The sequence below is a fragment of the Akebia trifoliata genome, chromosome 12, assembly GCF_017979445.1.
Source record: "Akebia trifoliata isolate Shusen 1 chromosome 12, ASM1797944v1, whole genome shotgun sequence".
NCBI lineage: Eukaryota > Viridiplantae > Streptophyta > Magnoliopsida > Ranunculales > Lardizabalaceae > Akebia > Akebia trifoliata.
In genome coordinates, this window is record NC_141386.1 from 21,846,569 (window position 1) to 21,918,657 (window position 72,089).

The 72,089-nt window shown below is 36.5% G+C and overlaps 1 protein-coding gene across 3 annotated transcripts; it reads left to right on the forward strand.

The window, feature by feature from the left end:
* Positions 1 to 18,922: 18,922 nt before the first annotated feature.
* On the forward strand, positions 18,923 to 53,717 carry LOC147389068 (nucleoporin-like protein). Of its 3 annotated transcripts, none has more exons than XR_015170784.1 (9): positions 18,923 to 19,366; positions 27,443 to 27,489; positions 32,235 to 32,401; positions 33,384 to 33,600; positions 33,750 to 34,061; positions 34,159 to 34,239; positions 37,214 to 37,792; positions 52,145 to 52,277; positions 53,017 to 53,147. XR_015170784.1 is itself a non-coding variant. In XM_086418989.1 (9 exons), exons 4-9 carry the CDS (start codon positions 32,253 to 32,255, stop codon positions 53,503 to 53,505), a joined length of 1,827 nt encoding a protein of 608 aa, XP_086275115.1. In that variant the 5' UTR covers positions 19,253 to 19,366; positions 21,396 to 21,481; positions 27,443 to 27,489; positions 32,235 to 32,252; the 3' UTR covers positions 53,506 to 53,717. The 3 variants fall into 3 exon arrangements, 2 of the variants coding, with proteins under 2 accessions (XP_086275114.1, XP_086275115.1); XM_086418989.1 differs by lacking the exon at positions 52,145 to 52,277 and adding an exon at positions 21,396 to 21,481 and having other exon boundaries at positions 19,253 to 19,366; positions 53,017 to 53,717; XM_086418988.1 differs by lacking the exon at positions 52,145 to 52,277 and having other exon boundaries at positions 18,928 to 19,366; positions 53,017 to 53,717.
* Positions 53,718 to 72,089: the final 18,372 nt, after the last annotated feature.

The following is a 72,089-nucleotide window of genomic DNA, read 5'->3' on the forward strand; positions in this document are numbered from 1 at the left end:
GAGACCGACTTTGGCCCGGCGGGGTTGGTGCCTAACACCTTCCAAACCCATAATATGATCCCCGAATTCAATTTTTTTTCCTGTTATAGATTAGTTTTTTATCCGTTTAGAGTCATTGATCGGTTCCTAGACCGTAATAACTAGGTGGCGACTCCCAAACCTCAAGGGTCAAAAGCGGATCCGCACACCCCGCGGATCGAGGGCGCTTTCAGTTATACCAAATCGTTGTTCTGATTAGGAAAACTAATCTCATTAGTAATCCAATCAAATTAATTAAAATCAATTAAACTTGACTATAGTGCCCATAAGCCCGATAGGAGAAATCATTTTCAAGTTGCATCGATTATGTTTCTTGGTCACCTTTGGTATCTAGTAAGATCTTGCCCTTGGAGGGGATAGACTCAATCTATTTAAGATAGGAATATGGTTTAAGAATACCTTTGTTTATGCATTGCGTGCCACCCCAATCTGGAGATCCGAATTTAATTTCAAGAATCAAGCTAGAGACTAGTTGCGCTATTTCTACCCAATTAGGAATTGTCTAGAGTTAGGCAACCTATCTAGGTCCAGTGTTTTCTTTTCTTGATTGTTTGACTAATTTTGTGATTTGCTTTTTGGTAGATGTTCAAGGAGTGATGTATTAGAACCATTTAATCTTGACATCGAATATACCATTTGTAGAATTCGTAGAAAACCACTAGTAACTATGATGAGTGGTCGATAACAAATTCTCAATGAGCTCTTCGCTCTAGTTTCTGTATCCCTATCTACTTGTATTGTGTTACCATTAAATAATGCTGCTTCATTTGAAATTAGGGAAACTACCATAAATATGTTCCTTAACTTTCACAGTCTAGAACGTGAACAACCTTACACTCACCTTAATCAATTCTTAACCATATATCAAACCTTTATATATTAGAATCTAGATGAGGGAGAATGTCAAACTTATTTTGTTCTCGTTATCTTTGGAAGATCACACAACTGCATGGTTGAACACCCTATCACCTAATTTAATAGCTTTGTGTGATGTTCTATCCAAGAAATTCATAGCTAAATTTTACCCTGCAGCCGCAACCGAGAGAATGAAGGACACCATTAGAAATTTAGAGGTCATCCTGATGAAGAATTTTTCCAAACTTGGTAAAGATTTAACGATCTATTAGTCAAATGCCCATACCATGACATTGACAAAGCACAGTTAGTGCAAAGTTTTTATAAAGGATTAATCATGAATCGACGTACCTTAATTGAGTTTAAATGGGCCCATGGGCCACATCAGATCACCAAAGTATGGATATCAAAATCAAGAAATATAAAAATGTCCATACCATCAAGATCATGCACATCAAATATATATATATCAATCATAATCATGACATGTCAGATATGATCAATCAAGGTAGTACAAAAGAGAACAACAACAATCAATCAATCATGATAGCACTTAAAAAAAATTAATCATCGATCGATCATGTGCATAAGAACAACCAACAATTTTTCCCTTTTTTTACCAAGTAGACTTGTTGCATTTTTAGCACAACAATTCCATTATTTAATCAAGTTTGTTACCTAAGAAAACTTTGGGTGAGGACTAAACTAGCTCGACTATTACAATAAAGTTTCAAAATTTTGCTAAGGGTCATTAAACCAATGTAGTTCATCATGTCGGCAATCCAATGTCACAACCTTCTAGATTTAATAGAAAAGTTTGGATCTAAAAATGAAATTCACATTTTTTAACTTTGATCCAATGTTTTGAAAAATGAGTGGCTATAAAATAAAATTTAAAATCAAAATGAAATTTAATTTTTAAGAATTTTCTTTAAAAAATATTTCTTTTAAAAATTCTTAGAATTTTGTCCGCCACAAGCATGTGGGATTGAATCATGCTCTTAGATGCCACGTGGAGAGATTAAAAGAGAAATGTCGTGCCAGAAGAACTGAGATTGATAAGACATTGATAGAGAGGCCAAGCAAGCAGCATGTCCTTCTTGATGATGAGTGTAGACACCCCATTTTTTGCATCCACCTGACTTGGTGATTCGTCACCCGGTTATTGTGGATTCCTAATGATGAGAGCAAATAATTCAAAGGCTTATGAGAAATTTCCTTCCAATTCTTTTCATCTTCTAATTTTATTCTATTCTTTTTCCTTATCACACGACATATAATTATGCACGCTTAGGTTCGCTACACATTTGGATAACTTAGAGACCTCGCTATGCTAGAAAAACATGACCTCGAGACTGAGAAATAATCACGTTGCGATTGAAAGAAACTTTACGCCAAAATTCACCAAAATGGACAAAAATCGATAAAATGATGAAAATACCCCTAATAAATTTTGAACTTCCGAAAAATCTCGAAAGTACCTTCATTGCATTCAAAATATGATTTTGAGTCTAACGAGATCCAAATCAATGAAATCGAATAAATTTATGAAAAATCGCAAAATGACCAAAACGCCCATCGATGTTTGACTCTTAGAAACTTTGACTCTTAGGAAAACGCAATTAAAGAATTAAAAAAATTTCAAGAAAAAACCTCGAATAATCAAAATTAAATTAAAATTTAAAATTAAATCTATTAAAATTTATACTCAAATAAAAAAAATTCAAATTGAAAATAATCATTAAATTAAAATTATAATTTAATCGACAATTTAAAATTTAATATCAACTTAAAATTCAAATTAAATTTAAAATTAAATCAAAAATAAATTTTAAAATCAAGTTAAAAGCTAATTAACCAATCCTAATTAAAAGCAAAACCCAACTAAAGTCAATCAACGAATTAAAAAATAAAATAAAATCCAATCAAATTAAATAATACAATTCAAATTAAAAATTACACAATTAAAATTAAAATTAAACAATTCAAATTAACAATTAAAAATTAAAATTAAAATCAAATGGCCAATTAACAATTAAAACTCAAACCAAAAATTAAAATCAAATTAAATTTTTTAACCAAACTCAAAATTAAAAACTAATCAACAGATTAAACAAAATCTGAAATTGGCCAACCATGACTTGACAACAAGGAGCTACCAATAAGGTGAGTAGCATGAGATCGCTACTCCCATTCTCCCAAAAGAAAGAAGGAAGTAGAAAACGTGTTAAAAAAAAAACAAAAAGAATTAAAAACAAAAGACCAAAAATAGAAACAAAGTTTCTATATAGAGAGCCAACTCCTTTTCTTTAAGGACTCTCTCTGACATGGCTGCTCTTCTACTTTGACTCCCTGATTCTCTTCTTTCCTATTGGATGTAACAGTAGCCTTCATCTCTCACAGCCCTCGCAGTTCATCTTCTTATTTCTCTGGCTTGATCTGCAACATAATCCACTGTAGTCACGTCTGCAACGCACCCTACTACTGCGACTTCTCTCTTGCTGTCCTACCTCTTTCTCCTCTTGATTTCTCAGCCACAACACTGAAAGCGCCCTCGATCCGCGGGAGGCGCGGATCCGCTTTTAACCCTTGAGGTTTGGGAGTCACCACCTAGTTGATAAGGTCTAGGAACCAAACTGCCTCTAAAAAAGGTAAACTAATCTACGAAATAGAAAAAGATTCCGGGGATCACGTTACGGGGTTGGAAGGTGTTAGGCACCAACCCCGTCCGACCAAAGCCGGTCTCTACTAACTTCCCCAATAAATCACATTACAAAAAACCTAGATAAAAATAAAAATAAAAATTTTTATACCTTTCCGATAGCAAGGATTTTGCTCCTTCAGATCTAACAAAAACAGCTCCTTGTACCGTACTCTCTTGCTTCATTTTGTCTCCAGATTTGATTTCGGATCTCCGAGGTAAGGTATCTCCTTATTTTTGGATTTGAACTCTTCAAGTTTGTTGTAGATTTTGGGATGTTTTTGGAAGGCTTTTAAGTGTTTTCTAGGCTAAAATTGAAGGAGGGATGTTAGGTAAGGAGTTGGGGCTCCAAAACTAGGGTTTATGGAATGCTATGGGGGCTTCTAGACCTACTTCTCTTACGGTTTATGATTTGATACGAAAATAAAATGTGAGCACCTCTATTTATAGATTTTTTTAGGCGTTGATTTTGATAGAGTTAGTGTTTAATTAGAGTTCTTTTAATTAGAGTTGTGTTTTAGTTAGACTTGTTTTAGGTAGAATTATGTTTTAATTAGAATTATTTTAGGTAGAATTGTTTTTAAGTTAGAACTCTATTAGATAGAGTTATTATTTAATTAGAATTCTATTATGACTTTTGACTTTTGGTCATTTTTGATTGACTTTTAATGTTTTGACTTTAGTCTTAATTGATTGACTTTCAATATTTTGACTTCAGTCTTGCTTAATTGACTTTAACTTTGACTTCAGTTTCACATAATTGACTTTAATACCTTGACTTCAGTCTTGCTTGATTTACTTTTAATTTTTGGAGAACCCCCCTCCATTATTTCTTTAATTCTTTGGACCCCCAAATGGAGGGGTCCTTAAAGAAATATCTCACGAACCCTCAACAATTTTACTTGAAAGCCCGATTGATCGATTTTTTAATTCAAAATTTTAAATTAATTTCATCAATGTTTCACTTTAATTATTTAATATTTTATTTATTAATTTCAGAATTTTTAATTATGAAAAATGTGAAATTACCGTTTTACCCCCGAAGAGGACTTTTCACGTTTTAAGTCGGTTTTTAATGTTCTAGGATGTTTTAGAATCAATTTTTCATAAGGAATTCAATGGAAATATTAGTTTTTGTTATTTATGAAATTTTTTGTGTGAAATGGTTGTGAACTTTATGAGAGGCATTTTCGTAATTTCGTCAAATTTTGTTAAAATTAGTGAAATGATTTATTTAGTTCCAATTTGTTATTTTATGTGTTTGAGAGAGTTTTCCTAAGCGTAACGTAGGCTTTAAGGTTGTTTTGAGGTTAGGGGTATTTTGGTAATTTGGTCAATTTTTAGTGATTTTTATCGTGAAGCTTCTTTTTGGTCTACAAGATGATGATTTCTATGTTTTTGTGGTCATATTTTCCTAGCGTAGCGTGGTTTCTAAGGTTTTGTCAATTCGAGATACCTCATCCGGATTTTTGAAACATATCTGGTAACAAAATAAAGCAAGGAATACACATCCATCATTGGGAATCATTGTGATCGGGTTGACGAGTTGATTAATCAGGCGAGTGCAAAAATGGGGTGTCTACAGATGCCCCTCTTTGGCAGAGGGTTGAAGCAAACTAGATAACAAATCTATTTTGGTAGATAGTGCGATATCTGAATGCCAAAGCTAGTGACAGTTAATTTTGCAGCCTGATTTAGCAATTCGTCGAGGTATTCGGATCCTTGAGGGTAAAGCTCTCCCCGAATTAAAAGGTTGTCAGGTCCTTGAGCGCAAACTCTCACTGACAGTGTCAGATCCTTGAATTTTAGAAAATTCTCCTTGACTGATATAACAACTGTGCAAGTGTGTGATTTAAAATCTGTGATAAATTGCAAAGAGTTTAAGTTGGAACTGAGTAAAATCTGAGCATAATTTGAGCATAATCTGCGCATAATCTGAGCATAAACTGAGCTTAAACTGAGCACAAACTGAGCATAATTCCGAGCATAACTGAGCATAACAAGATGAATCTGAGCAAGATAACCCTTGGCGGAAACTGAGCAAAATCCAAGATAACCCTTGGCGGCAACTGAGCAAATCCAAGATAACCCTTGGCGGCATCTGAGCAAATCCAAGATAACCCTTGGCGGCAACTGAGCAAAATCCAAGATAACCCATTGGCGGCAACTGAGCAAAATCCAAGATAACCCTTGGCGGAAACTGAGCAAAATCCAAGATAACCCTTGGCGGCAACTGAGCAAAATCCAAGATAACCCTTGGCGGCAACTAAGAAAAATTCAAGATAACCCTTGGCGGTAACTGAGCAAAATCCAAGTTAACCCTTGGCGGCAACTGAGCAAAATCCAAGATAACCCTTGGCGGCAACTGAGCAAAATCCAAGACAACCCTTGACGACAACTGAGCAAAATCCAAGATAACCCTTGGCGGAAACTGAGCAAAATCCAAGATAACCCTTGGCAGCATCTGAGCAAAATCCAAGATAACCCTTGGCGGAAACTGAGAAAAATCCAAGATAACCCTTGGCGAAAACTGAGCAAAACTGGTAGAGGAATGAATTTTGGAAAGAATGAATGAATTTGCAGAAGACTGATTGGAATGAATCGGAGAATGAATAAATCCGAAAGATAATGAATCTGGAAGAGAAATGATCGAATCTAAGAATGATTGGATCTGAAAAAAAATCTGGAGAACGAAAAAATGCCATATCTCCTATGTGAGATCCAAAATACTTTTGTTTGAACCTCAAGGATTTATCAAAAAGTTTTAAAACCTGAGTTTTTATTTCTTTTGAACCTCAAGAGTTTTTTGAAAAATTGTTATCAAGAGGGTTACCTTAAATTTGGGGTTCTCATTATCTCTTAGGATTAATATTGCTCAAAAGCAAAATGCCTCTAGTTTGACAATGACCATGGCCTTGAAAATAATTGAACACATCATAAAAAAAATGCCCCTAGTATAAGGGGGAAAGTTACATTAAAAAAGAAAGAAAATGCCCCTTGTATGAAGGTTTGAAATAATTGATTACCACAAGCGCAATAAAGACTCAACTTTTAATTTTGATTAATTTTATTGAAGGTTTTTGAGTCAGGCTCAAGAGTACAAAATTATTTCCTTTCGAGTTTCATCATAGAATTCACCCTTATCTCTCTTGGCTCACTTGGGGGAGTAAAAATTTTCAAATCGATTGTAGACAAGATACTTGTGGCTTCTAAGTCTATGCCTGATTTAAGCTAAGTATTGAACTTGATTATTTGGACTTCTGATGTTTCAGCTCGGACCGTTCTTAGCTTGGGATTTTCTTCTATTTTTCTTTGTTGCTCTAACTTTTGCCTAGATCACCTTTTCAAGTTTTCAATCTAGCGAGTTTGCTCTAGCTTTTGCCTAGATCGCCTTTTCAGGTTTTCGATCTAGCGAGCTCTTCTCGTTTTTCTTTGCTCTGATTGTTGTCAAAGTTGTCCTTTCAGATTTTCAACCTTGCGAGTTTGCCTTAATTTTTGCCTAAGTCGCCCTTTTCGGGTTTTCAACTTAGCAGGCTTTATCATTTTTTATCTTCTTTTTCTCCTCTGAACTTCTAGAGTTACTATCTGATCATGCTTTGCTATCTTCCTTGACTTTTCATGCGGTACTTAGGAGGACTTTTATAGGTAGGCTTAGGACTGGGTATAAAAAAGAAAGGAATTTTGAGGCTCAAAAACCCAAATGTCCCTTGTGTGACATTTCCTTTTTAAATTATTTTTCTTTTCTTAAATTTTCTTCCCCATTTTGAAGATATTTTTCTTTTCTTTTAAATTTTTTCTTGATTTTTTTTATTGTGTGGGAACTATATTTTTTTTATTTTGATGTGGTCGGGCCTGAAGTAACTTCTCAGGTTGCCTATGTACCCCAGAATTTTGGGATCAGACCAAAACGTAGTTCGAAACTTCCCTCCCCTAGGTTAGGTGATCGGGCTGAGAAAGAAAAAGGCATAATTTTTCTTTTTGAAAAGGCTACAAAGGGGTTGAAAAAGGATATGTTGGACTAGGTAACTGGGTAATATGAGGATTGATTCGACCAAAGATGGCCTCCTTAAATGTAGTACCGTTTGATTTGGTCAAGGTTGGTTGGTTCTGGTAATTCGATTCCATCATGATCTTGAAGTCTGACAGCTTTTCCTGGTAATATTTCTTTGACGATGAACGGACCTCCCCAATTTGGTTTGAACTTCCCTCTGGGATCAAAAATAGGTGCTCGATTTTCTTTGAAATCTGATGGTTTTCCAAAGTAGTGTTTTCTTGCTAATAGATTAATTTCTCCAATTAAGTTTAGACTTCCTCCTATGGTCGATGAGGAGTACTTAGTTTTCTTTGAAGTCTGATGGTTAAATCCTTGACTTGTAAGTAGCAAACTTTAACCTTCATGTCAAACGTGCGAGCGATTCTTCTTTGATAAGTTTGCACCCAAAGTTGTTTTTCTTCATTCAAGTTTAACTCTTCATACCCAATGACGAGTCTAGTCTGTTTCTAGCAATTGACTTTCCATCAAGACCTTGAAATACAGGATTTTCAATTTAACTAGCAAAACTGCTTCCATATCATATACTAGAGAGTAGGGAATAGCTCCAATAGAGGACTGCATTGAAGTATGATGTGCCCCTAATGTGAATGGTAACTTCTCTAACTAATCCCGGTGTGATTGACACATTTCCTTGATGATTGTTTTGAGATATTTTATTGGCTGTTTCAATCTTTCCATTAACCTGAGGACGGTAGAGAGATAATGTGATGTCGAATCTCGAGCTTCGAACACAGAATGATAATTTAAGCTTTGATGTACAACCCATTATTAGAAACCAATACCGCTTCAACTATTTCATTAATCTGAGAATGGTAATCTATTCTGGGAGCTCTACCATGTTGAGAAGTCTAGCACTGATACATTTTGTAAGATCTTCTTTGATCCCATTTTATCAATTCAATATCTAATCCGTGTCAGACAACACCCAAGCCTGTACCTAACATATCCTCATAGGCTCACGTGAACAAGTCTTTGAAATTTCTGAGAAAATTCATTATCCCCTTGTGTTCCTCTAGGGATAGGATGGTTTTTATTTAACTCTCTTTAGGAATTTATTTCTGTTCCGAGGTCAATGACTTCTGCTTTCTTGAGCCCGACTCTTATCTTCTTGTCCTTGAAGCTAGATTATTAGTTAATTCGTTAATGTGCTCGAGATATTCAAAAATTTCTTTTGTCCGATCAATTTCAGATGGGGCGACAGACACCTCTATAGACTTGACAAATTAACTTGACTCAGTAGAAAAAGAGTAGACTCGATCTAAAGAAAATATGACATTGAAAAATTGGACTCGAGCTAACTCAAATAACTCATGAAAACTCAATACAATTACCCACAACAGGCTTGATTAGGACTGAGGACTGAGACATTGCTTACAACCGGTAGGATTGAAGCACTATGATCTTCAAAGAACAACTGGATGATGTTGAGAAATTTTGAGGTCATTTCTGACTGTTGACTTGATATTAACGTTTACTCTAACTGACCGGATTTACAATCCTAGCTAGACGATGGACGATTGAGCTTAGATACAATGATAATCTTTAAACCTCTTTGAAGGTAAATTTAACCAATTTCAGTGTCACCCCCTTGATAACATTTTAAATGAACCCCAAGATTTTATTGAATTTTGTGCACCAATCCATAAAAAAGAATTCATCCATTCAATGATTATTCAGAAGAAAAATAATTATGTTGCACTCTTGAAAATTATTGAATTTTTTTTATTTTTATTGAATAATAAATTTCACAAATCTAATTTCAATAATTTTTCATGCAAAAATAGATCTTTTGTAAATCAATTTTTTTGAAAAATATTTTTCTTCCTCTTCTTTTTTTAGAAAATATTTTCTTTTAGAAAACATTTTTTTTTTGGAAAACATTTCCTTTTGGAAAATCTTTCACTTCTGGAAAATACTTTCATTTTGTAAACCATTTTTCTTCTTTGAAGATGGGTTGGAATCCGAATTTAGAACATAATTTAATTTCCATTTGAATTTAAATGGCTCGGCCCATCATAATTGTTGGATCGAAATGGACTGGGTCATTATTGTAAAATGATGGATTCTTTATTGGGTCAGTGCACCCATTTTAATTTTCAAAACAAAATTTTTGATCCTTGAGGACAACCATGCATTCCTGATCTCATCATTCACATACATCCATATATATTCATCGATCCAAAGGTTCCATTCAATAAACAACCCGGGAACACCCACGATAAGCTCGAGTCGTGACCTACAGGGAAGGTTTCTAGACTCTAAGCTTACTACGTGCAATGCATTTTTATCTGGCCACCCTTGCCCAAGCACACCTATATACCTTTCGATACGTGGTGACTTGGTTTGATATACCGTATATGTGATAATCTAAAACCTCAACTCACTTCTTTGAAGCAAAAAACAGCCAGTTCGATCTCCAGTTGAGAGGTGGCGCACAATACTGAGCAAGGGCCCACTTAAATACCTCTCGTCTAGAGTAGATGTAGTCTATCCCCCTCGTACAGTAGGGTACAGCGGGGCAAGATCTTGCTTAGGCACCGATTTTGACCAAGAAGTGCAATTGATATACTTACATTATCTTTTACACCTATGGGTACGAGTCAAAAGTTGTAGCTTTCATAAATGGTTTGGCATCCCACGAGGGGACCGACCACGTACTAGTACTACGTTGGCAATCGGGACATGTGACTGCGTGGTTCACAATAGGTAAAAGGCTCAGGTCGCTCCAGCCTGGGTGCATCAATACATCTCTCAGAATCACCTGATTAGACGGTATTGATGCCCCAGTTTGATATACCCTAAGGTACGTGACTGGAGTTGTGGTTTTCATGAATGACGTCGCATCTCCGAAGAGATCGGGCCACGCACTAGTGTCACGTTGGTTATATAGGACGTGTAAGTGTGCAAAACAGTAAACATGTATGTGGTGTGTGCAAAACAGGGTGGGGTGTGCCCGGGGCCTTTTTCAAACACATGGGCCCATGGGCCAGATTATGTCATCACATATGGATATCAAATGAATATTAATCAAGAAAATAATATAAAACCCATCACATCGAAATTAAGATGAAAGCAAACACATCACAAATATATCTGTAGAGATCATGGCACATTATATGGGCATATAACACAAATAATAATTAATCTGATCCAACATTAAAAAGACCCACAAATTTGTTGTCTATGGTCTAATCAAGGGTTACTTTTGGGTGATCCAAAATAAATCGAGATTCCAATAGATGTTACATTGATGATAGAATGACAATGGTCGAGATGAGCTCACTCTCAGGAACATTAATTGTGCTAACATTAGATAAATTCGGATTTTCTGTAAATTTGGAAAATACAATCCGAACTTACATCGATGATATCTAAGGCTCCCGATAACGAAATCGAGTGAACTCAAGTTCTAAATTAATCTACTCGATGAGATCTACATTTTATTAATAGGTGCCTAGACTTAATTCTCACCAAAAAGTTCTGTAAAAACGTTTTAACGTTGCTATCCCAACCTTCATTCAGAAATAATTCCAGATTTACAGATTGAACTTGCATCGATGATATCTAAGGCTTTTGATAATGAAATTGAATGAACTCAGGTTCTAAATTAATCTACTCGATGAGATCTATGTTTTACTAAGAGGTTTCCAGACTTAATTCTCACTAGAATATTCTGTGAAAACGTTTTAATATTGCTGTCCCAACTTTCATTCAGCAACAATTCCAGATTTACAGATTGAACTTTCATCGATGATATCTAAGGTCTCCGATAATGAAATTGAGTGAACTCAGGTTCTAAATTAATCTACTCGATGAGATCTAAGTTTTATTAAAAGTTCCCAGATTTAATTCTCACTAGAATATTCTGTAAAAAAGTTTTAACATTGCTATCCCAACTTTCATTCAACAACAATTCCAGATTTACAAATTGAACTTGCATCGATGATATCTAAGGCTTCCGATAACGAAATTGAGTGAACTCAAGTTCTAAATTAATCTAATCGATGAGATCTACGTTTTATTAAGAGGTTCCCAGACTTAATTCTCACTAGAATGTTTTGTAAAAATGTTTGAACATTACTGTCCCAACCTTCATCATTCCATCATTTTCATATGTCAATTTGAATCTTTCATTATTTAGGGGTCATAAAAAAGCGATCCTTAACTGAAAAAAAAAAAGCAATACCCAAAATCATCTACAATCAAGACAAAAAAAAATAAATAAACAGAATAAATAAATAAAATAAATCCAACTAAATAATAAAAAAAAACTAGGTCATCTTGGCAATGCTCCCATACTTGGGATTTTTCAAGTTTGATCCTCAATAGTCCCCAGTGGAGTTGCCACTGAAAGCGCCCTCGACCGTGGGGTGCGCGGATCCGCTTTTGACCCTTGAGGTTTGGGAGTTGCCACCTAGTTGTTAAGGTCTAGGAATCAAACTGACTCTAAAAAAGGTAAACTAATCTACGAAAGAGAAAAAGAGTCCGGGGATCACGTTACGGGGTTGGAAGGTGTTAGGCACCAACCCCGCCCGGCCAAAGTCGGTCTTTACTAACTTCCCAAATAAATCACATTGCTAAAAACCTAGATAAAAATAAAAATAAAAATTTTTATACCTTTCCGATAGCAAGGATTTTGCTCCCTCAGATCTGACAAAAACAACTCCTTGTACCGTACTCTCTTGCTTCGTTTTGTCTCCGGATTTGATTTCGGATCTTCGAGGCAAGGTATCTCCTTATTTTTGGATTTGAACTCTTCAAGTTTGTTGTAGATTTTGGGATGTTTTTGGAAAGCTTTTAGGTGTTTTCTAGGCTAAAATTGAAGGAGGGATGTTAGGTAAGGAGTTGGGGCTCCAAAACTAGGGTTTATGGGATGCTATGGGGGCTTCTAGACCTACTTCTCTTAGGGTTTATGATTTGATACGAAAATAAGGTGTGAGCACCTCTATTTATAGATTTTTTTTAGGGGTTGATTTTGATAGAGTTAGTGTTTAATTAGAGTTCTTTTAATTAGAGTTGTGTTTTAGTTAGACTTGTTTTAGGTAGAATTATGTTTTAATTAGAATTATTTTAGGTAGAATTGTTTTTAAGTTAGAACTCTATTAGATAGAGTTATTATTTAATTAGAATTCTATTATGACTTTTGACTTTTGGTCATTTTTGATTGACTTTTAATGTTTTGACTTTAGTCTTAATTGATTGACTTTTAATATCTTGACTTCAGTCTTGCTTAATTGACTTTAATTTTGACTTCAGTTTCACATAATTGACTTTAATACCTTGACTTCAGTCTTGCTTGATTTACTTTTAATTTTTGGAGAACCCCCCTCCATTATTTCTTTAATTCTTTGGACCCCCAAATGGAGGGGTCCTTAAAGAAATATCTCACGAACCCTCAACAATTTTACTTGGAAGCCCGATTGATCGATTTTTTAATTCAAAATTTTAAATTAATTTTATCAATGTTTCATTTTAATTATTTAATGTTTTATTTATTAATTTCGGAATTTTTAATTATGAAAATTGTGAAATTATCGTTTTACCCCCGGAGAGGACTTTTCACGTTTTAAGTCGGTTTTTAATGTTCTAGGATGTTTTAGAATCGATTTTTCATAAGGAATTTAATGAAAATATTAGTTTGTGTAATTTATAAAATTTTTTGTGTGAAATGATCATGAACTTTATGAGGGGCATTTTCGTAATTTCGTCAAATTTTGTTAAAATTGGTGAAATGATTTATTTGATTCCGATTTGTTATTTTATGTGTTCGAAAGAGTTTTCCTAAGCGTAACGTAGGCTCTAGGGTTGTTTTGAGGTTAGGGGTATTTTGGTAATTTGGTCAATTTTTAGTGATTTTTATCGTGAAGCTTCTTTTTGGTCTACAAGATGATGATTTCTATGTTTCTGGGGTCGTATTTTCCTAGCGTAGCGTGGTTTCTAAGGTTTTGTCAATTCGAGATACCTCATCCGGATTTTTGAAACATATCTGGTAACAAAATAAAGTAATGGAATACACATCCATCATTGGGAATCATTGCGATCGGGTTGACGAGTTGATTAATCAGGCGAGTGCAAAAATGGGGTGTCTACACTACTATATCAGCACACCATCTCATCATTTTGGTCTCACAACTCCTCTCTTAACACCCCAACGTAGCAGCCCAACAATATTTTTCCTTGCTATCTTTGACACCCCAATCACCCTCCACTGACAGCCCCATTAGAGCCCAAAACTAGTCAGAAAAATAGCCTCATCGTCGCCTTCCCTATCTTCTCTTTCCATCTATTTCAATACATATATCCCTTGGTGCAGCATCTATTTTGTTTATTTCTTACGTTCAGGCAACGAGTAGGCAAATAATTCTGAAGGGATCCCACGATAGTCGAATCCTTGCAAGTGGTGAGTTTATTTATTTTTTCATTATTTTCTTACTTTCGTTTAATCTTTATTTCACGTGTGGACTTTCTTTATGAGTGTTAATTCGAGTATTTGCATGAATCGAATCACTGATTTTTGTGTACATTAGACATTTAAAATCAATTTTTTTATAAAGTGGACACGAGATCGACTCGCTGACTTCTGTGCATATAGGAGGTTCAAAATCAATTTTTTTAATATGGGCGTGAGTCAACTAACTGAGTTTTTGTGCATATAGAAGGTTTAAAATCGGATTTTTTATATATATTATTAATCACTTGCCATATGAGTCGACTCACTGATTTTTTGTGTATGTGGGGGTTCAAGGTTGATTCTTTCCATACAATTGGCACGTGGCACTCGTAGCGATCCTTTGTTTTCCAAAATAAAAGTGAAAATTGCATACTCATAGTTCTTTTAGAAAATTCATATTTGTGAGTTACCAAATTTGAAAAGTCCATGTTCATAATTTCTATCCTGAAAAAATCTTTGCTCATAACTTTCTATTTTGGAAAAATTCGTATTCGTGAATTGCTAATTTCTGAATTTATAATATGTGGTAATTTTCTATTTTGGGAAATCATTTTTAGAAATTTCTAATTTGGAATTCATTATATTTGGAAATTTCCATTTTGAGAAGTTTATTTTTCCAAGTTTCCAATTCGGGAGCTTCTCATATTTTATAAACTCTCAATTTAGGAAATTTCTAATTTCTAGTTTAGAAACTCCATGAATTTCCAAATTAGAATTTTCATATTCCCAACTTTCCATTTTAGAAAATTTTCGCAAATTTCTATTTTAGTCAATTTAAAAAATCTTTACATATTTGAATTTGTAATTGAAATGTTGCCATGTGGACTTTGGAGCATAGGTTGGAATTAAGGTTTTTTCAAATATTTTCCTTTTTATGCGGAATTCGAGAAATTATATGATATTTGGGGAATATTGGCATTGAGATTTGTTTAGCACATTCGATATAATTTGATGATGATTGGACCATAATCTTGACTTTAGTCTCTATCCGTTGACTGTAGAATAGTTTGGATCGTAGTAAAGACCGATCATCTCGATTGGGCTGGTTCGGTGCCTAACACCTTCCGAAACCCGTAATCTGACCCCTTGCCCATTTCTCTGATCCGTGGACCGACTCGATCCATTTTGGAGTCATTTATGGTTCCTAGACCTAAACTAGGTGGCGATTCCTTATTCCCTAAAAATCCCTAATTTACCAATCGGATCCCAATTCGCTATTTAACAAAAAACGGGTCGAGGTGATTTCAATGAGGATTCAGCATCCGCACCCAATCTGCCACACATGCAATAGATGAAAGTCGCAATACAACAATCTAGAGTTGAAGAATGGGAGCATGACCAAAGGAAAGGAGACAAAGGCAGATTTGGAGATTCTCGATATTAGATCGGAAGTGGATCTAGTGGTTTTGGAGGCTCTCGTGGAACAAACAAGATCTTTGTTGGTAGGTACAAAATGGAAATGTTTGCTAAAAATGTCCAACAACATTTTCAGTAAAAAACAAAGAGTAAATGTCCGAATATAAGGGATATCCGGATAGAGACTTTAAGTAACAAAAATTATTTGAGTGTTGGTTTAGAAAGGAGAAAAAAATGGATTTAGGAAGATCAATTGCAAAATTCTTCACGTTCTATGGTATCTCGGCTAACTCTACATCAACACCATATTATAGGACCATGGTAAGTATTGCTCAAAAAGGTCGTAATGGTATCCAACCTCTTATTCCATTTGAGATCACATGACCTCTATTGGATGCAGAGGTTGCTGAATTGAGACAATATCTTGATTTCATGAAGAAAAAATGGAAAACATATGGAGTGACATTGATGCATGATGGATGGGCTGGACCATAGAGTTTAAGCATCATAAATTTGTTAATATATTGTGAGGGAAGACGTTTTTTCCACAAATCTGTTGATGCATCTATGCATATACAAGATGTAGTTTATCTTTTCAACTTGATGCAGGATACAATAGATGAGATTGGTGCAGAATCCATTGTACAAATTGTCACTGATAATGGGGCAACTTTTAAGAAAGCAGGTGAGATGGTGAAAATGGCTAGAGGAAACATTTTTTGGACGCCGTGCGTAACACATTGCATCGATCTTATGTTAGAAGAGATCAGTGCCACAACCACATCCCGTAGCTGTTATACCTATTTTTCCCTAGTGTGATCCATGGTAATACCAAGAATTTTTAAAGTAATACACACTGCACTACCAAGAACATATGAGCTGGGTTGAATATTGCCATTACATACAACAAAAATATCATGTACGGTTTTGAGAACCATAAAACGACCATAACCACTTCAAGGCCCTCGAAATCCACATTTTACTGATGATGTATGCTAATGAGTTATTAATATTTCAACTTGAACCCTCACTTTGTATGTTCTTAGTAACTTTAATTTATATTGCATTGTAATGGGAAAATTTTTATTCTACAATGGTATTGGCTATTGCTTTTAACTTAATAATAATTTTTTTTAATATTTATTATCAAATAGACAAGTATACCTAGTGGGAGTCAAACCCACAATTAAATAATTAAAATTCACTTAGCTTACCATTAGGCTACAAGTATGTTGTTCTTGATGTTCATCTAATTATTTTAAAAAATAATCTTACTAATAGTATGTAATAATGAAATGTTTTAAGATACATAAATTCATTTTAGGATGTTTTGAAAGTATATAAATGTGAAAAAGATTTTTTATTTTTTATTATTTTTTTTAAATTTAAAGTATAATTTTAACACTTTAAATATCATTTTATATATTTATTTGTGAAAAAATAAATCTTGGTTATTTATTGTGAATGTTGTAGAATGTTTCGGTTTCATTTTGGATTTTTAATAAACCGAAACATTGGATCAAAACTAGATTTAAAGCATGATTCTAATCCCCTTCAAGTTATATAGTTTACCAAAGCATGTACTTTAAAATGCTTTGGTTCGTGTTACTTTCAAATCCTACAACTTTTTTCTAAGTTCATATCTATACGAACGTTTAAGATCCATTCTTATTGTTTTAGATGCAAATATAATAGACTCTAGAGAGCATTGCTTATTTGTGTCATATATTATGGTGTCCATTACATATGGTAAGACAATCATGCTAGGGATAAACAAATTAGCTGATACTTGAATAATCTCTTTAGGGCTAGAGAAATAATTTCAACTTCCCTTCTAAAGAGTATAGGGTGGACTTTATTGCCTTCTTTCTCTTTAGGGGTGTCAATGGATAGATATCCAATCGAATAGTGTTATATTCGAATTCGAATCCGAATAAATTATCGGATATCCGATATTATCCAATTCGAATATGAAATCTACAATTCAAAAATTATTCGAAAATATCCGAAAAAAAAACAAATAAAATCAAAATGGGTTTTGAGAGAGAGAGAAAGAGATTTCGATTGATTCGACCTGTCAATGGACGCCGATGCCGAAGGTGAGCCACTGAGAGAGATTCCGACAGTGATTGCGAGGGGTTGAGATTGTGGAAAATGATGAGGGCAAAGGGCTGAAGACGATGAGGTTTTACCCTATGTGTGAGAGTAAAATTCCACCTATTCGAATCTATAAAAAAAAATTGATTTTCTTATTTTTTCAACTCCATTTGAATCTGAATAAAAAAAATGGGGTTTTATTCTACGTGTGTGTGTGTGTGTGTGTGTGTGTGTGTGTGTGTGAGAGAGAGTATCGTTGATGCTCTTCGGCCGGAGAAGACGATGGTTATGGAGTTCTAGCGTCGAAAAAATGGGTTTTACCGAGAGAGAGAGAGAGAGAGAGAGAGAGAGAGAGAGTGAGAGAGAGAGAGAGAGTGAGAGAGAGTGAGAGAGAGAAAATACATACCTGCATGCTCGCCTGCCGGAGAAGGAGCTCGTAACCCCGCACTATCGAAACCCCACTCTCGTTCCATTTACTTTGACTGGTTCGTGTGGTAGGTTCAGAGAAGATAAAGCAAATTAAGTTTTTATTGTAAAACATGAATACATAGTATATATATACATATATAAATGTTTTGTTGTAAAACATGAATACAGAATACATATATTATATCGGAGCAGATATTATTGAATTGGATATCGCAATATTCGAATTCGTATCCGAAATTCATTCGAATATTAAAATAGCATCTGAATCCGAATCCGATTTCCAAAATTTTTGGATAATATCCGATTTTTCGAATTCGAATTCGAATTCGGATTCGAATTTCGGCTATCCATTGACACCCTATTTCTCTTATCTCTATTCCAATAATACCCCAAATTTTATAATTTTCTTCATTTTTCAATAATACTCTTCCAATTTTATTTCTTTTACTCTTTTATCTTTTTTTTTTCTTGATAATACCCTAATAAATTTATTATCTTTCCTCTTTTACCTCCTTAACTATACCTTAAGGAGGATGATCATGCATTAACAAACTCTAGTAATTCAAAAAGTTTCAAAAGTTTTATAACCACAACAAGGATGGTATTGAAAAGGAACATCTATTTTCAAATCAAGTCAATCATAAAAATTGGATTTTTATGGATAAATGATTAAAATACTTAAAAAGCCCTATATCTTTCGTATCTATTCAAATCCAAGTAAATTTTCCTCGATAGAACTTTTATCAAACTTGGTCGCATATCTCCAACTCCAACCAAATGACAGCTCTTTAATGACGATTTGATAACGGAATTGAGGTAGTTCTCTTGGAAATAGTGGTGAGTTCGTGACGGGTAGTTTTGAAAGTTTAGTAGCAAAAAAAATGGAGGGAATGAGGTTCCAGATCAGTTAGAAAATAAAAAAATGTCCGGCCAAGTGCCAAGCTACCGTCGAAAACCTAGGGTTATTTAGAAAGAAATCCCTCCACAAGGGTATTTTAAGTAATTTTATTCCCCTTCTTTATCTCTACATAAATAAAAAGGAAAGCAAATCCAAAAAAGTTCTCAACAGAGAGAGAAAGCAGTCTGCGAGAGAGGGTTTAGATGGAGACAAACGAAGCATCAACGTCGTTTGGTGGTTTCTATCAAAGAGAGAGAGGTGCTGGTGGGAAGTTCAGGAAGCCAAATGTACGGAAATCATCATCGACTCCATATGATCGTCCAGCGACTCATACCCAAACCCGGACCCACCAAAGGGGAGAAGGAGAAGTTGGTGGTTGGTGGTTCTCGAAGCTTGTCGACCCTGCTACACGCCTCATCTCTGGTGGTGCCACTAGACTCTTTCCTTCTTTCTTCTCCAAACCCTCATCCGATGTTCAACATCTCGGTGAGTTCTCTCTTTTTCTTTTCTTCCGCTTTTGAACATATCTCAATTAGGGTTCTTGGTGATTATTATTATTTTTTTTTAATAGATGCATTTGGTATTATTGCGGTAAAAATTGAAGATTCTGTCACTGTGATTTCTTTCGAGTGATGATGCGCATTATGTATTAAAAATGCACGGTACAAAATCACGTAGGCATTTGAATTTAGAACCTGTTGTTATCTTTGAATTTGAACTCTCACACCTTGTATTTTGCAATTGGTTGAAGATATGTGATTTTGTTTTTTCAATTGGTAAGCCTGTTATTAATGAGACCAGTAACTCAGTGATGGAGGGAATTGAGCCCCCAGGTCTATTGTTATTATCACCATATATTTTACCTACTAAGCTAGCTGGAACCTTCGAAGATATGTGATGTTGAGTTAGGGATTTTGGTAAGAAGGGTAGCTCACAATTTAGGAATTCGACTTGTAAAGATGGACTCAAGGTTCTCATGTTGGCCCCTCTAATCACATTTGATCATTGAGGTAATTGGAGAGTTGCTGGGAATAGCCTGGTAATAAGTCTTTGCTAGGCAGGAAGGGGTTAGTGGTCAATATGAATATGGGTTCAAATAGTTTTGAACCTTGGTCATGGAATCAACTCTCAACACGCCTTACCAACTTATAGCAAAGTTGGCACCTTCTAATGCCCACTACACTATATTTTGCATACATGTTTTCATTTTAAACAGTTTGTGATGTTTTGAATGGTGAAGATATGGAGCAAGAACTGAATGGCCTAAAGAGTGAGCAGTATTAACACTTTTCTTCTATTAATAACAAGGTATAAATAAAAAAAAGGTAAATTAGGAAACAAAATTTTGTAAGGATACATTTTACTCGTTGTTGACACACAATTTTTGCACTCCTTTAATTAATCAATTTATCAACTTGATTGCGGTGGTTCCCGATGATGGATGAATTTTCTAAAGGTTTTTATTTGTTACTCGATACGTTTCTAGAGCTTAGATGAGTTATTCCATGTGAAAAAACCTTAGAAACCACACTGCGCAAGGAAAATAGGATCCAAAACATAGAAATCATTACTTTGGGAATAAAAGAAATTTTATGAGAATTTTTTTCAAAAAAATGGACCAAATTATCAAAATACCCTAGATGCCAAAAAACCCTAGAAACCATATTACACTTAGGAAAGCTCTTTTGAAAACACAAAATGACAACCTAGAACCAAATAAATTGTTTTGTAAATTTCACAAAATTTGATAAAATTTCCAAAATGTCCCTTGTGGTCCCTTCACTCATTTCACATCAAAAAGTCCTAAATGACACAAATTGACATTTCCAATCAGTTCCTTTTGAGAAATCGATTATGAAACATCCTAAAATGTTGAAAAATGACCTCCCAAAAAAAAAAAATCCCTCTTCTAGGGCAAGATGGTAATTTTCTAGCTCTAAAAGTTGAAATCTGAAATCAATAATTAAAAAATTTAATAATGTAAAGTGGAATTTTAATAAATCAAACTAAAAAATTTTAAACAGATAAATGCAATTAATTAAGCCCATGGGCCTATTTCAAGTGGTGACACATTTATTCAAGTGGGGTCAACAAAATATTTAATTAAAGAACTTTCCATGGGAGGTCTCAAAGAATTTCAAACAATTAAATAAAGAACCCTCCATGAGGGTCAGACAATTAAACCAAATTGAAATTAAAATCACTCGAAATCTTATAAAAAATCATCGGAGGACTAGTTAGAGATATGATTATCTGAAAAAGACTTGATCTAGCTCAAACCTTATCAGAAAAACACTTTAAAAAGGCAACGCTACCACCAAATCACGTATGTCTTCAGAAATTTTAAGAAAAATAGTTTAAAGTCTCTCTAGAATTCTCCCAAAACCCTAAATTTGAAGCCAACTCAATACCCATACCCAATCCTAGATTTTCAACTCGAAAACACCTAGAAAATCACAAAAGCACTTATATTTAGTAAAAAAAAGCACTCAAGAATCCTCATCTTGGAGTTCAGGAGTAGATCTAGAAGCGGTTGCAAATCGAGAAAATTCGCATGAGGAACGCTCACCACCAACAATCAATTGTCAATCGCATCTAAAGGTAATCACTCTTAACATTAGAAATTAAGATTTTTGGCAATTAAATTTTAGGTATTTGTAGAGATCGGCTTTCGTTTGACGGGATTGGTGTCTAACACCTTCTAATCTTGTAAGCTGATCCTCGTACCCGTAGTCTATTCGTAGATTTTTTACTTTATCTGTTGAAAGTCATTTTTTTGTTCCTAGAACATAAAACTAGGGGGCGACTTCGTAAATTCCCATAAAAAAGGAATTTTCCCCCAAAAATTTTAAAGTGGCTCCGCATGCGCGGATTGAATCGCTTTCACTTGTTTCCTATTCTAGCTTGACCTAAATTCACCACCTAATATTGAAGGCAAACTTAAAATTGACTAATTAGTTTCTATTGCACCGATTTTAACTGAAAATCTAAGATAGTTCTCCAACTTCTTTCCAAATCAATTATTAAATGGTTTACAACCATGTGGATTGGCATTCTCTTGATTAGGTTATTTAAAGGAAAAAGAGGATTTTGTGATGGAGAAATTGAAAACAAAGGCATCTAAGTTTGAGCAAGCCTAACATTCACAAGAAAGATAGTTTGAGAGATTTGCTAACATTTTGGATTGTGAAGAGGAGAAATCACTTTCAAGAAAAAGGAAAAAAGTTCAAGCGTATTTAACTTGGGTAATTTTAGGCCTTTACAATTGTCATTTTTTATTCTTTGCTTGTCGTATACTCTTTGTGGATGCTTGTTTGCGTGCTCCGAGTGTTTAAGATGCTAGATCTTATTGTCACACAAAGGAAAATTACCACTTCAGATGAAATATGAGCCGTTGAGTATCGAATGTGGGAAGATATTAATATTTTTTCTATTAAGTGGTCACTGTGTAATGAATATGTTTGAACACTGTAAAGGTAATAAACAAAGGAACCACTATTTTGTGTAAACAAATCTTATGTGAAATGAAGCTTCATTACAAATTCTTCGCGAAATCTTTACTGTGGCATGATTTCTCAGGAATCTACACATGTTAATATTTGTGCCACAAGCAACTCATACTGACCTTTTTCGTCAATTGGCAGTAGACGCCATTCTGGTGCCTGCCTAAGACCCTTGATACTTATTTTAGGATCACAAAGTTTCATTAATGTGAATCCAATGACCCAACCAATTAAAACTTACATTTATTTTACTTATCAAAAAAAAAAAAAAAACTTACATTTATTTATAGATTCAATCCTCACTCCATTCTTTAGGAGCTTTCTTTACATATTTCTTTTCATTATGATCATGCCAATCATAATTTCCATTATTGTTGGGTATCATGCTTATTCCTCTTTGCATTTCACTCCTTCAGTTATGTTTCTGAGGTGGGTTTCCTGACTAGCACCTTCCTAGATACTCGATCTGTCTGCTAGGACCATCCTCCTGTAACATCACGCCTCTCATTTCTTTGGAAATTCAACAAGATCCTGCTTGGGAGATGGGATCTTGTTGGCGAAATGAAATGATTTTTACATCATTCCATCTTCTTGCTCTAGATCTTAAGCAATATTGCATTGCAATTATCTGATGGTATGGATCTTCAGAAGACAAGTATAAGACCTTGGTATTGGATTTTTAACTGCTAACCGGGGTTCCTATTTCTGGCACTAGGTTCTCAGAGGCCAATCCCCTACTGCTAGGATGCTTTCTTGCTTGTCAAGAGATATAGAAATATTGTTGAGATGATTATGTATTTCTGCCCCTGCAACTACCCCTGCTTTTGAATCATTGCATCCTTAGCATGAATGACCACTAAAAACATTAATCTTGATGTTGCCCCTTTTGAAATTGCCGCATCAAGGAGCCCTTGCCCTCATTCATTTGATTTGATACATGTGGTGGCACTTCATTTTCCCACCAATTTCCATTCCCTTTATACATAGTCTTGGTACTTCTAAATCTTTTTTTATTATTTGTTTTATTTATTTATTCTACAATTCTTTCTTGGTGGGTGTGATTTTTGGCAACTCTTGCTAGCTTTCATTTTCTCTACTCCCAAGGTAATTTGCATCCTTATTTGTTCCGATCGATTGATGGCTTCCAAAATATTTGAAAACCTTAGAAAATAGTTACAAGATCACTATCTGAGTTCACTTCCATTGATTATTGACATTAATGAAAATGTGGCCAACAAAATTTTCCTCTATCGTGGCCAAACATAATTTTCATTTATTGTGGCTAGTTAAATGTTGAATTGACCTGTTATTGGTGAAAAGTGTCCAGCGACAATTTGTCAGTTTTTCTGCGAAGACACAAAAATGGTTGAAGAGGGTCAGGAATGCATTATGAAAAAGTTTGGTGACTGGTAGAGCAATAACTAACGTTTTTCAAAGCAGGTGCATCTCTAGTCGGAGTGGTAATTATGGATGGGGCAAAAATTGGGGCATTCTGAATACTTGAACAATTTCAAATAATGCGAACATTATGAATGTAACAGAATTTTCATGCAGGGTGGAATTCTGGGCAAAGGAAAATTTCAAGTTCTGCACGACACAATAATTTCATTAGCCTAGTTAGAAAAAAACTTGCATTAGCCTAGTTAGCAACTGGAATTTTTGTGTTATGTAAGGAATCATTTTACTTGTATTTGTGTGTTGGGTGGATTTGTAATCATTTGGGGGGGGGGTTATTTTGTAAATTATTGTAATTTTGTAGGAAGGTGGATGCATGTAAAGGTTTTTGTTTCTCCCTATAAATAGGGAGAGCTCCATGTTTTCACAGATTTGGAGTTATTATCATTTATTTTTATTTAATAAACAAAGAGAACTCTGAATCATGAAGAAATATCTGGTAAACTTGTTCCATTTTATAATTTTCTATAATGTTATTTATTTTCTTCCAACTTTTCTTCACAAGATTTTATTTGATCTTTGAGCTAACTCCAAAATCGGGAGAACTTACCTGGAGTGGATCCCCACATCCATCCATTTTAGTGAATGAAGTCATCATAACTCAAATCTCCTGTAACACCTTCCTGATACACTTGTTTGGGAACTTATTTGTTTTTTTCAACCTGCCCAGGGTAAATGAACACGAAATTTTATCAGATACCCTACAAAACTATAGAGTTGAATAGCCAAGGGGTCAGAAACATCATTGTAGATACTGCGGAGGCTTGTTACCATCTTAAGATGTACCCACACGAGCCACACTTTTTGGCCCTTTTGCTTTGGTGAATTACCTATACTTGCATGACTTTGGCAAGAGTTGATACAAAATCATCTCATTGTTTATGGGGATTGGGAATATGGCATGGATTAGGGTCACGATCATTATTGTTCTATTTTTTGAGGGTTGTCAAATTGTGACAGTAATATTTTTTTCTTCCTCACTTTTCCAGATAAATCTCTTTTTTTGCTGGTAATGATTCTATATATTTTCCTTGTAGTTGCTTTATCTCCAAGAAAAGCATCTCGCAAAATCATTTTATTCTCATCCTAGCTCTTCTTTAGATCAACAAGTTATGATTGCATTAGGGCTCTAGTTCTTGCTCTTCTTCTCATTCTTTTGAGTGAAACCTTCTTGAGTCTACCAAACCTTCCAACCAATATATGGTCATTAATCTTTCTAACTTTATTCTTTGCCCTTCATGCACGATCCCTAGATTGGTTCCTCTAGTCAATTTTCCTTCTTCACGTTACAAGGGTTCCAGATAAGAGTCAAGTGCTCCTTCGGCCAAATGGGCTAGGACTGGTCCGCCCCCACCTCTCCCCTTGTTACTCCAAGCGCCCTGCTTCCTTTGCAACTACCATTACTTTTCTTCAGTAGCAATAATTTGTTTATTGGGAATCATCATTTTACTCGCCCCAACTGGCTGGGAAGTGGTGGTTCTTAATGGACAAGAGTTTGGTCTCCCCACATCATGTTCTTCCATGGTCTCGAGTTGACATATGTTGTCTTTTGTAGGAAGGGGAAGGATCATATGGAGACTGTTTTGCAATCTGTTTGGGCCTGTAGAAGGAGAGAAATAGGAGAATCTTTGATCAAAGGAAATTTCAGGACTTCCTCATTAATATCAAAGCACTGGTTTTTTTTGTCCAACTCCATAGTGAGATTATCTTAACAGAGGCAGTTTGATAGAATATCATGTTTTAACCATGTATTTATCTTTCATCTTCTATTTGGCCATGCATGCATTATGATAGGTGGGTCTTCTCGATCTCTTGACTACTTTGTATTTGTGTGTGCATTTTATCTTAGAATGAAAGATTTTTCTACACAAAAAAAAAAGGTACTCAAAGTATATCTTTTGGTGTAGGCAATAAATTACCTGAAAGTCTGAGACTCGCAGATTATCTCCTTTTCTGGGGTTTGGTTGGTCTTACACTTTTTATCACTGCCTGACATTGGCATGTATCCAGAACTTGGTTGCATAGGGTAAAACCTATTTCAATTAATTAACGTTCAAAAGGATAAACGAAAAAAAAATACTGCAAAATGGAGAAACCTAAGATTTTGAGAGAAAAAGCAAAAGAAATATCTAAATTAATCACTGCCAGTCAAGTTAAGATTGATGGATGATTCTTGGCATGGACTTTGCTACAAAAATGCAGTAGTAAAGATATCCTGTCATCTTCTTTACTGATTTCAGGAACCATGAATCCTATACTCCTTTTAGTTTAATCAATTGGATGTTGTTTTTTGTTTTTAGTACTTTATTTTGCAAAATTATTTTACACTACGCAGTGCATAAGGTGTACACACATATGTTGTAGCTCATTGCATGCTTGATGCAGGATGGTGAGGGAAGAAGATGAAAATAGGGGGTTTAGGGAAATCTGGTTGGGGATTGGGTTAAGGATTTGGGTGGCAATAGGAAAAATGGTTTCCAAAATATCAATTGGCTATACGTTGAAATGTAAAACACAAAGTTTTCCAATTATAACATTTTGAAATAAGCCCAAAAAACATGGAAATAAAGTCTTAAAAACATAAAAATAAAGCCCTAAAACAACTCAAAACTAAAAAAAAATAATTAATCTAAAATAATCCCGAAGGATAAAACAATAAATCTAGACTCAAATAAGTGAAAACCTAAATAATTACAAAATTTTCATCGGAACCCTTGACCGTTGACTTGATTTGCATTTCACATTAATGCTTTAGGGTATCTTTGTGATGCCTAACTTGAGGCGCACTCCTTGTACACCTTTAGAAGCATTGGGTGCATGTACGTCTATATATCTTGAATATAGTGTGTTGCTTGATTTTCTCATCCAAGCATTACACTTTTCTTCCACTATTGTATTTTAACAAACAAAAATTGTTCAACAAAGTTTGAATGTTCCCCACTCTTTTGTTAATCCAGGATTGCAGTTGCATTTACTGTCTAAGTTGAATTCAAATGGGTTGCGAAAGAGCGTATGTATGACTTTTGTTTGTTTAATTTGTTATGATAGTTGTGTTGGAACTTTTACTTCACTGTATATGTTTCTCCGTGCAAAAGTTTCTATCTTCTTATGGAGCATGATTTTACTACCTAAAGTTGGATAATAAAATTGTTTCAAATCCAATTTCTTTCTTTATAGATTTTTATTTCGTCTAAAATTGTTTATGTGGTAAGTTATGAATAATTTAATTAATGTGAAGTCGGTACTTAGTAGTCATAAGAGTATTATCTAACTAGGAATGGGAACTTTGCTCCTTTCTAATAGGGTGTTATTTTCTAGGAGTTATGTTTCATTAGTGGCTGTCCTAATTATATTTTCATCTATTTCTTTCTTTCTTCTTATTTTGACTTTCCGAATATTCAAGGGTAATCTAGTCCTCTCTTCTTTTCCAGCATATATGCATCTAATGTGATACTTCTTCATTATTTCTAGCATTTAGTTGTCTTTTGTCTCTGCGGTACTCTGTCTCTAGAATTAAGGACTTCGTTAACAACGGAATTCATTTTCTTAGCATTTTTATGTCTTCTAACTAATTGGTTTCTGTCAAATTATACATGGTGTGCAGAGGAGAAGCGAGATGCTGGTAATGAAGAACCAGAGCAGATTTCCAATGTAAAGGCTTCTTTCCTTGATTTTTAGTGTAAAAGTATTTACAATATTTGTTTGCTTATAAATTAGATGCTCTTTTGTATACCTTTCTTAGGTTAAAATTTGTGTAATTCATCTGTCCAATGTCTAGCGGATATTAATGTACTATCAATTTCATTTGTGAAAATCTTGAAATATATCATCTCCACTTGATTCTTATTTTGTATGGTCATTGTATTGCAGGTCTAGATTTTTTTGTCCTACATTGGGTGTTTAAGAATTGGTTTTGGGATCATCTTGTGCCATTTGTTAATATTGTACTTGATTCTTAGTTGCAGGAGTCTTCTACCCCAAATACTTGTCCCCACCTTGGAATCTTGTTCTTGCTTTCTGGCTCCTCTTCAAATTCCTCTCTAAATTATCTCCTCTTTGTATTTTGAGCTTTGATGAAGTAGGCTTGTTTAGGCTTACTGTAGAAAATATTACTAAACACTCTACTTAAAAGGGAATATTTTAAAGTTAGAAGGAAGGGTTTCCTTATGTACAAAAAGAAATCTCTACCTACACAACATTAGGGAATTTCCATCACCTCATGATGAACAACCGTGATAACTATTCTAATATGATGCAATTGAGATCAAGCAACATATTACAATGAAGAATAAAGAATATAAAATAATGCTAAAACTATTCAGAAATAATTAGGAGTGTCTAATAAGAACCTAAAAGATAAGTTCAAGGTTTAAATCACAATCCTAACATGCTGGATCTCAAAATAGAGTGAGAAATTCGATGTTTTTTTTCCTTGCACTTTCTCTGGTCTATAAGAGGTTCAAACCAATGCACAACTACATTCATTGAGTGAAAAGTCTTGGCTTAAGTGTTAGCAGTAAATAAATTGTAGTAGGGTTTAAACTAAGAAAATATTCACAAGTTTAGAAGCAATTTTTAGTGGCAAATATCAATTTAAAACGGCATAATGGGGCAGTCATCTGAGATTTATGGGGTGGGAATGAGATCCGGCTTGGCTATTAAGGGTTGGGAGTGTTTGGTTAGGGTAGATATGGCTAGGTAGGGATGTTATGCTCTTGAAAAAAGATTTCAGTAGATTCAATGGGCTAGAGTAGGATTTTGCTGGTATAAATGATGTCACACCTCATAATCCTAACACGCATCCCCATGATTAATTGTTAGAATCTTGAGATGTGAGATATTTCTCATACAATTATTAACCCATATAACTCAATAATTTCAGACAATGATATCATATATTGTAGCGGAAGCATATAATTACATACGATAAATAAACAAAATTAACAATCCTCTTTCACAACTCTTTTTTATTTATGTATAACAGAAAGAAATAATGGCACCTACTGCCAATAATATACTAACATACTCTCTCAACATCAACTAACTTACTATCTACTAACGCTCACAACACACAAACTTGCTGATCTCGAAACTGCAACAATCATAAAGCTGACCATCGATCATTGGAACTTTCTGAAACTGAGATGATAGGTAGGGCGAGTAACAGGGGAGTTACCTAGTAGGAAATGTATATTTCACAATCATAGTCCTAACATGCAGATTAATCACACTAAAAGCTGTTTTAAAAATATGCAGGTTTTATTTCAAATAATATCAATTATGAAAACAATCGAATTGACATGTTGAACTAACTGTATTTAAATAATTTAATTGAAATACTGTAAATGTAAACATCCTTAAATCATCTCGACATCCACATAATATTCAATCAATGATAATGTGTTAAAATAGAGGTTGAGGATCATGGTTGATGCGAACATCTCAACAAGATATATATATATGCTCCAATATTTCATCGGTGTGGAATCCTACCGTTAGTTCCTGAATTTTGTGGCCAGCAAGGCAAACCATTGTTTATCCATCTCAGGTTATCCATTTGACCAAGATAATAGTGAAACATGCTTGCATAACGTGGGTCAAATCCGTTCGACTACTAATAATCATTGGCTAGCCAACTTCGTCTATACTCATCGGTCATGCGAACCTCAAATAATTCTAGTCTTATACAGACACTACCTTTACACCTTATTCTTTGTTAAAGATAGAAGAGAATTTCTCGGATATGGAGAGGTGTTGATATCCAAAGCATCCCATATTACTTGGGAGATTAGACATCTCGATCTATATCCTAGAGTAGGGTGTCGCTCTGGAAAGTTACGACCAACTATTCTTTATAAGTATTCTTTAACCCTTAAATAGATCAATAAAATATATACAAGTATAATTATTCTTTTTGTTTTCAAAACGTTGGATATTCTTTTTTAAATATGAAACTATTTTTTTTTCAAAACATAAATTAAGCTTAAAATTAACACTCAGTATGAGTATGAATACCCATTCCTTCTGTGAAATACCAAATCGTCACAATATCAACCTCGCGATCTCATGGGCTAAAACTAGGAAAATAAATAACACCCCACAATTGTGTGAGCTATATTTAGGATAATGAAGCACGCCTCGCTGTCATGCGAGCTAAATTTAGGAATATAAAGCACACCTTGCTATCACGCGAGCTAATCTAATGAATTGGGTATTCATATACCATACACATCAATAACTACAATAATACCAACAATAACATACAACCAGGATCTCATTTGAAATACGATTTTTATTCCACCAATCCAAACCTTGAAATTCTTTTACAAAATTTATAAATCATTCTTGACATCACAATAAAATTTCTTTCAAAATAAATTTTAAAGAACACCTTTTAAAATTAATTTTTTTTTGCTATAGATCCAAATTCTAAACTAACATGCACGAATGTTTGCCAAAATACCTACATGGAACATAAATTTTGAAAGGTCATTACATTGAAATAAAAACAGTCTTCTAAAACAAATCTAGGACTACAATTAACAAATTGGAAGTTCCCTACCTCTTTAGACTCAATTCTTAGCTTTTGAACTCGGCGTCTTGAATCTTTTATCAACTAGTCCATCTTTTTATTGACTTTCACTTCTTAACGAGATTAACACCTAAACTAAAAGTCAAGAGATAAACAACATTAAGAGTTGAATTCTTTTAATAGGTTTACAGAAATGAATATGAATTAACTCTTTATATTCATAAATATTCTTCTAAAATATCATTTTGGAACAACTAACTTAAATCATGAAATCAAAATTCATGCAAAATTATGTTTCTTGACAATTTTAAACCTATAAACAATAGCTATTTGACTCACAAAATATCCCATCATATCTTTGATTAGTAATCAACACATTTCGTAAAATTTATCCTCGAGATATGTAATAATTTTTTTAGGGCATTACAAGGGATGTAGGACTATGATGACTACCCTAGGATGATGGTTCTGAGATAATATTTATTACTGTAAGTAATGCAAATACAAGTTAAAAGATCAAGTAACCATAGGCCAGTAAGAAACTCTAATAGATATTCAAGTAAGATCCTATGCTAATCAGAATCCCTTAATGATAAACCTTTGAGTATTCAATGAAGGAGTAGCAATGGAAGATGATTCTTCCTTTAGCTTAAATAATTGATGGATCATTGTTATGGAATTGTGATCGGTCGTATGATCTTACTTGAATATCTATTAAATTTTCTTATTCACCTATTGTTGCTTGAGCTTTTAACTTGTGCACACATGCTCAGAGCCACTATCCTAGGGCAGTCATCCTAGTACTATATCAGCTTTGGTATACGAGCTTAGGTTTTGCCTGGTGCTTCATTGTCATGTATTTAGAATAAGATTCATGTAGGTTAGCTCGTGCATCACATTTAGTAGGTTAGGAATCTAGAGTTTACTAGGGCATGACAACATGTAGCATTAGGCCTTTTCTGTCTGCCATGGATGCCAATCAACTTGCCCAAGCAGTACAAGATCTCACTACTCGTCTAGTGAGTTTGGAACAATGAATGGATGAGTAATACACTGCCATTCAAGCCCCCGTCTAAATGGTTTAGAGGCTTCCCTCCTACATGACCTAGATGCCCTAACAATTGAAGTACCCACAACTTAAGCAAAGGTCGAGGCCGAGACAAAAAATCTATTGAGTATCATATCATTCTCATTGCTAAATGACATTTTTGAGGTCATCATATCATTCTGTATCTCCTCACTGTTCTCGTCATTAGTTTGACATATGTCACAAGGCCACAATAAATCTCTTCAGTTCTAGACTTGTTTGGAATACCATGGATCAACCATTTTCATTTTTCATCTACATTTTTTTTTTTATGATATAGAATTGGCTGTCATGAATGCAAAATTTCTATTTGGGCCTTTCGTGGTGACTAACATTATATTATCATTTCTACACTGGTTGCTATCTCTTGAATATAAAACTTGCTTCTTGTGATGTTCTTCATCTAAAGTGAATAATGGAACTCAAACTCATGAAGGACCACGTTTCCATTTTCCTTTTTGTTAAGTTGAAAAATAAACTATTTTTTTTCTTCTGAAATCCCTGTTCCTTTGCCTTGTTATGACAAGGTTACTTAGCAAAGAATAATCATCACCAACAAAGGCTTATCATTGTCTTTTGCTACTTATAAAAAAGAAGAAAGGCAAAGTTGATATTTTTTGTTGTTCGAACTGGTGTCTCTTCATTGTGTGAACAAAATTTTAGGCTGCTTTCTCTCAGATTTGTAATGTGGGCAATCATTTCCTTCTTGTTGCGAACAAAAGTTTTCTGGCTGTTTCCTTTCAGTAGCTAATAATTTTGGCAATAATTGTCATGCAGATTGAGATACCCAGATCAATGGAAGGAGGACAAGGTCCCAAAGAAGCAGACAGATCCAAATGTTGCTCTGACATTTATGAGCATGCTGGAAACAAATTAGGCAACTCATCTGATGGTCATGGGCTTTTTGTAATTGAGCAAATGATGAAAGAAAAAACATTTTCTAGGTATGTTAGTGTTGCATAGTTTTGTGTGATTCTCTTGCATTCAATGCCTTTGTTGTGTTTTGTTTCCTTGAGACTTTCAGACATGACTTCAACAATTAACATATGTCTAAATAATTGTTTTTCCCTAAAGATATGCATGAAGAATTATCCAGGAGAATTTATTAATACTTATGGATGCAAATATCTAGAGACTAGCTGTCGATTGCCTCAGGAATCATGTACCAGGACCAAAAAAATTGCATGGTTGCAAGGAAAATGGAATGATAGAAGATACATGGATATTACATAGTTTGGTGCCAAGGTCAGCAACTATGTATACGGGCTCGGAGAGCTGACTCTTAGTGTCAGGGTAAATTTACCCCCTCTCCTCTCTCCCTCACCCCCAAAGGAAAAATACCCCTTGCCAGAACACAGTCAGGCTATGTGTGGTGTTAAAAATCTTTATTACAGCAGAGGGTCCACTTCTATTTCTAAGGTGGCAGATTTGCTGAAGATTGCTTACCAAGGTACAAGTCTTGTAGGTATCTTCTAGGAGTTACTTGTTTGAGCTGAAGTCTCAGATGGTGCTTTGATTTGAAGTGCTCATCATGTGCCTCCTATGATCGTATGGTTGTGCATGTGACTCGGTGAATTTTAGTGATGTCGTATGATTGGGCATGTTAGGTCTATCTTGCTCATAACTGAAACAGAGGGTGGGATTGTTGGATAAAATAGACCTTGCTCGCTTTGGCAAGTCTCGAGTTTAGTCCCATGAGTCCTTTTTGGTTACTGTGGGTGCTTCATGATGTGTACATTGAATGACATGTAGACGGTATTGAGGCAGAGCCTTTTTTTCTTTCACCCACACAGACTGGTTTAAGCCTTTTTTTTCTTCTCAACTGCACCAACGTTTCACTAATAATGCATACATGACTCGATAAAAAATATAATGCATACATGACTACGTAAACCTCTTATCTTATAGCTGTCGCTTTTTATGCAGAGATGACCTTAATCGCCTGACAGAGATACTACATTCAAGGATTGCTGATCAGTCTGATGCTGATGAACAGGGAAAGAGAACTCCAAATGTATCTATAGGAGTAGAACCTACAGATGGTTCGTTGGGGCGGGATAATCTTAACATAGTTGAAGGAAAGCAACCAATGCATTTTGATAGAGTTACTGGAGCGATCTCAAACTCTTCTCTTCAAGCAACTGTAAGTACACGCTAGTATTTGTTGTGACCTGGTTCTTGATTCTTGCATATGACTTGGGGGTAATTTTTTGTGCATATTCATTCATGTTGTTTCTTCAAATGTGTTCCAATATTTCAAGACACTTTGCTAATTGGCTGTCCAATTTGTAGACACGAAATCAAGTTGAGGCTTCACCAGTAGAAATTGCTAAAGCTTACATGGGAGCCCGAACATTGGATGTAGGTGTTGGTTCTCAGAGTGTAATAGTAAGGGATGAAAGAAACCCTCTACAGGCTGATGGGTTTTCTTCAAAATCATATATTTCATCACCTTCACCCAAGCCATCCATCTGCTGGCCCGGTGCCATGGTACATGAGCAGAATGTTTATCTAACCCCACAAACTCAAAGAGGCAGGGTTGGGCTTCATAATCTGCCGCGAACCCCGTATTCTCGAGGTGTTCATTCACGGTCTACGTTTAAGGTATGTGGAGTTTTATCGAGATGTCATTTGATTCATTATATTGAAGGCATATTCTTTAGCATTTGGGATGACCATTTTCTTCCTTTTCACGCTGTAGTTACAAGGCGGTGGTGACAGGTCCCTCAACATTTCAACTCACTCTAAGATTTTACAAACTCCTGTTTATGGTGATGGTCAGGTGATATCTCATGCTAGTGATCCTCATACGAGTAGCTACCTTTATGTTGATGTAACCAGTTATGATGGGAATTGTTTCTTTTGAATCATTCCTCAACACCGATCAAAAAAAAAAAAATCATTCCTCAACACTTCAATACTTGCACTTTCACATCAATTGGCGTTTTACATCAGTTATAGTACAAATCTATCTATGTATATTGTATAATTGAGCAAGCAATAAGCAAAAACCATAAGGTTATCCAAGGAGAGAGTTTAATTGAACATCATAGGCTTGTGGTTTTAGATGTTTACATCAAAAGATGGGAGTGATGGGGTGAAAATAAAGGATGTCAATAAACGATGTGGTAGAAACCCAAGGAGAAAAATTGGCTTGTGAGAATAAATTGATAAAGTAAAAAAAGTGGATGGGAAAGTGGCGAGGAACGAGGCGCTATAGGGTGTGGAAGGGCATTTTTTAGAGAATTCTAGCTTTCCTTAAGTGAGTAAAGTTCAAAGTGGGAAGGGGCTATAGAATACATTTCTAGGAAGATAAGTGGTGTGTGGAGACTCCTTTGAAAAGAGCAATTTCCCGATTTTTTTGCGATATCTACTAGAAAGGGAAGACCGATAGCTGATTTCCTAGTGGGGGATAGTGGGTCAAGGCCTTGGGACTTTGGTTTTAGGTGGAACTTCAATGATTGGGAACTCACTAGTGTAGGAAGGCTAGTAGAATTGGTTGAGACTACTTCCATATGCCAGGATAGACATGACTATTTGCATTGGGATGATACAAGGGAGGGGGTCTACTTGGTGAGGTCCATGTACGCTTCGGAGTTACCTCTGTCTAACTTCACCTTTCCCGTTTCTTTTGTTCGGGGTGTCAAGGTTCCCTCCAAGGTTTCTGTCTTTATGTAGTAAGCTTCACTGGAGAAAATTACCACGATGGATCAGTTAATCAAGAGGGATTTTCAAACCCCTAACGGATGCTTGTTATGCTTAAGGAATGGGGGGACGACGAATCATGTGCTCATTCATTGTCACCTTGCTCACGAGGTTTGGTCACACTTCCTCAATCTATTCGGAATTAAGGGTTGTTTTCCGTGGTCTATCAAAGAGCTTCTGGAAACTTGGGGATCATGGGACAACTCATTTAGCCTTGAAACGGATCCTTTGGATTCTTATTCCATTTTCCATCTGTTGGAGTATTTGGAGGGAGAGAAATAGGCGCATCTTCGAGGGGAAGGAGCTCATGATTCATGGTCTATTATTGTCTATTTTGGGTCTTTTGTTCTTTTGGAGTAAGTTGTATAGAGTGTTCAAAGGAATTTTCTTTGAGGATTTCGGGGCTAGGTGGGACATGGTTTGTAATCTTGAGGAGGCCTGAGTGGCACTATCATCTCTTTGATAAGTTTGTATTTTGGGGTCATCTCGTCTCCTTTTTTAATAAAATTTTAACTTACCAAAAAAAAATGTGGAATGCAGAGGATGAGACTACAATATGTGGTATGAATTAGTTAAAGGCATTACGATAGTAGCGGAAAAGTTTCTTAGGGAGTCTATGGGAAAAACAAGTAATGGAATATTGATGTCCAAAATGTCATTAGAGAAAAAGGAGCTGTTGCAAGTCATGGTAGATTACTTTTTTGATCGATAAGTCATGGTAGATTATTACAATTGAAGAAATATCGTTTCTTATGACAAAATGGATAATAAGGGTTTTGTTGATCCCACTCCTTACCAAAACCTAAAAGACGCCGGTTCAGTGGTCGTTACATTAGCCAATGGGAAGAAGATGAAGGTAATGGAGGAGGGTTCCTTGAGAGGTAAAAGGGAAAAAGAGGATGAGAGAGTGTATGCATTGTGATCTGTGAAATGATGAATAGGGCTAAAATGGGCACTCCATATTCTTATTTTTTTGACAACCAAAAGTTTTATTGATAAAGAGGGCAATGAGCACTCCATATTCTGGCCTACTCTTACAACCCTTTCATAGGAAAAATAAATAGTAAATTACTAAAATGACCTCTTATATGAAGGCTCATAAATAGCTATGAATTATTAGATGAAGGATGCATGTGGGTTTTAATAACCTATTGGTCTCCAGACTTAAGTCTTGTTTATACCCCACTTTGATTGTACTTTTTTAGCCCAATTCATGGTCAGTCCACATGCAATATGTGGACCGATTTATTTTGCACTTAGCCTCTTGGATGGCATGAAGGTTATGATGATTGTGGTAGACAATCCCTAATGCAAATCTTGGTGGCATATGGTGGTAGTTTACTCATAGAATGCGTTGCATTATAGTGAGAAGCAATGGCAGTATGTGTAATCATGTGTTGCTTGAGTAGCGAATCAGAAGCGATATCAATGGTCAATAAGCATCAAAGCAAGGAAAACAAAACCTTGGTGATAAGTGTCTCAGAGAGTGAAAAGATCTCGATGATCAATATTCATTCTGAAGGGGCTATCGCAATTTTTGAACAAATTAATCACCAAGTGCGATACATGAGTGAGGTAGCCCAGTGATTGTATTTTGTGCTTATGGATACAATTTGGAATGTGCGCATCATGTGTATCCATAGTTTGTTTCATTTTCTTTGACCATGATTTAGTAATGTATTTGTAGGCTTCAAAGTTAATATCCAGTATGCAACATAAATTAGTAAAGTTACTCCTTTCCTTCTATCAGAGTAGTATGTTAAGGGGTGTCCGCTTTGTAATTTGTTTTTCTTATCGATACAATTCACATGCTTAGCAAAAAATAAAAATAAATATATAGTGAAGTTATACGTAAAATTCGTGTGATGTTGTGAATGTGATATTGAAATTCCCCTTTTATTTTGGTTTCTTATATGAAGTTGAAGGGCACAACTTGATGACACAATGCACTGGTGGTGCTTTGAATTTCTGGCTGGCTCTTCATGTCATAAAAACTTGCATATACCAATCATTGAACTGACAACTTCATTTCTTGTGGTCTTTATTCATAGGTTCTGAGGTCAAGCATTTCTTCTTATGGTGATGGCTTTGGATCTGTGGGACCCATTCGTAGGATGCATTGTAAGATTGGTGACACCACTCCTTTCAAAGGAACTAATTCATCTCATCCTGTTAGTTCTGGTCCTTTGTGGGAGGAACCTGGAGCATCAACTAGGAGCAATATAAAAGTCCAAACTGTAGACAGTAGGGCACCAAGCTCTAGCGTTGGCATCTCTACTGTCCATCCTCAGTCTAGTGAGATGGCTAGGAAAATATTGGAGCACCTTGACAGAACAATTCCAACTCCCCAAAAAAAGTCTGCTGAGTTAAGGCTGGCTACTTCATGGAGGAAAACCCCTGCTTCTGACTTCACTGCTGTCACACTGAATGATCGAGGGAAAGATATTATTGGAAGCTCTCTGCCTAAAGTTTATGCTGAGCAGAGAGAAACTGCTGATGCAAATACAGACACTTCGGCCAGTAAGGCATTTTTTAGCGTGGCTGGTTCTGGGCATGATGGTGTGGGGTTCAATGCAAGGTCGTCCATAGATTTCAAGAAGACTCACAATTCTCTTCTTAATACAAATGAGGTATGTCATTATTATTACAATTTTTTTCTACACTTTTTGCATTATCTACTTCAGTTTTGGCTAACACAGACTGATGTTGCATGGACATAGTCACTTTCCTTACGTTGTAGCTCGTCTTCTTTTGGTTTTTTTTTTCCAGTAGATGATATTATGCATATACTATTGACAAAATATAATGGATGTTAGGTCCACCATCATTGTGAGTGATTTTGCTTATAGATGCTTGTGGGCATGCATGTTTGTTGCACTATGCATGTTTATTTCTGATAAGAGAAGTTACGGTGACAATATTGACAAAATATGTGACCAAGATTTCATCATCCTACTGAAAAATACTCATACATGTGGCTAGCTATTGATCTGGACTATAAAACCAGAGGACTAACTCTTGGATTATGTACAGAGATCATGTGGAAAATTTTTATTGTTTAATTCGTAAATTACTCCTGATCATTAACCTTTTAGGTCCTTGACGATTAATTAAGATGGCCTTCTTCAAGGCCTATAAAGAAGCCAAGCGATTATGACTGATGTCCAAATAGTTCCTTTCTTGTTTCATTTTAAGATAAAATCTTTATATTTGACCGGCCTTTCCATTATGCCCCATGGGGGGAGACGGACTGCATAAATTATGCTAATATATATACAGGTTTAAGTAAGAAGGCAGGGTCTTTATTGTAGGCCTGTGTTCTTACCACACACAGACCACCACCTCACAAAGGTGGCTCCTTATAGCATTTATGTGGATTATTGCTTTTCCACAAGCTTTTTTCCCCTGCATATGCATGCACATGTTTAAATGTTTTGAGCATGCACATTGCAGAAATTGGATTATATCATAACCTTCTTAGTCATACGCTATCTAACGAGGACATCATTTATTGGATTTTTGTCATGCTGGATGTGCATTGAAACATGAACACACCCCAACACACATTCTCCACCATAGTGTCACATGATTTCCTGTAAAAAGTTATTCGAAGATAGGATTGGTGTGATCCATCTTCCATACAGCAATTTATTAAGTTGTTAAACTCAACCATGATTGGATATTAGAAATCTATTTTTATGAAGTTAGGTGGACAAAACGTTTTCTTTTGCTTTTCATAAATTTATTTCCTTACGGTTATTTTCAAAAGTAATAATAATCACCACCTCATCAAAGCCTTATCCAGAAAATTTGGGGTTGGCTGAATGCATTTTATTCCTCTTTGAGTTCTTTTTTATATGTTCATCTTTTATTAGTTCTATTGTCTTCATATCCGCTCTCACTACCTCCATCTATGTTCTTTTTGTCCCTCTTTCACTTTTTAGAAACTTCAACTAGTACATTCCTTCTAATTGAGTTATAATCTGCCTACTTTATTCTGTCGATTGTATTCAATCTAGGCATATGTGTAGATGCTGATTAGGGCTTACGTCGATCTACTTTGCTGCTGTTCCAAAGATGCTCCTCGATCTTGCAAGCACCGATGTGGTACCTACCAATGGTTCTTTGACGATCAAGTTAGTAATCAAGAAAAGATGTTTTTCCTCTTTTTCTCTTAATCTCTAGACATTCAAAAAAAGGTCCTCTCTCCCTCAATCCTACCTCTATTATATATCCCACCTTCAAGATCAGGGTCTTTCCCTGATTTCTGGATTTGATCTTGCAAGATCCCACAATCATGGGGATCTTACTTAGTAAATGGAACCTTCCTTAATGTATTCCAAGAATCATGAGATTCTTCCTAGAAATTCCGATCTTGATGAGCGAGGTAAAGAATTGCACGAAAACTCAGATTTGTTTTGCCTTGCTAGTTAGGGCAGATTTTGATCCATGCCTTGTTCTTTTGATGGGTAAAGCTGGACTATTGGCTTATCCTATGTACCACTTGCTCTTCGAAATCTCTTTTATCCTCCAATTCCCGTTCTCAACAGGACACGTGTAAGGTCTCGATGAGTTACCGATTTTATCCTTTATAATTAACTCCTCTCGAGAAGACACGAAGTTCCGTCGTCATTTTGAGAAACGTTCCCTCTCTTGAATGGGTGTCATTAAAGAATAATTTTAGAAGAGAAGAGTCAAGTCTCATAATAAGAGCTGGACATATATTTATAACCAATAATAAGTGAATGGACATAAAGGCCCTTCCAGAGAAATAATAGAAATAAACTAATATTAGTCAAACTCGAACTAACTATTTTTAATATTTTCAATACTCCCCCTCAAGCTGGGGCAAATATATCAACTAGGTCCAGTTTGGCAAGATGAGAGTTTGTGACAGAAGGTCCAACAGACTTTGTAAGCATATCAACTAGTTGATCTGAAGAAGAAACACAGACTGTTTCAAGTGCACCAGATTAAACTTTCCCCCCGAGAAAGTGAACATCAACCTCGATGTGCTTAGTCCTTTCATGAAGGATTGAGTCAGATGAAAACATGATATCAGATTTGTTATCATAGAACAACGAGGAGGAACCAATAGTAGGAAATCTCAACTCTGTCAGTAAAGATCTAAGCCAAAGAAGCTCACGTGCCAAGAGAGAGCCATATCATGATACTCAGCTTCAACAGAAGAACGAGAAACCATATTCTATTTCTTACTTTTCCACAAGATAATGTTAGCACCATAAAAAGTACAGAAACGAGAGGTAGATCTCCTATTTGTAAGAGGACCTGCATAATTAGCATCAGTGAAACATTACAAATGTGGTTGAGCAGTAGATGAATAAAATAGGTCTTTGACCAGGACGAGACTTCAAGTAGCGAAGGATACGATACATGACATCAAGATGAGAGGTACGTGGAATATGCATAAACTAACTTACTATGCTAACCATGAAGGTCAAATCCGGTTTAGTGTTAATCAGATAAATCAAACAACTTATGACTCTTTAGTAAGATGAAGGATCAAATAAAAGTTATCTAGATTCGGCATAAAGATGATTTTGATCCATTGGGGAAGAGGTAGGATGACAATCAAGCATACCAGTGTCTTGAAGAAGATGCAATGTGTATTTGCATTGAGATAACAAAATATCACAGTGTGAGTGGACTACCTCTATCCCAAAAAAATACTTGAGGGGACCTAAGTCTTTAACCTCAAAATGACTATCCAATTGCCTCTTAACTCTGTCAATCCACTGTGCATTATCTCCAATTACTATAATATCATTCACATAAACCAAGACAATGGTATTGTGGCCATCTACTCCTCATTGAATAAAGCAAGTATGGTCAGAGTGGCATATGGAAAACTCCATAGATACAATGACCTTAGAGAAATGCTGGAACTAGGCTTGCGGAGACTGCTTTAGGCCATACAGAGATTTGAGAAGGCGACATACTTTTCTAGAATACTCCTCCTGAAGACGAAATCCAGGAGGAGATTCATATAAATGACCTTTGTCAAATCACCGTTTAGAAATGCATTCTTCACATCAAGCTGGTGAAGAGGCCATGAATGACATGCCGCTAAAGAGATTAGAAGGCGGACAATAGAAATTTTGGCTACAGGGGCAAATGTGGCATCAAAGTCCATTCCTAGAGTTCACATAAATCCCTTAGCAACGAGGCGAGCCTTGTGGCGATCAAAAATATCGTCTATGAGATATTTGACCGTGAAAACCCATTTACAGCCAATAGTTCGCTCTCTAGAGGGAATAAAAACAAGTTCCCAGGTGTGATTCTTCTGCATGCATCCATCTTAGTAGTCATGTCTCTAGTCCACTTAGGATCGTGTAAAGCCTCGGATATAGACCGAGGAACCTGAATAGAATCTGTGGTGGCAAGATAGACTTGATAGGAAGGAGAGAGACCCTGATAAGAAACAAACTGGACGATAGGGTGATCAGTAACACACCCTCGCTTACCTTTGCGAAATACAATAGGTAAGTGAGAGTCAAAAATAGAAGAAACATGCGTAAATGTAGAAAGGGGTATACCTGAGTCTAAGGAGGAGGTTGGCAAGGTTAGGGAGGGGGGAGGGCGGCGAGAGTAATCCTGCAGTGGTGGTGAAGATGAAGATGGAGAGAAACTAGAGATGGTAGCATTATAGGAGAGGAATCCTGCAAAGGAAAAGAGTCCTGCAAAGGAAAAGAGTCCTGCAAAAAAGATGAAACACGAAAATATGGAACATTTTCAAAAAATGTGACATCCAGGGAATGAATAATACGATGAGAGAGGGGATCATTAGCATCGATACCCCTTTGACATAAATGAGTAACCCAAGAAAACACAACGAATAACTTTATCATCTAGTTTGGTACGATTAGGAGTTCTATCCTAAACAAAGTGGGTACATCAAAAACTCTCGATGTAATGGGGAAGAGTGTTATCAGGTCGAAGAACATGAAAATACACCTATTCCCCCTAAGGTGGTTCAGAATACGATTTAGGAGGAATGCAACAGTAAGAATTGCCATATTCCAATATGACTTAGGAACATGCATCGTTTGCAAATGGCAACGGACAATGTTCATGAGGTGGCGATTCTTGCGTTCTGCCATCCCGTCTTGCTCAGGAGTGTATGGGCAAGTTAACTGATGAAGCATACCACGCTCGTGGAGATGGGATCGAATTCCATCATAAATATATTCCTCTTTATTATCTGTTCTAAGAGATTTGACAGTAATGTTGTACTGAGTCTGAATTATTTTAAGGAAATTAACAAAAATAGGGAGTACCTCAGACCGAGAGCGCATTAAATAAATCCAAGTACAATGAAAATAGTCATCAATAAATGTAACATAATATCTATGACCATTAAAAACATTAAGAGGGGAAGGTTCCCACACATCAGAATGAACTAAATAAAAAATAACGTTAAATCTATGCTTGCGAGGAATATAAGAGGTACGTGTGTTTAGAAAACTCACACACAGAGCATCGAGATTTTTGTTCACTACAATAAGTTTTTAAAGCAGAAATAAAGAACATAAATGTTGAAAATTAGCATGTCTTAAGCGAGCATGTCATAAATCTAAAGTCTGAGAAGAAAAAATATGATTCTCAGTGAGTGAGAGGACGGAAGCTAGAACAACAATAGGTGGAGCTCCGAACATGTACAACCTATCCCTTTTATACCCCTTGCCAAAAATCCTCCTCGAAGTCAGGTCCTAAAAGATACAGTGAGTAGGAAAAAATGTTATAAAACAATTTAGAGATTTGGTAATACTACTCATAGACATAAGGTTAAGAGATAGGTGAGGAACATAGATAATAGAATCAAGAGGAAAACCAGGGGATAAGGAGATGGTACCCTTATTATAAATAGGGGTAAGAGACCCATCAGCAAGGCGAACCTCCTTACGAGTAGTAGGAAAAATAGAATAAATAAAATGATTGGACTCACCAATCATGTGATAAGAGACACCAGAATTAATAACCTAGGTTAGAGGAGTAGAGTCAGACTTCAGAGGATCAGAGCCAGACTAAGTGACTTGAAATGCAGAAGAGGTACCTGGAGGTGTGGTAATAGATGTGACTGTTGAGGATGAGGAATCTGAGCCTGGAGCTGATCCTGTATAATAGTTGTAATCCATGTATGGAGATGTTACAAATCAATAGTTCCAAGGAAAATAGAATCAATGGAGATAGATTCCACAACGACAACACATGGTTGTCCCTCATAAGATCTCAACAGGTGAGGATAGAGTTGAAAGCAGCGGGCCTTCTCATGGCCAATCTTCCCATAGTGACTACACGTAAGACCACTTACTTTATAACGTCTACGGCTTCCACGACCTCGATTCCCAGATCCTTGAGTACGAGAGTTAGAGAAATCCGAATTGGCTGCAAGAGCCATCTGATCTGTGTCTGGAGCAGAGATAATGACAGGACTGAGTCTGAGAGGTACATGGTGACAATGCTTATTGCTATCAATGGTCGCAAATGTCTCAAATAAAGAAGGTAGAGGAGTGATATTAAGGATTTGGGTTTGCAGCACCTCAAACTCAGGGCATGGACCTATGAGGAACTGATATGTTTGATGTCGAGCAATCTTCTTGACCACATACCCGGTTGCCTCTACAGACAACTCAGCCATAGACTCATAGTACGAGAGCCCCTCCCAACGAAATTGAAGGAATCTAAAGTAATCTGTAACACTTTGATTTCCTTGGGTAATCTAAGCAATGCTCCGGTAATGGTCATAAATTCTTAAGTCATTTGGAGCATGTGCATATGTCTAAGTGAGAGCAGATTACAAAGAAAAGACAGTCTCATGATATATAAACATAGTGTAGATGCGTTGCTCCATGAAATTAAATAACCATCCGAGAATGGTGCAATTATTGATTTCCCATTGTTCAAATTTGAGATCAATGAAGGGTGGCTTAGGAATAACGCCTAACAGCCAAAACAACCAGTCAAAATTTCTTCTACTACCTAAATAAAGTCATACAGACCAGGACTAGGACTGAAAGTTACGACCATTTAGTGAGGCATTGGTTATACGTTGGATTGAGAAATTAGCCCCAAGGGGGCTGGTAGAGTTCTTAGTCTTGTGAGTCGTCATCATTGCACACGATGAACAGGAAGAAACTTTGGATTGAAGAGAGATCCTTGATAATAGTACTGTCAAAGGCGAGAGAAAAAAATAATACTACTGAGTGCTGTCGGCAACACCAGAAAGATCCCCTTGCTGTTGAAGTTCACAAAAATAACACCTTGTGTTGTCGTAAATTATAGAGACTCCACCTAGCTAATGTACCAGGGTTAAACCAACCAAAAAAAAAAATTATCGTAGGTCACAAAGTTGGACTCTGCTACTGTCATAGGGTTAAATTAACCCAAGAAGAGATGTCGTAGGTCACAAAAACAGCTTCTGTTACTGTCGTAGGTCTTCGCACAACCTTAGAGGTGTTGTATGGTTGATCGTAAGGCACCCAACAACTGTTTATTGCTGTTGCAAGGCAGTTTAGAGCCTATAGGGCTGATCGAAGTGTACACAACACCACTTTGCTGTTATCTATGTTGTATGGCTTATTGCAAGGCACCCAACAACTGTTTGCTTCTGTCGCAGGGCAGTTTAAAGCCTGGAGGGTTGATCGAAGTGTACACAACAACACTTTGCTGCTATCACAAGTTAGATTGGGGCATGTAGTGCTGATCGAAGTTCACCCAACAACTGTCTACTGCTATTGCAAGTCAGATTGGGTCCAGTAGGTTTGATCGCAAGGTAGGTAGGGGCCTGTAAAGCAGATCGTAGGACTGGTAGGGATCTGTAGCGGGCAACGAAGGCCTATAGGGATGATCGAAGTTCACCCAACAACACAATGGCTGATCGCAAAGAAAAACCCTAATGTGGGGCAAAAAGCACAGCACAAATTTCTAGTGTAGCATGCGGAGCTAATAAAATCTCCATCGCAACATGCGATTAAGAGAATATGAATCAAAAGGAAGAAAAGAGCCCCCCAAAGGGGAGAAACTCTGGATGAGGCTGCTGCTAGGTGATTGGGGTTAAAGTGTAGTGGGATTAGTGAGGGAAGGAAGAAGGGAGGAGGAGAAATGAGGAGGGAGGGCCAATAAGGGTTGCGTTAGGTTTGTTTTTGGCTCTGATACCAAGAAGAATTTTACAAGAGAAAAGTCAAGTCTCATAATGAGAGCTTGACATGTATTTATAACCAATAATAAGTGAATGAACATAAATGCTCTTACAGAGAAATAATAGAAATAAACTAATATTAGTCAAACTAGAATTAACTATTCTAATATTTCCAATAATTAATAACACGTCATTTTTAACTTTAATCATTTCATTTGCCCTTAACACCTTATCGCATTAAATAGAATGCCGTTTCAAGTTGTTGACGACTGAGATGCTCTGTTTTCTATTGTTGGCTGTATATGCGTCCCATTTAGTGTCGTAATGGGTGTACGTGTTCTACATCTAGGCTATAAATAGATCGTCACTTCGAAACTTCTCTCTTTTTATTGCCTACTTCTGGAATTCTGTCTCTCTGTCTCTGAACTTTCTGAGCCTTCCAAGTTTTGAGTTTTTCTCATTCCTTGTTTAGAGGTAACTTCTTCCCTTCTTTGCTTGTTACGAATTTTAGATCCCAATGGTCATTAACCTCGCCAAACTTCACAAAAATTACTGAATCCCTTCGTCAGTATCTCTTAGGGTTTGTAATGATCCTAAAGATTCTAATGAGTGTTGTCATGGGGAAATAATGGTCTATGCTGGTCGGATCAAACCTGGCCTGAGTTTTCCCTTTTTCCCCCTTTCTAAGAGAGATCCTTAGCTAAATAAACCGGGCCACTAGCCAGATGTCAAGTTACTTTTTCCATCTGGTTGATTGAGTGGAGGAGTTGGAGGTAATCCCCAATGATTTCCTTTCCAGGTATAACCTAAAGTCCAACTTCCACTAACTTGGTCATTATTCCATGTCGGCTAAAACTGCAGTACTATTCCTAGTGCCTGCCCTTCCTAGTGCTGATAAGGAAGGACACAAAGACCCCTTAATCGTTTCTAGGGATTGAGAGTTTGGTCCATGCGTTCATCATGAGGGGTTCAGAGTGCCCCAAACGTTTCAGGGTAAGCAGCGTTCTTTGCACTTGAACTTTTATTGTTTGATTTCTTCTTGATATTTTCTCTGTTTTCTTTTCCTGACCGTCAAACTCTTCTGCTCTTTTATCGTTTAGGCAAGGAGGGAGCAAAGACAACTTGAGAAGAAAAAGGCCAACAAGGAATAGTTTGTGGTCAGAGTTGCTCAACTTGCTCTACCCTCGCTCGCTACCATTTCTCTTTTGACCCAATCACCTCTCCTCATCCATCCACTACCAGCTCATCTTGCAGAGCAAGTTGCGGAAAGCCATTTTCTACAACTAGCTTGCACTCTAACTTTTCCCCTCTTCTAGCCAATCAGGTTAAACAACTTGCTTCTCCTTCCCCCCAGCTCTCATGCCGTTGTGGACACCCTTCAATTCAACATCATGAACATTGACTTTTAGAATTTTCCCTTTCATCTCTTAACCCCTCTCGAAATGCACTTCCCCGTGTCCCAAATCACTCTCCCCATATGAGTGTGTAGAGCATGGGGCGCCGTGCGTAGGACCCTTAGGAGGGGCAAGTTCTTGGTGAAGTTGTCCCAGAAGTCCCTTTGGACATGTTGAACAGCGATGGGCTGCCTTGCCCGTGTAGGCATCTGCTCAGGTTGAGTAGGCCTAAGATGACGAGGTTTTGCAGGTTGTCTCCTCCGAAGAGCCACCAAGGCCCAGGTTGTAGAGGCTGTGCGGGAAGAAGGAACCTGTCCCCTAGGGTAGTGATGGGGTAAAAGAAGGGGGTCTAGGGGGGGGGGGTTGCTGACTTCAAAACAGACATCGAGGACATATCCTTCTGTTGGCTCAGATGGGATGAGCTCCTTACAGAGGAGAACGAATGTGGGTACTGGCGCCCCACTTTCGATCTAGGCACCAACTTGGTCTACAACCGAAATAGCAGTCTGAAAGACCCGTTGGTGGTCACCTCACTCCTATCTTACTCTCTCCCTCCCGACATGGAGATTGTAGATTAGGCCAATCCTGATATGGAATTTGGGAAGTTCTACCAAGGCCTTTTCTAAATAAGTTTTCAATTTTTCCCTTCCCAAGTCTTATTCTGCTAAGGAAGGATTTTTGACTTGATTTTTAATTTTCTTAGCTATTCAAGCTAATACTTATGGAGCCTATGCCTTCCTCAAGTAGCGTGATACCCAGAATGAAATTGTCATCACTGCTAGGGAGTATGAGGAGAAAATGAATCAGCTCATTGCTGAATTTTCCTCTGTTCTTACTTCCAAAGAAACTATCACAGAGTTGGAAGCTAATATGGCAGAGTAAACTAAGGCCAACGACGCTCTGGTTGCTAAGCACCAAAAGTTGGAGCTGGTCTATCACAACCTTCTGTTGGAACACGAGGGTTTCAAAGAGCGTGTCTAGGGAAAAAATGTTGAGCTGGACGATCTAAGGGAAGAGCTCAGGGGGAAGGACCTGGAGTTGAGCTTCCTCAAGACCAATTTCGAGGAGTGCGTACACGCAGCCTCCAATTCTGCTTTTACTGCTCAACTCGAGTCTGCCGTTCAGGAAGCTAAGGTCAAGCAGGCCGAGGAAGACGAAGTAGCAACGAAGAAGCTATTGAGCCAACTGAAAGCTCAGTATGCGCAAACCATGGAGGAGTCTTCCAACAAGGCTTACAATTATGGTTTCGAAGCTACTCTTTTCCAGTATATAGAGGTGGAAGAGGGGGAGTCAGACGAGGGGTCTGTGATTCTGGCCCTTGGGAGTCGTCCAAAATGGCAAGGCCGATTTGGACGATTCCCTCCCCCTCTTAATCTAGAGGAAGATGATCAGGTTGCCCCAACATTTGCAGCCTCTCCTTCTCTCCCCCCTGCTTGGCTTGAGCTTCTAGAGTAGTAGACTAAAGCTCTTCAACAGACTAAACAAGCTGATCCTTCTGCTTCCTAATCAACAAATTATGTTCCTTAGCTTTTTCTTTTTATAGCTTGTACTTTTTCTTCTTTCCTTTTGTGATTTATCAATGTAATTACTTTGTATGAATGAAAATGGTTTACCTTCTTTCATTTTTCCACTCTTAATCTCCTTATTTTATGTGTTTTGCTTTAGTGTACTCTTCCCCCCTAGGTGTCATCTTTGGTGTTCTCCTCCTAGGATGACACCTTTTTTTGGTTAAAGAACAAACTATAGTTCTAATTCACAGAACTTTAAATCCTTAAAATATTTTTAAGTGTTGATCTTTTATATAGGGCAACAAAAGTTTCTCATTTTCTTGGGTTAAAAACTAACTTCAATCTATAAACTCATTAAATTATAAACCCTTAAAAACAAAAATTTTAAGTGTTGATCGTCTACTCTGGACAACAAAAGTTTCTCATTGCCCTTAACCGCATGAGGATTGACTAATCATTTTCCACAAGCTCTAACTACCACACCAGATAAGTGTTAAGTTATCAGTACCTTAAGCCACGAAGGGCAAAGTTACTTTATAGTAACAAGGGCTACATTGGTATTTAGGACAACAAGGGTCACTGAAGACCTTTAGCCACAAATCAATTATCATTAGTCATGGCCGTATTGCTACTCAGGACAACAAAGATCACTCATGACCCTGAGCCACATAGGGTTGAACTACACAATAGCCACGGGGGCTGCACTTCCACTCAGAACAACAAAGGTTACTTAGGACCCTGAGCCACATAGGGTTGAACTACACAATAGCCACAAGGGTTGCATTGCCATTCAGAACAACAAAGGTCACTCAAGACCTTGAGCCATGCAGGGCTGAGTTACACAATGAAGGAATCATTGTTTTATTTATAGTATTTCTTGAGGTTACAAGTATTCCAAGATCTAGGCAAGTCTTGACTTGACATTGTTGCAAGGTAGTAAACTTTTTTCATTCTAACTGTTGCTATTAAGTAGGGACCTTCTCAATTTGGTCATAATTTTCCACTGTTCAGCTCTTCTGTATTTTGAAAGACTTCAAATAACCAAATCTCTTTCTCTGAATTCTCTATTTCGGACCTTCTTGTTATAGTGTTTTTGTAGCCTTTTATGATAACTTTCCAATCTTACTCGTGTTGCCTCACATTTTTCTTCTAACATGTCTAGCTCGGCCACCAACTGTTTGTCATTCTATTTGGATTGTACTATCCTTGAACGTGTAGTTGGGAAACAATTTTCTGTTGTGATTACTGCTTCTACTCCATACATCATAGCGAATGGGGATGATCGAGTTGAAACTCTTACAGTTGTCCTATATGCCCAAAGTACCCCATGTAGTATTGATGTCCATCTCCCGTTTGCCTCTCCTAGTCTTCTCTTCAATATATCGATCAAGACTTTGTTCATTGATCATTTTGGGGTCCAACTCAAGACCAATTGGCAATGGGTGGAGAGGCCCAAGAGCTTATAAGGAGAGAGACAAGGCAATTTGTGTTCGATGTGGGACTAAATTCAACACGCCCCCGCATATGTGGGCTGAACTAGGTCAAAACACTTGGAAATATGAACTGGGTGATGTGGAGGAAAGAAATGCTCGCTTTGATACCATGATAATTTTGGGGTCCAACTCAAAACCAATTGGCAATGGGTGGAGAGGCCCAAGAGCTTATAAGGAGAGAGACAAGGCAATTTGTCTTTGATGTGGGACTAAACTCAAACATTTGTGACATCTGCCTGTCCATTCCCTTGGGGGTATTGAGGAAAGACAAAAGTTGGGTTATGCCATGTTCTTTGTAAAAGGCTTTGATCTGCTTTCCTGAGAACTGTCTTCCATTGTTTGATACGATCATATGTGGTACACCAAATCGGTAGATTATGTTTTCCCATATGAAATTCTGCACTTCTTGCTGATGAATCCTAGTTAGTGGGCGTGTTTGTGCCCATTTGGTAAAGTAGTCTGTTGCCACAAGTAGAAATAGTAGATTTCTTGGTGTTTTAGGCAATGGTCGACTAAATCCATCCCCCACTAGGCAAAAGGCCATGGTCAGTTTGGGAGTATGTGGAGCAATTCACGACTTTGTTAGTCGACATCACAGATATAAGCGAGAAGGATAAACTATTCATCGTAATGGATTGGCTTATCATGAGCAAAATACTTGCACAAGAGAGGATTTACAAATTGGGCTTTGACTATTACGACAATCACTTCTTGATTGAGGCAACAAGGGTGAACTTTCAGAGAAGAACATGTCAACTTCAGGATAGGGTGGGGTGAGGTTCAACGGTGGGGAGTTTACAAGGTCAACAATGAGGGTTAAAGGGCCAAAGAGAGAGGAAGGCACACTAGGAAAGACTATGATCCCCTAGAAGTTATTGAGGATGCTTCATATGTGGTGGAGATCCCAAGGCAATGGTATTCAAAGGAGATGAGATCTTTTATAGTTGAGGAAACCTTTGGTGAAGAGTATAGGTGCATAAAAGGGGAAGACTCTAAGGCTGCTCAACACAATTCATGAACACTTGCATTGGTGGGCACTTAGGAGGAAAGGCTAGGTCTTTGATTGGTGAAGGACTTCAGGAAGGTTAAGGCAGCTAATGCAGATGCAATGACTATTACAAGGTCGCAAAGGTGGTCTGGCACAACCAACTTTATCACAATGCCCTTGGATGATTAATAGGTGGTTTTGGGTATGGCATTCCTTAAGGATGCTAAGGCAACACCAATCCCACACCTTAATGTGATGATGAATTGATGATATTGGCTGATGGACTGGCATACATGGCCCTTAAGATGAGAAGTTGGTGGGGGAAGATCCTATCAAATCTTCGGTTAATTGAAGATAAAAGCTCCCTAGGGCCAAGAGGGCAAGGTGGATGCAATAGTTGGGCTAGGGTATTGGAAAACTCAAGGAGGTAGCACACGATGGCGATGAACACAGGGATACAAAGCACATCTGAGTTGGGCAAGGGATTGAAGACCTTGGGAAGTGGCTTGGAGATGCGTAGGATGACGACACACGACAAGAGTGACGATGCAAAGTGGTGTGGGAGTATTGTTTTGGGCTTACCGTGCAAGCTGAGATTTTCCCATTTAAACAGGTTGTGGAGAACAAAGCTAGAATAGTGGTAGAACATTGTGGTCTACTTTGGAGGAGTTTAAGAAGGGGTTTAAAGGAATTATTTGTACATAACATAATGTTTTAGAGGGCCTAGATATTTTGTCGTATATTTGTAGAGTGAATTAGCTATCCTAGAGTGAAGAAAGCTGTAGGACCTTCTAGGGAATTCTTGTAACTGTTGGATCTGTATTAAGGAGTTTGTTCCTAGCCATCCATATCACCTCCTTCAAGCCTATATAAGGAGAATGGTGCCTCATCTGTACATATGCTTGAAGAGTAAGTAGAACTTCCAAGTTAAGCGCAAGTATGTCCTTCGTCAATATATTCACTTGGATTTCCTTTCTCCAGTACCTACGAAATTAACCATGTAGATACTTTGTCATACGCTTTCTATAAGTCAATAAAAACATGTGGAGATTCTTTCCCTTTCCCTAAATTCTCCATCATTTGTATGAGTAAAAAGATTGCCTTCATAGTTGGTTTCTGTCATAAAATCAAATTTCTTATTTGATTTCTTTGGTTTTTGTCTTAATCTTTGTTAAATCACTTTTTCTTATAATATCGTGTGCGACTCATTACTTCGATGCCCTGATAGCTCTATGTACCATTTGTTCTTATGTATAGGTATTATGGTACTTTTTCTCCATTTCTCGGCATCTTGAAAGCATGACTGAATAAGTTAGTTGACCAAAAAAATAAATAAAAATTCTGATACTTCCTATGCTTTTCCTTAGTTCTATCATGATATGATTTGGTTGCAAAGTTCAAACATTTTCTACCAACGTAACATAACCATATTTTATCCAGGCTTGGGACCGGCAATGCACTGTAAAGGAATGCCTATGCACGCAGAGTTTTTGAAATATTTAAAATATTAGTTAAATATAGCTAAAATATTATAGATGAATATTTTTATGAACGTGCCTGTTGGCGTCACAAGGTAATGTGTCTGATTCCTTGAACCTTAAATACCTGTCGTCATGTTAGTCACGCCAAATATTGCTGTGTGACACATTTGTCGGACTCACTTATCCTGTGAATGGTTACCCCCCTACCCGTTGGTGAACCAACATAAAACAACCAACCTGATAGCTGATTTCTAGCCATTGGATTGGGCATTTCTTATAAGGGCTTGGAACCCTTGCATCATGTGACGAGGATTCTGGTTTATGATGAAACTTGCTGAAATCCAGTGACTGGAAATATTGAACCAGGGCAATTTTAGGTGTGTTAGTCCACCAAGGGTGCACAGAAAGTTAAAGCGTCAAAAGACACCCAAAAGAGCATCCCACATAAATGTTTGACATGGCCAACACACGAGATAGAAATTTGTGACACCTCAGCTTTCCTCTAGTTATAAAACTCGGGAGTTCTTGTGAGTCTACATAACGTGGAACTTGGTCAAAGACCTTGCTTGCAATTATTATTTAAATTCCAAGTCGCGAGGCATGTCTTGTGTGAGATGTCTTGACCAAGAGTCGAAATCGAGACACCTTGGATGTGACATTGTTAGAGGGAATGGAACTTTGAACCATATGCTCAAAATCACTAAATTAGCAAAATATTAAGACAACAAAATCTGTTTCTGTTGCTTGTAAATCGGTCTGATTAACAAGTTCAATGCTTTTAATCACTACATACAAATCAACTAATATTATGTTTCCCATTTTATCCTTTAGGCTCCGGTTGGTCTGGATCAATCTTTGCAGAGTGAGAAGAATCAGTCATTATCACTCCACAGTCGAAATGATGGGCTGGACGTTTCAAGGTTTGCTCACAGTGATGCTCTCTCTGATGCAATAAGTCTGCAAAAGAAGCCTCCAAGACAGATTTTTGGAAGTAAACCAGCTTTAACCCATATCTCCATTGCCAAGCCTCACTCAAGACGTAATGTTCCTCTTGATAATGGTTCTGGTTTTACTTTTCCCGTGTCTGCATCTTCTGGTGTTCTCAGTGAACCTCCAACGCCTTCCGTCATGCCGTCACAAGAAAAAACTACAGTCCCATTGTACAGTTTTGGCTCGAATGCTGGTCGGGCCCTTGTTTTCTCTTTCCCTTCTACAAGTTCTTCCACTCCTGGTGATGGTTCTACGCCAAAGTTTAATTTTGGATCAAGGAGGGCCAGACTATCATTCAGTTTAGTTGGCAAAGATGCCATCTGTTTTTGACAGAAATGATGTTCATTATATGTTTCTTGGAGATTCCTTTCATAAACACCCTGAAAAAGTTGAAGATGCTGTTATTTCTTTTGAATTTTATGTGATTCGTATCTCATAAGCTGAAGAATTGTAGTTGTTGCCTATTTTACTTTTTATTTTGTACTATTTTACAAGTTCTGGATTTTAGTTGTATTTTATTACTCTCTGTGAACTTAATTCTTTAATGGCCGCTGCTGCGTAAGTAATGCAGTTGATGCTATGGTTTCTGGTCAAAAGTGTCTGCCACAAACAATTGTAGCAGTCAAGTTTCCAAGTTGAATAGGTGCTGAGACTACTCTGAGATAGAGAAATTCCTCCTTTTCATTTAAGGTTTTGAGTTTTTCGAACATTCAAAATCGAAGGCTGTGCGAGAACTAGGAGGATGTGAGTGAATGGCATATAATTTATTTATTTATATTTTTTGGTGGTGGGGGGTGAACACAATTTTCACAATTAATTGTTACAGGAAGCAAAAGAAATCCAACAAGATATGTATATGTATATTTTTTTTGTTCTTGTGGGGCCTTAGAATGGCTAATCTATCAAAAAGACATCGTGGAACTCTTGTTTTGGGGATGATCTGGTTTAATTTTTTATTCCCTTTCAGCCTCATTTGAAGTTGAACAATCCGAGCAACTAATTTAAGGATTGCAAGGGTGTAACCTGAATGTGCATTATTGATGAGATCACCTGTGCAGATTAGCCACTATGAAAGCAAAAGCAATTTTTAAAAGGTTCGACCGTACGGACATAGAGTCCAACTGTTATCAAGATCGGATTATTATTACTAGTATTTGAGTTTTAAGTTGCAAAGTTTTTGCATGGGGGACTTTTCGGTCCTTTTTGTTTTTTTTTGTTTTTTTTTTAGCTTAACGTGGGTGGGCCTAATCTCACTGTCACGCACACACCAGTTGAGTCGAGTGTCAATAGGACCTTGGAAGGTGGCCCCAAGGAATTCAATTTCTTGGTTCTTTCCGGTGCTCTAATAGATGGCAAACGCTGGACACCCAAAGAGTACAAATTTTTTTTTTAGGACAATGGATTTCTGCAATACTACCAAGTAGGGTTTTTGTTGGTGAACTGCTTACATCATTTAATTTCAGGGTATTTTTTTAACCTGTGTCTTATAAGATTACAGAGGAGGCTGTGATTAACAATCTTCTTAAGAAGCATTTTTATGTTATAAATGAAATGAAGTTAGTCAGAGCATGAAGTACCAAAGGATGTGTAGATGGGCATTGGGCTTCATCGATCCATATTAAGTGATTGATTTTGGAATGGGTAAATTAGGTCCATCCATCGTTTGCTCCTAGTTGCAAGAGTGGGGATTCATGTGCAAAATGTTGGAATTTATGCTCGGAAGACAGATGCGCGAGAATTATACCATGAGTGGTCGAGTATGTCGTCTCGTCTCGTCTCAACATTTGAAATCAACAAGTGATTGATTTGGAATGGGTGAACTAAGAGCTTGGCAACAAGGTTTCAGATTCGATAATTATTTGGTAGGGATTCAATTATGATAAATATGGGTAACTTTCTTTGTAAAAAAAAAAAAATCAGAAATATATATAAATGAAGTTTTTGGGTTTCTCAAAAAAAAAAAAAACCCATGCCATCATCTTAAACATCCCTAAAATCCATATATTGAAGAAAACAAAATTGAGGTCACACATTAATTTTTCAGCTATTCTCTATTTGGAAAATTTTACGAATTTTTTTAAAAAATTCAGAAACTTTCGTGATGCATTTGGTTTGGATTGTAGATCCTGATTCTTGATTTTAATTGTGGATTGTTAAAATCAAATTATAGAAATTAATTTCTAGACTATAAAATCTTGATTGGCTAACATTGTTTTAAAAACTGATCTTGTGGAAAAAAATTACCCAATTACATTTTTTGAGATTAAAAATATGAGTAAAAATACATGTTCCAGAAATTGAAGATAATGAAGTTCTAAGAGAAAAAATAATTTTTTTTGGAAAGAGTTGAAAAAGACAATTAGGTCATTTTCTATTAGTTTCAAGTGAATTATATGTTTAGGAGCATGTTAAGATTAAGATTACCCAAAAATTATGATGATTTTGAATTTTTATTTTAAAATCTATTATTATTATTATTATTGATAATAACTATAATTATATATTAATATTAATTATTATTACAATGATTGTTGATTTTGTTATTATTACTATTACTATTGTTATTAATTATAATTGTCATTACATTGATATTATTATTAGTTATTAATTAGTTATTAATATCATTATTGTTAAAATAATAATAATAATTTTATTATTATTATTGTTGTTGTTATTGTTGTAAGATGTATTTTAAGATTATCATAAGTGGATAGTTTGCGAGAATCAAGAGAAACAGTCTAAGATAATCCTTATTATTACAATGACATAAGGCGGAAGAGAAGTGGTTTGACACTAAAATTTGAATGTCCATAAATGCTCCAAGTTTTATATTTAAATTTAATATAACCAAGGCCATTTTCATAAAAAAAACAATAAAATTACAAGTTAATTTATAACCCGCACGACATGCTGGTTAATTTTTCAAAATTACAAAAATATTATTTTTACTATTGTAATATTCAAAAATTCTTTAATCAATATTTTAAATTAAAAAGAAATAAACCATTTTTTTTTTTTGACGGGTTGCACTAACCAACCACCTTGTAAATGTACAATAGTTAAATATACCCACTTTATGTGGAGGGACATATAGAGATTCGAACGCGTGACTTGGGGAGCAAACCCAATTGCCCTTATCATTTTAGCTTAACCCCTGGTGAGCACAAATAAATTAACTCTTTTGATACATGTGCGTTCCCAATAATTACACCTGGGAAATTGAATTTTGTACCAAAATACCCTTAAAAAATCTTTTATTTTAGTAAAATACCCCCTCAGGCTTACTCCTTAGGTGTGTTTGTTGCACTTCAGTATGTGCCCTTATGCCATTTATAGTCAGGGCGGACCTAGAGAACTTCACTTGCTTGGCTGAACTAATAGTATGACAAGGAAATTAGATATGAAATTTGTGTGCTCAAAGAGACCCCCCAAGTAAAAGAAAATCCTTTTTTCCCCACTACAAGAAAGCAACATGATCAGATTTATAGAGAAAAATGTCACATTGGGTAAAAAATTAATCATCTATGTCAGTAAAATTTCACATTGGGTAAAAACACTAACAATCTCAGGCCATTTTGGCTAAAATACCGTTTATTAACACACACACAAACACACACACACCCCAAAAGATATATATGGGTGGCGTTCGAAGGCCCTAAAGAGAGTTAAACATTGTGCCAAACATTTTTCAATGTATGGGTTAGAGGTTTCAGAATGGGCTGATTTTTTGTGAGGATAATCTTTATGATGAGGAGATCATCATCACCAAAAATCAGTTCATTGTGAAACTTCTAACATTATCAAAAGTGATTTATAAAAATCGGACAGTCCACGATTCTTCAACTTGTTAACTTAGATTAGAAGTTTCGGATTAAGCTGATTTTTGGTAAGGATGATCTCTTCATCATAGAGATCATCCTCACAAAAAATCAGCCCATTCTAAAATTTATAACCCCTATTTTAAAAAATGTTTGGCTCTCTTTAAGGCCTCTGAACGCTTTCCTATATATATATATATACACACAACTCGTTGAAGCTGATAACAAGTTAGTGAGACCGTGAAGGAAGATACTTTCCAATCTTACTAAGGGTTGTTGAACTCAAATAATTACTAAATTGGCAAAATACAGCACCACAGCCCCCTAGATTTTATGGAAAAACTCATATCCAAGAAAATAATATTTCTTTTTGTTGGATCAAATATTTTGAACTCCCAAATTTGATCTTAAAATTTAAGGATGAAAATAACCCTTTTTAAATTTTTTTCCATTGAAAAATCATGGAATTTTGTAATCTACATCCATGTGTCATCAGATCATGTTTTTAGATGCCATAGGGTGAGCTCACGAACCTTAGTAAGATTTGAGATCTTACTAGGTTGGAAAGGTTAGCCTTACTCAACTGTGAAAGTCATTTTCTTTCCAAGGTTTTCTATATAAAAAATATTTTTAAAATTTTTTGTGGGGCATGGCCTCCCCTTTTGTAACGGAGTTCCGCCCGTCTCCAGTGCTTACCCGAAACCGTCATTTTTTAATTCTTATTTTGTTATTCACACTTTTTTTATCAGTACTCTTCTACTCCTCCCCTCACTCACCATTCTCCGAAAATTTAATTTTTTCTTTTTGAAATTCTATATTTTATGAACTTAATTATGTATTTTCATTCTTCTATTTTGTTAATTTTATCCTTAAACAATGGATTATGATTATCTAATGTTTGAGGATTTTCTAAATTTGGAGGAATCTCACAAAGTTAAAATAATTTAACAAAGTGGTCGTATTTGTAATAAATCCTTTGGTATGGTGGGATAAACAAATTTGGATGAAAAATAAAAGAAACCTATTTTTTTATAATGTAAGAATTTTTAAAAGAGGTTTGAATAAAAAGTAGAATTTTTCATTAGACAGATCCATATCAAAGGAAACTTTTACTCAAATTAGAGTCATGGCCAGCGGTGCTTTATATAATATAAAATAGTCATGATAATCTGACTACCCTACATAGCATACTTAATTGACTACCTAACATGACAAGTTTGGAACTGTAGATCTGTGCTTCTTGGGATATATGGTTCTCTCGAGATATATTTTTTTTATGGGGAAGTTGCAGTCATGTTTCTCGAAGAGTGCAGATCTACAATTCCTGAACTTGTCACATCAGGGTAGTCGATTGAGTTTGCCACGTGAGGTAGTTAGATTATAATGATTCTATAAAATATTTACAAACAACTTTCTTAAGTGCAAAGTCCTAACTCAGTTTGCTGAAATTATGAATTTTGAAAAATCCGACATGGAGAAATAGAGAGTGCCACATGGCATTTAAAGAGGGCTGCGAAGAACATTTTGTGTCTTGATGCATGAAAGTTTGGGGTCTGATTCGTTAAACGAAATAAATGGAAATACTTCTATGGTTCTATGCACAGAATGCTGAGGGCAGTGTTATTTAAAAACGAGCTTAGCATTTTTTAAGCTTTTATACTCTTAAAAAGTTACGATCAAGCAACGTTACCTTTCATCCTTAGTTCCTTACCATCTCCCCCTCATGTGACATACGCTCATAAATTCATGATCCGTCCCTTGGAGCCTTTGATACAAGAGAAATTATGATCGTGAATCAAAAGGACGGGTTAAAAATAAAAAATGGGGTTGAAAAGCCATTTGCAAAATGATCAAATCCAATAACAGAATTTCTAAATACTATTATTATTATTTTAGATGCAAAAAGTTGCACTACCGTGAGATCTGTGACAAAGTCTTGTGATCTCCTTTCCTCTTACCCTTGGGTGTGCCTGCAACAACACCGCTTTGACGCTCAAGTCAAGATTTAGTACAATAAATAGTGTATCGTATTTTAAGAGAAAATTGTATACCTTTTAGTACCCTACACCTACATATTTATAGGGACTTCCTCCCTTAGATCTTCCTAGATTTTTTCTTTGATTTCCGTTTGAATGGTTCCATTCTTTTGGGGCTTCCCTTGATTTCCACGAATGTGGTTAAACTCCCTATTTTAAGGGATTTGAAACTTCTGTGCTTTTATCGTAGACACAACGGCCGACCTTTCTTCCTTTTTTACTGATTCGGACGCTCAACTAGGTCGTCTCATGATTGCTATGTATCATTTTTTTCCGAAAAATATCCTTTACAATACCCCCTCTTGGTGATTCGAATTTGATTTGAGGCTTCGAGATAACTTAATAAATAAATGACACGTGGCAGCTTCCTATTGGATTGTTGTTGGTTAGTTTCCTGTCAGTCTTCTACCCATGGTATTAAATTCGAAGTTCGACCGTTCGAACTTCAATGGTGATGCTTTAAATGGCTTTTTCGTACGGCGCCTTGTCGATTGTTTTGTGTTGCGGTATATTGATGCGTTGAATACACATATCGCCCTTGCGTGGTTAATAGTGCACGTGTGTTCGTACCATTTCAATGCGTTGACAGCTCACTATTGCTTCGTTCTTCAAGTCTATCACAACCCTTCGTTTGTTACGCATCTTGATATTTTTGAATTCTATAAATATCCCTTTTCCCTTTACTCTTTCTTTTTTACATTTTTTTATACTCTTCTCGCTTTCTCATTATCTACTGCGAGGTTTTTATCGCCTGCCTCCACATTCATCTTTGCTTAGTGTTAGCAAGCTCCAACCAATGTTTTATTTCTATCAAGAGGATAGAAAATAACATTCATTTTACTCAAATCTTATTTAAACCTTTCCCCTTTTTTTCTTTTTCTTTCATGGTCAGGGGAAAACTTATTCTCCCGCGTGCCCTCCTCTATCAGAGATTAGGGTTACTTGAGCTATCCCTGATGATGTGGGCACTTCTTTCCCAGAAGAGCCCTCATCCTCTCAAAGCCACCCCTATGGCGCAATTGTAGTGTACTGGGGGTAGTTTAAGGTTGGCCTTCGAGTCACTCTCAATAGGTTAACTCGGGAAGTATTAAACTTCTATAGGAGGGTTCCTAAACAAATGTGTGGTAATTTTTACCATCTCATCTATGCCATCGAACATATGAATGCTCGGTTGGAAGAAAGTCTTCAACTCGGGCTTCTTGATATAAGAGCCTAGTTCTTTTTGAAGAGGTACCGTAAAAATAGGGGTACTTTTATCTAACTAAGATGATAGGGAAACCTTCCTTGTTTGAGCTTTCGGACTCAGACAAGGATTTGTTCTTGTTCACGATCAAACTGTTCGACTGGTGGGAGAACACACCTCAAGACAAATTTACCCCACTTGCCTTCAACTCATTTAATAGAGTTGGTGAGTCTCTTTGTTTAGTTCTTTCATAGTTTTCCCTTTTTTAATTTGGGATCTAAGTTCCGATCTCTCATGACTTTGCAGATCTAGGCAAAGATAAAAGAGTCTCTAACTCAGTGATTATAACCCACATTCTTTCCAACTTGGAGCTATATCACCTGGTCACCGACTTCCTTGCCCCCACTGATTTTCTCATGGAGGGAGAACAAGTAAGGCACACGAGCACCAAGTCGCGTACCTTCTAGGGGTTTCGTGAGGCACTTGAAGATGACCTTGGGGACATGTGTTTTTGCTTCAAACGCCTCGTTCTCATCGATTCCTATGATGTACTGATAGAAGTGCAACCCTCTCTTCCTTGGGAAGTAGAGGAAAAAGAAGAACAATCTCTTCTGAAGAGGCATAAAAGGTGTACCAATCCCCGTCCTACTCTCGTTGGCCTACCCGAGGCCCCATCTACTCCTCCCCCTACTCCCATTCAGGCATTGACTTCTGCTTCTAGGTTGGGGTCCAGGGGAGGCGACCCTCTAGGCATTCCCTGGGTTGTCTCTTCGTCTGTGGCTGGCTACCTAGTCAAGGACCAATGTGTCATGCTCTCCAACTATCGGATTGCGCAGACGATATTTGAGTCACTCTGTCTTCCCAAGGACAAGGCATTCACAAATAAACACTTCATAGAAAATCCAACTCGATTCTTTTACAATATTTTCCAAGCCATGGTCGTGATAAATTTTTTCATTCTCTTTCAATTTTTTATTTATCCGTCGATGCCTAATATTTTATTTTCATTTTAGGTTCAACATGGGGTCTTGAAGCTTAGACAATTTAAGAATGCGGCTATCAATGATAGTGATGCTGCCGAGACAGTTGCAAAGTGAGATGGATGGCCACCACATTCCACAGTCTCAAGATCCAGAGTGATTTGGGTACCTTGAGATTTGAGCTCCAAAATTCAGAGTAACAATTAGAGTACGTGAAGAAGGATCTCACCTCGATTGAAGAAGAACTTGCCTTGGCTTAGGGACAATTGGAGGCCAAGGATGTAGACAAGGAAAAGACACTCCATGACCAGCTCAACTTCTTTCAAGCTCATCTCGATGATTCGGAGTTGGCTTGGGAGAATGCTTATAACAAACTAAAAGCCAAGTTGAAGAAGGTGGAGCTAGCTTGGGAGGAGAAGGTTGCCCCAACTCCAGTCGACCTTGCTGGGGGATCCAAAAATGTTGAGTAAGCTTTTCTTCCTCCTTTCAACCCTACTGATCTCATCCCCAGTGGTTAGGGTGTTTTTTTGTAATGGAGAAGTTGTCTGTAATAGAATTTTTTCTCTTAATGAAAAAATATTTGTTTAATTTTTTAGTCTTTAAAAAGTAATTATTTCGAATTTCAGAATGATCATGCTTCAGTAGTGACTTTAGAAATTTTCATTCCCTAACAATAAAGCTATTTTTCCAAACAGTTGGGCTTAGCTCCCCCAATGAGCAAAGAGTTGCCAATCCCAAACGGTCGAGCTTGGTTCCCACAATAAGCCTTGGTCAACCCCAAACAGTAGGAATTGGCTCCCACAATAAGCCAAGACTTGCCAACCCTAACTGGTCGGGCTTGGCTCTCATAATGAGTCAATACTTGATAATCCCAAATAGTTGGGCTTGGTTTCTGCAATGAGTCAAGATTGTCCAATCTCAAACGGTCGGGCTTGTTTGGGGTTGACTTGGCTCCTGCAATGAGCAAAGACTTTCCAACTCCAAACGGTCGGGTTTGACTTTGTAGACACCCCATTTTTGCACTCACTTGATTAATCAACTCGTCAACTCGATCGCGACGATTCCCAATGATGGATGATTATTCTAATGCTTTATTTGTTACTAGATATGTTTCAGAAATTTGGATGGGGTATTTCAAACTAACAAAACTGTAGAAACCACGTTACGCTAGGAAAATATAACCCCAAAAATATATAAATCATCATTTTGTAAACAAAAAGAAGCTTTATGATAAAAGTCACTAAAAATGATCAAATTACCAAAATATCCCTAACATCAAAACATCCTTAGAGCCTACATTATGATTAGGAAAACCCTTTCAAATACATAAAATAATAAAGTGAAATCAAATAAATCATTTCGTCAATTTTCACCAAATTCGATAAAATTATGAAAATACCCCTCATAAGGTTCACAATCGTTTCATGAAAAAATTCGTAAATGACATAAACCCATAATCCCATTAAATTCCTTACAAAAAATTGATTTCAAAACATCCCGAAATATCGAAAAATGACATGAAACACAAAAGTTTCTTCGGGGGCAAAACAATAATTTTTTAATTTAAAAAATTTTTAATTTTAAAATTAATAAATAAAACATTAATTAACATAAAATGAAACTTTAATAAAATTAGTTTAAAAATTTGACTAAGAAAATTAATCAATCAAGCCCTCACGCAAAATTGTTGATGGTTGCTCACTTATTTAAGTGGAGCCCCCTTGATATTTATTAAAAGACCTTTCCATTTGGGGGTCCAAATAATTAAAGATATAATTAGGGGGTTTTTCCACAAAACTTAAAAATATATTCTTTCATTGTACGCAAGATTAAAAAATCTAATTTAAAAGAAACCTAGTCAATCAAAAAAGACTTAAGTCAAAACCCTAATTAAACCTTAATTCACTTTATCTAAAAGGAGACCTAGTCAAACCCTAATTCTTCCAAAAAATCTATAAATAAAAGTCTCCACAATCCAATCTCGTAGGTCAAAATAAATCCTAGAAAAAGTAGGTCAAAAAATCTCGTAACCTTCTTTAAACCCTAATTTTGAAGTCCTAACTTCCTACCTATCATCCAAATCCCAGCTTTTACTAAAAAAATATCAAGAAACCTTTCAAAAATATTCAAAAATCCTTAAAAAAATACAGAAAATACTTAGATCTAGATACCTTAACTTAGAGATGAAAAACAGATTTAGGGACATAAACAAAGTAAGGAATCTCATACAAGGAGTCTCTCTGTCAGTTCTGAGGGAACAAATCGTTGCGATCATCCTAGGTATTCTTCTTATTTTTTATTTATTAGTTTTAGGTCTTTTAGCAATGTAATCCTTTTTAGAAAATAGTAGAGATCGACGTTTGTTGGACGGGATTGGTGCCTAACACCTTCCAACCCCGTAACATAATCCCTGGATCATAATTTCTTTTTATTTGTAGATTAGTTATTTTTATTTATTTAGAGTCAATGCTTGGTTCCTAGACCGTAATAACTAGGTGGCGACTCCCAAATCTCAAAAATCAAAAGCTGATCTGCATATCCCGTGGATCGAGGGCACTTTCAAACTCCCGTAATGAGTCAAGACTTGCCAACACCAAATGGTTGGACTTGACTCCTACAATGAGCCAAGACTTTGGGACTAAAAAAATCATATTGCTGGGAAGTTGAAATTTTATTGATAATATTTTCTAGGATTATAAATATTCCATGGAGCCATAATTACATTACTTGTTCTAGTTTTCAAATAATAAATCTTGGCTTCCCCTTGTTTATACATAATATAAGGTCCTTCCTAGTTTGCTTGAGTTTCTACTGTTCGTTTTTTGTGTGTTTTGGAAAAAAATTTCCAATACCAGGTCTCCTTCTTTGAATACCCTCATTTGGACTTTTTGATCATATGATCTTTTTAATTGTTGCTGATATCTATCGAGTCTCTCCATTACCCGCTCCCAAGTTTCTTCTGCCAATCAATATTCCATGCTAATAATTCCTCATTGATGTGAGTCTCAACTACTTGCATTATAGTCGTAAGTACATGCATTTCGGTCGGGATCATAACTTCTTTTCCATAAGCTAGTGAAAATGGTGTCATTTTGGTAACCTGTCTCGATGTAGTTCGGTATGCCTATAACACACTGTGTAGTTCATCCACCATCTTCCCTTATGCTTTGTCAACTATTTTTTAAGTTATCCAAGATCATTTTTTTTAAGCTTTAGCTTTCCCATTGCCTTGAGGATACCTGAGCAACGATTGGAGTATGCATATCCCATATGTCTTATATTAATCGAAGACTTGGTTTCTCTTGAATTGAGTCCCATTATCTGAAACTACTACGTAGGAGATCCCAAACCATGTTATGATGTGCTCCTACATGAACTTAATGACTTCCCTTTCTTTGATCCAAGCCAAAGAGACTACTTCTATCCATTTAGTGAAATAGTCGGTAGCAACTATTATGAAACTTCTACTCCTGGATCCCTGTGGTAATGGTTCGACGATGTCTATTCTCCATATTGCGAATGGCCAGGGGTTACCATCAGATGCAGTTCCTTGATAAATTGGTGACTCATCTTTGCATGTCTCTAGTACTTATCGCACGATCTCGTTACCGTTTGCAATCCTCTAGCATCATCAACTAGTAATATTCCTGCATTATTATTTTGTTTCCTAACGATCATCTCCCCGAGTGATTTCTACATATTTTTTCATGAATCTAACTATTACCAATTTTGAATCTTCTAAGTTGATGCATTTCAATAGCGGCCCCCAAATGACATTCTATACAGCTCCCCCTCGACTAATGTATACCTTCCAACTTTAAAAAGCATGCTCTTTGCCTTATTTCTATCCTCATGGACTATTATTGTCTTTAGGTATTTGACGAAATTGTCCATACAGGTTCATGTCGTTTGCTCAATGCTCGACCTACATTGATACTCCACAAGAATCATTCTTGATTTCAAGTCTCTAAGCATATATGATATATAGGATAATGAGTTTGCATGCCTATTTTCATCATCGGGATCCTACCTTAATAAACTTCTTGAGTTCTACTTTTAGCATGACTAGATACTATGACATTTGCTCATCCTTTGCTTAGTACTCACCGTTGTATTGATTAACAATAAGCTGCAAGTCAATAAAAATCGTTGTCTTGACGATTTTTTATTTGTTAGCCATTTTTAGCCCATTCAAGATTGCTTCATATTTGACTTTGTATTCAAGGTACATAACCTAGTTTTAACATCTTCTTTAACTTGTCATTGCTTGGTGTTACCAAAACTACCCTAATTCCCGATCCAATATAATATGATGACTCGTCTACGGACATTCTCCAACCTAAATGAGAGTCCCACACACCTAGTTCCTCTATTTTCTCTATTGTTATGTCTTCATTATCTTTCCAGTTCGGACTGTCGATGGGGAAGTCGACCAAGAAGTTCACCAATACCTATCTTTTCACTATTGTTCGACTTTCGAACTATTAATCACGTTCTCCAAGCATAAGCGCCCATATCACCATTCTCCTAGACTTATCTATTTTTTTAGTATTTTCCACAAAGGATAATCAGTAACTACTCAGATTCAATAAGACTGGAAATATGGTTGAAGCTTTTGAGCCGAATACACCATCGCTAGAACAATTTTGTTTTGTTTTGTTGTACTTGACCTCTAACTATCTGAGAGCTTTTTTTATGAAGTATATGGGGTAATCTCATCCAAGATCTATTTTGACCAAGGTCGAGCTTATCGATAGTGCTATTACTGCTAGATAGATTCCTAATTTGTCGTCCTCTTCTGGTGTATTGATAATGGTTGGTTCCCTAAGGTATTTCTTCAGATTATGGAAAGTTATTTCGCATTCCTCGATTCACTCGAATCTCTTTTCTGTCTTGAATAATTCGAGCAACAATTGGCATCTATCTGAAACTCTTGAGATGAATCTATTTAGGACTGTTATCCTTCTAGTCAAAGTCTGCACCTGCTTTAAGTTCTTTTGGCTCGACATTTTTATTAATGATTGGATTTTTTTGGATTAGCTTCTATCCCCCTTCGTGTAACCATGTATCTAAGAAACATTCCAGATAAGACTCCGAAGGTACATTTATTTGGATTTAACTTCATTTGATACTCTCTGATCCGTATAAATGTTTCACCAAAGTCTTTAAGGTGGTCTTTCACCAACTAGCTTTTTACCAATATATCATTTGTAGACATGAAATGTTCGCCATGAACCTTAATGCTACATTGTTTGGAGTCGCCACCATTCTTTTTTGAAAATGGGTGTGAATGGGCACCCGAATCAAATTTTTTGAAAATCATTTTTTTTCATGGCATTGTAGTGACTTTTATTTTTTGAAAAGAGCAAGGTCTACCTAAGATCTAGGTAAGGAGGTCCGGTTAAGGATGGGAAAGGTGTTAGGCGCCCCACCCTCTCCACCAAAGGTAGTTACCTTGCTTGGCCATTTTATCTTGTAAAACTTAAGAAAATAAACATTAAAATGCATGAGAATGCATGATGAGGGTGGTGTGTGCATTAGAGTGAAATGTCTCATTTTCAAAGGGTTTTTGATTTCAAAGTGACATTAAGGGCATTCTATGGAAGAGAATGACCCATGTAGTCACATTAAATTTATGAATATGAATATAGGTTTGAGTTCTTAGAGAGATTCCATGATAAAGTTCCCTTGAAGTCACAACCTTGATGCATGTATGCATGACTAGAAACTTAGTGTTTCACCCCATCAAAAGGGTGATACATTTCTTCATCATTGTCATGCATATGTGAGTGTGTGCATTGTGTACAATATGATGCATGAAACTAAGGTAAAAAGGGCTTCAACCCCCATTCTTTCGATCGACCCTTAGTCCAATCTACCGGGCATGGGAGAGGGTATGCATTACATCCTAAAGGATTCTCTAAAAGGAAGTAAATTAGAGGGTTAGAAGAAGAAGATGCAAGCTTTAAAATAAATAAACTACATCTTAACCCCACCTTGTCTATTGGTGGTCTTGAATCTTGAGAAGTAGACTTGAGAGTTGAGTGAGATGGTTGAGGGTTGAATTGAAATTTAGAAGATGAGAGAATGAGTAAGAATTTTTACAGAATTTTAGGTTGAGAGATGGGGGCTTGAGAGCATGAGTTGTTCATAGAAAATGAGGGTATTTATAGAGTTTTTGGAGAACTTTTGAGGATAAAGTGATCCAATCCTAAAAATAAAGAAAATGGACATACAGTTTAGATTATTTCTTTTTGAATTTTTCATTTGTATGAGGGCAAATATGACATTTGTGAAGAAACCTTAAAAGTATTCTTTGATATTTGATTTTTGGTAATAGAGGGGAGAGAATAATAGTACTTTTGAGAGGATGAATAACAGAGTGACATGTATAAAGGTGGAGTGATAGGTGAAAAGTAGACCTTGGTTCATTTGTAAATAACTTATAAAACAAGGGTGGAAGGATATTTTTTGAAATGAACCAATGGAAGAACAAAGTACTTTTTGGGAGGGTAAGTAGGAAAATGACATGTGTAAAGGTGAAGTGGTAGGTGAAAAGTAGATTTTGGTTCATTTGTAAATAACTCATAAAGCAAGAGTGGCTGTATGTTTTTGAAATGAACTAATGGAAGAACTCCATGTATGTACTTGAAGATTTCCACATTTTGAGGGTATGATTGGAAGTTCTCTCAACTTTATGAATTATTACCAAAGACCAAAGTATCTTTTTAGTTTGACCAACCTTTTTGAGAAGGGCATTCTTGAATTTTCACAAGGGGGAGTTGACTATCCAATTAGGTGATGCATTGAGTATTGGGGGCTTATGGGAGATCAACATGTGTCATCTTTTGAAGGAGTGTGAGAGAATGGGCTTAGTGTTGGGTTTAGGATATGGACTTGGGTTTGGGCTTAGAATGGACTTGGCTTGGGCTTAGGATATAGACTTGGGCTTGGACTTAGAATGGACTTGGTTTTGGGTTTAGGAAAGACTTGGCTTGGACTTATAATGGACTTGGTTTTGGGTTTGGGATATAGACTTGGGCTTGGGCTTAGAATGGACTTGGTTTTGGGTTTAGGATATGGACTTGGGTTTGGATTGGATCATGGAAGTGAATGAAATTGGCTTTGATTTGGGACAAGGTATGGGCATGCAATAATATGAGATGCAATAAGTATGGATATATGCATGAATAATGATGCCAAGTGGTAATGCGGGCCCGTTGAGAGGCTTAAGTCTAACTCATAATCAATTCGAGAAAATTTAAGTTTTCCTTGCGGGTTCGTGCAAATTGGGGTGTCTATAGCTGCCCCTCTTTGTAGGAGTTGCTTGGAAAGAACTGCATGAATAAATTAGACCCTTTATTTGCACGAATTTGAAATAATTTATTGCATGATGATTAAAAACATCGGATGAATTGAAGATTTTTTTTTGTAGAATGTGGCTACCCAAGCATAGGGTTTGATAAGATTAACCTTTTTGAAATCCTTGACTTCGTGGCACGGAACTCGTTTGAAATCTTGGATTGATTTTTGATGAGTTTTGGAAAATGATTGACGTTTTAAATCATGCAATGCAATTTTGAGATATTTTTTTCTTTTTTCCTTATTGATTTTGCATTTCGAACTTAGTTTCCCTTTCATGGAAGTTACGGGATCGTCTTGAGAGGGCTTAGCGTAGCATGACCGTTCTCGAGAGAGACTTGCTTTGAAAATGCATGACGACTTGATATTTGAGTATTCGGTGAGTCATTTTACCTCGGATGCGAAGAGAATCATCATTGACCAGTCTTCTCAAATCAAAGTCTTAGAGGATAGATTTGGTGCCTACTATGTTCCTCAAGGGGATATATGAGTGGTTCCTTGCCCGTTGTTCCTTTTCGTACCTATTTTTGAGAAGATGATGTAGTACTATTTGAAATGAATGAAATAGGTTTTTATGTAGTGTCCTCAGATATATCTATTGCTTTCGAAAACTCTTGATTTTAATAAAAATCCTAGATTTTTCGTCATAGGCCAAAAATAGTAATTTTGATGATGCATTTTTTTATATTTTAGGTTTTAAAAGATTGCCTTTGTCGAATAATCTGTGACAAACTAGTGTTGGATGACTCTAAATGCCAATGATCGTGGTGCTTTTGCCAAATGCCAAGGATACAAGTGTCAGCTAATCCTTAGCATCTTCATAGTCATCCCCGAGACTGAGGATTTTGACTGAGTTACCTTTATTGAAACATTGAGGATTTCCAAATTTTTGCCATTCACAGTTTATACTCTTGCGGGCTAGGAGTTGTTTTTTTTTTTTTTTTTTTTTTTTTTTTTTTTATTTTTTCCCATGGCGCCAGTTACGATTTTCACCAGACCCGATTTCCACATTTTTGCGCATCGACGCCCTTTTTAGGTTTTCATCATGCCGGTGGTTTTGATCTTGCCATAGACTGATTTTTTTATTCATAGTGCCCTTGCAGGTTTTCACTATGCCCTTTCAGTCTATGCTTACTTTATAGATTTTTTGCTTTGAATACCTTCTCGATTTCTTTATGCCCCTTGTGGCTTGGTGACTCAAGTTGAGCTGAGAGATCGAACACTCTACTCTTCTAGTGGCGCTCTTTCTTGAGTAATAGATCTGGACTCCCCTCTCGAATTCTTCCGACGATTTGCATGGTGCGGTGACTCAAGTTGAGTTTCAAGATCAATGACTCTACACTTCAAGTCGCTTTTTTTTTTCAAATATTTAACTTGACCTCCCCTCTCGAGTTTTCCAACGACTTTGATGGCTTGAAATCGGAGTTAAGTAGCAAAATCAACTATACTCTGACGATGTTTTTCATGACATGCTTTTACCGTGATTGAGTTGTCTTGAGCCATTCCTTGATCTGAGAGGACTTTAAATAGGACGAAACGTAGGCTTAGGCTAGGGTTGTGAAATGATGTAAGGAATGTTGAGTCTGGATTTATTGAGGGGTATATTGGACACGGGGTTTGTTTATTTTTGTTTCAAAAATATGATTTATGTCTCCTCCCAATGTCACCCGAACTTGTTTAGGTAGGAGATTTGGGTCGAGCTTGAGATCAGACATTTGAGATTTTTGAATTTTGATTTTTTTGTACTTTTAGCCGTTCACAGTTTATCCTCATGCGGGTCAGGAGTATACTTTGGTATTTTTGTTCTGACTTTTGATTGTTTTTTTTTTTTGATTCTCTTGATAGCGGTGACTTGCCCCGGTCCTGGGTTAAGAAATGAATGTAATGGCTCAAAAAGGATTAACTAAGGGTAGATATTTGTTTAGGTAGTAGAAAGATGGCTTCTCTTCATTTCAAGGAATGACTTTAGGCGTAATATTTTTTTACGGTATCAGCGTTGATCGATTGTGGAAAGACTTCCCCATCCATCTTTGTAAGGATTATTGCCCCTCTGGATAATACATTTTGGACGACAAATGGCCTTTCGTAATTCAGACGAAATTTCCCTCTCGCATCTTCTTCTATCGGCAAAATCTTCTTTAGAACTAAGTCTCTTGGTATAAATCCTCGATGTCGAACCTTCTTGTTATATGCACGTGCTATTATCCGTTGATAAGTTTGACCATGACAGATTGCTGAAAGTCGTTTATCCTCTATTAAGTTCAACTGATCGAATCGGGCTTGGACCCATTATGCCTCATCCAATTCAACTTCTTTTAAGATTCGAAGGGAGGGAATCTCAACCTCAACGGACAGGACTGTTTCCGTTCCATAGACTAGTGAATAAGGCGTTGTCCCAGTCGAAGTTCGGATTAACGTTCATAAGCATGTAGAGCGAAGGGTAACATCTCGTGCCAATCCTTGTAAGTAACAACCATTTTCTCGATGATCTTTTTGATGTTTTTGTTAGCGGCTTCAACTGTTCCAGTTATTTTTGGTTTGTAAATGACTAAGTTGTGTGGGTGATCTAAAAATCCTTGCACATCTTACATATATCTTTGTTCTTGAGATTTTTGGCGTTATCGGTCACTATCCCGCTTGAGAGGCCATACCGACATATGATGTTGTTCTTCACAAACTTTAAGACATTACCCCTTGTAACATTGGCATAGGATGCTGCTTTTACCTATTTCGTAAAGTAGTCGATGGCGACTAAGATGAAGCGATGCCCATTAGAAGCTTGATGATTGATCTGCCCGATGACATCCATGCCCCAGAGTGAGAAGGGCCAAGGAGAAGTCATATTGTGTAGTTCTGAAGGTGGTGCATTAATTTTGTTGGCATAGATTTGACACAAATGACACTTCTGAACATGTTGGTATCCGTCGTTCTCCATAGTCATCCAGTAGTAACCCATTCTCATAATCTTCTTTGCGAGCATATGTCCATTCATGTGAGGTCCACAAACTCCTCCATGCACAGTTTCGATTAAGCGTTGAGCTTCTGTCTGTGTTACACACCTGAGGAGGACCTCGTGATGCAACTTTTCGTACAAGACTCCGCTACTTAAGAAGAACTGTCCTGCCAATCTCTGAATAGTCTTTCGGTCCGTCGTTGTGGCATCGGGTGGAAAAGTTCGATCCTCTAAGAGTGCCTTGATGTCTGCATACCATGATTTTTCCTCAGGTTCTTCAACTCCCACAGGTAAGCAATACGCAGGCTCTTATTGAATACCAATCTTAAGAGGGTCGACTATTGTGTCTTCGGAGATGTTGACCATTGAGGCCAGAGTAGCCAATGCATCTGCAAACTGATTTTAGCCCTCGACATATAAGTAAAAGAGATTCGGGTAAAGTTTGAACTTAGATCTTTGAGATACTCGGGTCTTCCATTCTCCCGTTGTTTGGTAGACTACTAGACTTGAGTCTCCAAATACATCTATTTTATCTACTTCGAGGTCGATCGCTGCTTTCAACCCCACAATGCATGCTTCGTA

What these genes read in the sequence shown, in the direction of transcription:
- LOC147389068 (XM_086418988.1), top strand. Translation starts at nt 19,084, where the DNA reads ATGGAGACAAACGAAGCATCAACGTCGTTTGGTGGTTTCTATCAAAGA. An exon ending in AAAGAAAAAACATTTTCTAG is followed by an intron (nt 32,402 to 33,383) that starts GTATGTTAGTGT and finishes CTTTTTATGCAG; the next exon opens with AGATGACCTTAATCGCCTGA. An exon ending in ATTCACGGTCTACGTTTAAG is followed by an intron (nt 34,062 to 34,158) that starts GTATGTGGAGTT and finishes TTCACGCTGTAG; the next exon opens with TTACAAGGCGGTGGTGACAG.